The sequence below is a fragment of the Mobula hypostoma genome, chromosome 25 (genome assembly GCF_963921235.1).
Source record: "Mobula hypostoma chromosome 25, sMobHyp1.1, whole genome shotgun sequence".
Lineage (NCBI taxonomy): Eukaryota > Metazoa > Chordata > Chondrichthyes > Myliobatiformes > Myliobatidae > Mobula > Mobula hypostoma.
In genome coordinates, this window is record NC_086121.1 from 38,008,906 (window position 1) to 38,080,994 (window position 72,089).

The window sequence follows — 72,089 nt, forward strand, 5'->3', positions numbered from 1 at the left end:
CTAGGACCAGAGGGCACTGCCTCAGAATTGAAGGATGTCCATTTAGAACAGAGATGAGGAAACATTTCTGGAAGTGGTGAATCTGTGGAATTCATTGCCACAGATGGCTGTGCAGGCCAAATCACTGAGCATATTTAAGGTGGAGGTTAATAGGTTCTTGGTTAATTGGGTGTCTAAGGTTACGGGGAGAAGGCAGGGAAATAAGGTTAAGAGGGGTAATAAATCAGTCATGATGGAATAGTGGAGCAGACTTGGCTGGCTGAATGACCTAATTTGCTCCTACATCTTGTGGTCTCATGGCCTGAGAAAAACTCAACCTCCATTGTAAATATAACCAATGACTTGGCCTCCACTGCCATCTGTGACAATGAAGTCCACAGATTTACCACCCTCTGGCTAAAGAAATTCCTCATTTCTGTCCTAAAGGGATGTCCTTATATTCTGAGGCTGTGCCCACTGGTCCTAGACTCACCAACTTTAGAAAATATTCTCTCCACATCCAAAGATCATAGGGGAAAGGAAGTTGCTAAACCATTTAACAAGCAATGAAAACTAATGACAAAGATTCACCTGTGCTCTGAGATGAACAATCAGTGGTACAGAATGGAATGTGTGCCAGCAAACCAGAAGGATCCATGTACTTACCTTCTGGTTTTGTTACCACATACCTTATATCCACCCAATTCACTAGAAAAAGGTCTCCATATCTTGTCTGAATAACAGTGCTTCCACAGGAGTGTCACCCTGGGCATTGTGTGGTCTTCCGGATGACGAGAACGTTTGTGAGCAATTGAAACAAATTGGCTTTAATGGTGTGTAGTTCCTCAAGGGAAAGAAATTCATGAAGCAGAGTATGGAATGATATGATGTCTCACACTTGGCTTTTTCTGGAAATGTACAGATTGAATTTTAGGTCAAAGATTTCCCCAGGTCATTAAGCAGTTGCTCTGGGTTAGAGCAAACACCTGTAAAGTATCTACTTCTAGGTTAATTCTGAGCTCAGACATTAACTCAACAATATAAACCTATGCGTTTTGGATACTTGAAGATGCAATGCATGTGGGATTTTGGCCAAAATAAACAGCAATGAACAGAGAAGTTCTGTTGAACCTTGATTAGTTTCTGGTTCAGCAAGTCATTTCATGGTCATTACACTTCAGAAAGGATGTGAAGTTTCTCAGGGGAGAGGAATTTTACCAGAAGGCATCCAGAGATGACAGATCTCATCTGAGGAGTTAGGTTGGAAATGCTAGAGATGTTCTTCTTTGGAGCAGCCCATGTTGAGGGGAGATTTAACGAAGATAAATAATATTTGGAGAAATTTAGATGAAGTTGAAATATAGTTTAGATTATGTTGTTTGTTTTAGATGCTCTTTGAGATTTTGGGCAGGAGATACTGAATGTTTCTATGTCATAGACCCTCAATTTTGTTAAGCAGTCTTGATTTCGGTGCTGTGCAAAAATGTTTTCTTATGCTCTGTATGAACAACATCCACTGTGTTTCATTCACTAACCTCTTCAGTTACTTCATTAAAAGAGTCAGATTAACCAAATGCAATTTGCCTTTTAAAAGAGAGGGAGAAGGAGAGAGGGAGAGGGAAAGAGAGGGAGAGGGGAAGAGAGAAAAGAGGGGAGAGAGGGAGAGAGAAATGGAGAGAGGCAGACAGACAGAAAAGGGGAGGGGGTGAGGAGGAAGGGAGGAAAGGGGAGAGGGAGAGGGAGAGAGGGAGAGGGAAAGAGAGAGAGAGAGAGAGAGGGTGAGGGAGAGAGAGGGAGAGGGAGAGAGAGGGAGAGGGAGAGAGAGAGATGCGTGAAGAAACTAGAGCACCCAGAGGAAATATGCATGGTCACAAAGAAAGCATACTCATTCCACATAAACAGTACCAGAGGTTAGTATGAACTTAAATCACTGGAACTGTCGGATAGTGGTCTGTTGCTTTCCTCTGTGCTACCTTGACTGTAGGAGTCCCTTAAAGAGTTAACTAAAAACTTACATGAAAAGTCTCTATGAGGCATATTACCCAGCTAACGGAAGATCATGCACCAAAAAAAACTCTATTCCAGCAAGCCCAGTTACCTGCTGCATTTTGTATTTAGTTGCTTCATAAGAGATTAACATTAATGGCATCACAAGGTGGCAGACTGGTCTTTTACCTCAAAAATAAGTGTTCACATTAATGAATGAAATTTCCTTCTAATTACTGGCTGTTACCAGTGGACCTAATTGATATGGGACACCAAACTTCTCTCTGACACAGAAATCTATCTTGATGGCTAACGCTAAAAAATGTACAATGTGATTTGAAATTTTAAAGGATCAAAATTGTAATGAAAGGCATATGATGAGACATTCGTCTGCTTTTGAACAGCTCCAGTGAGCTTGGAGCGGTTGTGCGATGTTGGGTCCTGCTGGGATTGTCACTGAGCATTCTCTCTTGTGTATTTAAATGCACCTCCTGTCACTTCAAAAGGGTTTTATATGAAATGTCTTACTCTAAACAAAAAGTCGCCTAACAGCAAGTCATGTCTTGGCAGCAGAGACTCAGCATTCTTCCCTATTCAGATGCCTGGCTAAGTCTGTGCATTTAAATATCAAGGTCTGTAGTGAAACGCTTCTGAAGAATGGAATGATTTGCAGGGGCGCCATGGAGAGAGGCATACTCCACATCCTTTCTGATAAAATGAAAGCTTCTTAATTATTCAAATCGTTCTTTTTTTAAATAATTCCCCTCTGGTAAAACTATTTTTTTACCTTGAATACGCTGCCGAAATAACAACTGGGTTAATCACTTTCATTATTATTACCATGCAAATACTTGAGGAACTTTGAGTGCAGAACGAGTAAACTTTGTTTAGAGCAGGAGTTCCCAACTTTTTTTATGCCATGGACCCCTACATTAACCGAGGGGACTGTGGGCCCCAAGGTGGGAACCCTTGGTTTTGAGAATTGTTCTGGCTTCTTGACAGTTTGCACTGTTTTACCTTTGGCTCATCTTGGATATCTGCTCCACCTCATCCTCATTTTAACTTATACAATACTGAACTATTTTGTTAGTTTTCTGTCAAGCCCAGTGTATTCACAAATAGTTAAGGCTTAATACAAAACACAATATTGCAGAAACTTGCAATCCAAAACAAAATCAGTGCTAGAAATACTCAACAGACCAGACAGTTGTGGAAAGGGTTAAAGTCAACGATCCTTCCTTTCAAATGGTGATCTTCGTGTTACATCAAACTAAGTCCTTGAGGCTCAGGAACAGAACAATAGGCTCTATGGTATCTCCTTTGGAACACAGTATGCCGAGCGTGTAGATTGTATCTCTGTTTTTCACAACTTTTTTATTCAATCCAGCCTTTCTTTTCCTGCCATTACTTTGGAACCAACTCATTCTCTCTCATCTCTCACACCTTAAATCCTCAGATTTCCCACTGTCCAGTTGCGTCCCGTGTACTTAAAGAGAAGAACAGTTCTGAGCTAAAAGGTAAGGTGAGGAGTTGACTTAACCGCTTGTTTCAGGAGATTGTTCCCTCCGCCACATTCTAAGCCATTGGCTTACACACTGATCTTCGTCCTTTATTAAGTCCACTCCATTTTGTTTCTCTCCTTTTCCCCAATGATTTGCCTGAGCTTTGATGGGGCTGGTGAGATGGGGTGTGAATGACAGTAGTACCCGTGTAACCAATAATACCTCTGAGTTTATGGTGTGAGGGATTAGGAACATGTCTGATTTTACCTGTCATCAGCCTAGCCAACTGAAGCTGGTCCTGGTTCCAGTCATACTCACCCAATCCACTGGTGGTTACAGTAACTAATGAATCAGCATGGATCAATTTGCTTTATCCCTTGGTTCAGCTGGCAGTGCTCCCACTAATGTGCCTAGTTCTCTGTTGAAGTCCCACTTCAAAAGTATGAACATAAACCCCGGCTCTCTGACGTAGTACTGGGGGAGTGCTGTACTGCCACAGGTACTGTCTTTAAAGTGTAAAGTTAAACTCTCCTTCTCTCCTCTCTCAGTAGGATGTAAGAGATCTGATGACAATATTCTGAAAACGAATTATTGAGTTATTTAACTTGGGATTAACATTATTGAAAAAGATCATCTGCTTGATATTGAATTTTTTGCATTTCTTATTTGGGATGTTGTCATCACCGGGGAAAGAGTTTAAACAGTCAACGTAGAGTACCCCTGTGTCCATCCCCCTCAACAACAAGAGTACTACTTTGGATACTGTTGGTGGGTTGGCCTAGCAGAAGAAAACCACAGTGGTCAGGTCTCTGGCACTCAGTCCGGCTCTGTGACTCAGAAGGGAAAGTGGTGAAAAGTCGAGCTGTGGTGAGAGGGGATTTGTTAGTTAGAGGAACTGAAAGGAGGTTCTGTGCATGAGAACGATATTCCCAAATGGTACGTCGCCTCCCAGGTGCCGGGATCTGGGACATCTCGGATCGAGTCCTCAGCATTCTTAAGTGGGAGGGTGAGCAGCCAAAGGTCGTGGTCCAGGTCGGTACCAATGACACAGGAAGGAAAAGTGACACATTCTGCAGACTGTGTGAAGACCGTGTTAGGGATCTGGAGCAGCAACTGGATGACCTTCGGCTTGTCTGGGAGAGTGAGGATATAATTGATCAAAGTTACAGAGAATTAGTCACCCCGAAATTGCAGGAGGTGAGTAGCTGGGTGATTGTCAGGAGAAATGGACATAGGCGGTTAGAGCAGAGCATTCCTGTGGCCATTCCCATCAAAAACAAGTACACTGCTTTGGATACCTTTGTGGGGGTGACCTCCTAGGAGAATGCCACGGAGACTGGGTTACAGGCACCGAGCATGGGTCTGTGGTACAGAAGCGAAAGAGAGAGAAGTAGGGAGTGATAGTGATAGGGGACTCGATAGTGAGGGGAACAGACAGGAGATTCTGTGGACATGAACAAATCACCGGATGGTATATTGCCTCCTAGGTGCCAGGGTCAGGGACATCTCAGATTGCGTCCATAACGTTTTGGAGAAGGAGGGGGAGCAGCCAGATGTCTTGGTACATATTGGTACCAATAACATAGGAAGGAAAAGCAGTGAGGTCCTGAAAAGAGAATTTTGAGAGCTATATAGAAAACTGAGAAGCAGGACCTTCCGGGTAATAACTTCTAGTGCCACGCGCCAGTGAGAGTAGAAACAGGATGATTTGGCAGATAAATGCGTGGCTGAGAAGTTGATGCGGGGGCAGGGCTTCAGGTTCTTGGATAATTGGGATGTCTTCTGGGGGAGGTATGACCTGCTCAAAAGTAACGGGTTTTGAACCCTGAACCTGAGGGGGACTAATTTTCTCGCGTGCAGGTTTGTTGGAGCTGTTGGGGAGGGTTTAAACTAAGTAGGTGGGGTGGGGGGGAAAAGGAGTGAAGGGACTCAGGATAGGACGGATGGTAAAAAAGTAAAGATAGCATGCAGACAGATTGTCAGGAAGGGCAGGCAGGTGATGGGACTTTGTTGCAGCCAACAGGCTGAGCATCGGATTATTAGGGATGCTGAATCAGAAAGGACAGCAAATACTGTACTCAAGGTGTTGTATCTAAATGCGCATATTATAAGAAATAAGGTGGATGGTCTTGTTGCAATATTATAGATTGCCAAGTATGATATTGTGGCCATCACTGAATCATGGCTGAGGGATGGTTGTAGTTGGGAACTGAATGTCCAAAGTTACACGTTATATCAGAGGGATAGGAAGGTAGACAGAGCAGATGGTGTGGCTGTACTGGTAAAGAATAACATCAAGTCAGTGGAAAGATGTGACATAGGATCGGAAGATGTTGAATGCGTGTGGGTTGAGTTAAGAAACTGCAAGGGTAAAAGGATTTTGATGGCAGTTATATACAGGCCTCCCAACAGTGGCTGGGAGGTGGACCATAGGTTACAACAAGAAATAGAAAAGGCGAGTCAAAAGGGCAATGCTATGGTAATCATGGGAAATTTTAGTATGCAAGTCGATTGGGAAAATCAGGTTGGTAATGAATCTCAAGAGAATGAGTTTGTTGAATGCCTAAGAGATAGCTTTTTAGAGAAGTTTGTCATTGAACTTACTGGGGATCTGCTATACTGGATTGGTTGTTGTGTAATGAACCTGAGGCGATTAGGGAGTTTAGGGTGAAAGAACCCTTAGGAACCAGTATTCACAATATGATTGTGTTCAACTTGAAATTTGAGAGGGAAAAAGTAAAGTCTGATGCAGCAGTATTTCAGTGGAGTTAAGGAAATTACAGTGGTACGAGAGAGGAGTTGGCCAAAGTAAATTGGAAGGAGCTACTGGCAGGGATGTCAGCAGAGCAGCAATGGCGTACATATCTGGGAAAAATGAGGAAGGTGCAGGACATGTGCATTCTGAGAATGAAGATACTGTATACTCAAATGGTAAAACAGTACAACCGTGGCTGACAAGGGAAGTTAAAGGAATTGTAAAAGCAAAAGAAAGGGCATACAACAAAGCAAAAATTAGTGGGAAGATAGAGGATTGGGAAGTTTTTAAAAACCTACAGAGGGCAACTACAAGAACTATTAGAAGAGAAAAGATGAAATATAAAATCAAGCTAGCAAATAATATCAAAGTCGACAGTAAAAATTTTTTCGAGTTTGTTAAAAATAGGAGTAAAATGACCACTAGAAAATGAGGCAGGAGAAATGATAACTGATGGCTGATGAACTAAATGAGTATTTTGCATCAGTCTTCACTGTGGAAGACGTTAGCATTATGCCAGATGTTGTGTGCGAAGAAAGAGAAGTGGGTGCAGTTACTGTTACAAGAGAGAAGGTGCTCAAAAAGCAGAAAGATCTAAAGGTACATAAGTCACCCGGATGAGAGGAACTGCACCCTAAGGTTGTGAAAGAGGTTGTTAGAGATTGTGGTGGCATGAGAAATGATCTTTCAAAATCATTGGACTCTGGCATGGTGGTAGAGGACTGGAAAATTACGAATGTCATTCCACTCATTAAGAAAGGAGGAAGGCAGCAGAAGGGAAATTATAGACCAGTTAGCTTGACCTCAGAGGTTGGGAAGATGTTGGAATCAATTGTTAAGGATGAGGTGATGGAGCACTTGGTGACACAGGACAAGATACTAAAAAGTCAGCATGGTTTCCTTAATGGAAAATCTTGCTTGATGAGCCTGTTGGAATTCTTTGAGAAGATTATATGTAGGAGAGATAAAGGGGATGCAGTGGATGTTGTATACTTGGACTTTCAGAAGGCCTTTGACAAGATGCCACACATGAGGCTGCTTACCAAGATAAAAGCCCGTGGTACTACAGGAAAGTTACTAACATGGTTAGAGCATTAGCTGATTGGTAGGAGGCAGTGAGTGGGAATAAAAGGATCCTATTCTGGTTAGCTGCCAGTGATTAGTGGTGTTCTGCAGGGGTCGGTGTTGGGACCACCTCTTTTTATGCTATATATAAATGATTTGGATGATGGCTTTTTTGGCCAAGTTTGCAGATGATACGAAGATTGGTGGAGGGGCAGGTAGTGTTGATGAAACTGGTAGGATGCAAAAGGACTCAGACAGATTTGCAGAATGGGCAAGAAAGTGCAAATGAAATACAGTGTTGGAAAATGCATGGTCATGCACTTTAGTAGTAGAAATAAATGTAGGGACCATTTTCTAGATGGGGAGAAAATCCAGGAATCTGAGATGCCGGGGGACTTGGGAGTCCTTGAACAGAACATCCTGAAGGTTAACTTTCAGGCTGAGTCGGTAGTGAAGAAGGCCAATGCCATGTTAGCATTCATTTCAAGAGGTCTGGAGCACAAGAGCAAGGAGATGATGCTGAGGCTTTTTAAGGCACTGGTGAGGCCTCACCTTAAGTATTGCAAACAGTTTTGGGCCCCTCATCTTAGAAAGGATGAGCTGATATTGGAGAGGATCCAGAGGAAGTTCACAAGGGTAATTCAAGGATTGAAAGGGTTATCATACAAGGTACGTTTGTTGGTTCTGGCTCTGTACTCACTGGAATTCAGAAGGATGAGGATGGATCTCATTGAAACTTTTCAAACGTTGAAAGGCCTAGACAGAGTAGATGTGGAAAGGATGTTTCCCCTGGTTGGAGAATCTAGGACAAGAGGGCATTGCCTCAGGATAGAAAGCAGAGATGCAGAGAAATCTCTTTAGCAAAGGGTGGTGAATTTGTGGAACTTGTTGCCACATGCAGCTGTGGAGGTCAGGTTGTTGGGCGTATTTGAGACAGAGATTGATAGATTCTTGATTGGACATAGCATCAAAGGTTATAGGGAGAAGGCCAGGAACTGGGGTTGAGGAGGAGATAGAAAGAGCCATGATTGAATGGCAGAGCAGACTCAATGGGCCAGAAGGCCTAATTTTGCTCCTACATCTTATGGTCAGAAAGGATCTGGCAAGTGTGGATTGGGACATGCTGTTCTCTGGCAAAGGTGTACTTGGTAAGTGAGAGGCATTTAAGAGTGAAATTTTGAGAGAACAAAGCTTGCATGTGACTGTCTGAATAAAAAGTAAAGACAACAGGAATGCCTAGCTGGCGGCTCCCCTTTGATATCTGTTCACGTTGTTGCCTCTGGCACAAGAACACCAGCTTAAGCAACTCATGCATTAATGGAATTACTTGGCAGGTTTGTGGGGTAGATTACTGGACTTCATATTGTTAGAGTCATACTTATAATCTCAAGCAGCAGAGGTCTATGGATGTTCTGAACTTTGTGATGATGGAGACAACGTTGCATCCTGAAAGTATAGGGCATTTGCCATGGTCTTACTGGGTATTCATACAAACAGATGCAGGGGAGTATATCCCCACCCCCTGCCAAAAGAAGAGCTTATCCCTCAAGCTTTCCAGGAGCAATCCTCTGACCTTCAAATGAACAAGGAGAAATGAATCCAATGGTTTTGGCTTTTGGGATTTGTGGGAACAAATGTCTGGACATGGTTGCCCATCAGGGTTAAGCTCGCGATCTTACCCAATGGATCATTTTCAGATTCAATGTTCTTGATATCACAGTTGCAGTTCGCTGCTCTTATAGTATTCTATGCAGTTCTCTACTCAGTCTGCACATCTACCCAGACTGTGAGCATCCTGATGAATTGGGCATTGTGGCTGAGGCCCAAAGATGTTCACATATTGAGCAGGAACCTTTGATGTCATGTGAAGACTGGTATACCCCGAACATCCTAATTGAGAGCAACATCAGTACAGATTCTAGCATCTAGTGCCATGTGCATGGGAAGCCAGACTTGGCATCTATGAGACAGTGCAATGTTTCAGCCATGTTTGGCCCTCCATGTGAGATGAAAGGTTAGTTCTGTGGGGATGAGGCCCACCCTCTCCCCCCTTGGATTCTCACCTATTTCCAATGTGGTTTCCTCCCACATGCCAAAGACCTGCTCATTTGTAGATTAATTGACCTAATATAAGTTGCCCCAGTATAGGCAAGTGATGGAATCTGGAAGGAGAAGTTGGAAATGTGAGGAGAATAGGGTACAGTGAAAATTAGAGGAGGGATGGAGCATAAAGCAAGCTGATGGAGGAACTGCAGATCCTTTTTGCTCCAGATCCCAGCATCTGCAGTCACTTTCCAGTGAAGGAATAGGATTGTTCAGTTAGCTAGCATGGACCCAAAGGGTCAAACTTCTATGTCATAAGAAATATGGAAATGAAGTAATTGTATTGTTAATTGAAGCACTGAGGCAATTAAGAATGCTGAAGAAATTCATGTAGTACACTGAGATATATATTTATAATTTATATTGAGATCCTCATCTTAACAATTAATTCTTTATTCATGCAAATGAATGACTAAAGGGACTCGATAACAATTTCCCACCTATTATTTCATGATTAAATCATTATCTCTGTCTTCATAGCGATTGGAGCCAAGTCAAAAAATGAAATTAGCTATAAGGCAGGACTTAAGCTAGTTCACAAGTGGAATTAAAAAGTTGAATATTAAGTACTGGCTGATTTCTCACTGATCTGTTAACATTAGGATTTAGGTGTTCATCAAATTTTGGCTGATAGTATAAAACCTCAGAACATCTTGACTACGTATATACATTTTGACTACATCAGCTGGCCTTTACCTCCATCATCTCTTGGCATTGAAGAGCAATGGCAATTTGAAACTTGGCATTGGATTAATGAGCCATATTTCAGTAAACTCAGATGGGGCAGGATACACTTGTGAGGAAAGGAATGAAGTGCTATGATCAGCAACCTATCTGATACCGGAAACATTCCCTCCCATCACTGTTAGTGGACCACTGTTGCCCAGGCTGATCCAAGCACTTCCTAAGCTCAGAACATTGATCTCCAAGAAAGCTCAAGGCCAGTTTTTATCTTTCTGTTGTCAGATTCTTGAACATATCTTTAACATATGGAGCTCAGGAGTCAGGAAGGTATGTTCAGCTTGATAGAATTGTGGTTAGGAGACATTTGGAGTATTGTATTTATTTTTGATTTACCCGTTATAGGGAGGATGTGGAGGCTTTTAAGTGAGTGCAGAAGAGGTTTGCCAGGACCTCTTGGATTGGATGTCATGTGTATTAGAGAGGTTGGGACAAACCAAGGTTGTTTTCTCTGGAGTGGTGGAAACTGAGAGGAGACCTGATAAGATTATGAGAGGTGGAGTTAGGGTATGCTGCTGGTACATTTTTCCCAGGGTCAAAATATCTAATACTAGAGGGCATGCATTTAAGGTAACGGGAAAATTTCAAAGGAGATGTGCAATGCAAGTTATTAACAGAGTTGTGTTGGGTGTCTGGAATGAGCTAGCATTGGTGGTAGTGAAGGCAAATATGACAGAAGTGTTTAAGAGGCTCTTAGATAGACATATTGAAATACAGGGAATGGACGGATATGAACTTGTGTAGTTTGGTTAGGCATCTAATTACTATTTGATTTACTTTGGCACAACATCATGGTCTGAATGGACAGTTCCTGTGATGTACCATTTGATGGTCCTGCTCGAAGTGCTGTACAATAAAGATGAGATCTTAATCTCTCACTCTTATTTGTCCACTTGCTCTGCAATTTCCATGATACTGTAACACTACTATGCTGCATTGTTGCAACACACATCAAAGTTGCTGGTGAACGCAGCAGGCCAGGCAGCAACTCTAGGAAGAGGTACAGTCGATGTTTCGGGCTGAGACCCTTCGTCAGGGCCCTTCACTAGCAACTTTGATGTGTGTTGCTTGAATTTCCAGCATCTGCAGAATTCCTCATGCTGCATTGTTACTGTTTTTTACCATCTGTACTGCTTTGATGTACTTACGTATGTAGTCGTCTGTCTGGATAGCATGTAAACAAGAACAAGTATCTCAGTACAAATGATAATAATAAACCAATTACAAATGGCAGTAGATGCATCAGGCCACCATCTCCTGAAGACTCAAGAGGATAACTAAGGAGAAGGATAAAGGTTGGAACATTTGCTTGGACGTGGAGGATGTGGGTGAGGTTCTTAAGGAGTACTTTACATAGTATTTACCAAGGAGAAGGACGTGGAGGATAGGAAGATCAGTGCTGAGCTATTCATATGCTCAGATATTTCAAGGTAAAAGAGGTGGTAGCATTGGGTCCCTTAAAGAATATTAAAGTGGATAGGTCCTCAGAGCATGATAGAATATACACCAGGTTATGGAGGGAGGCAAGAGAAGAGATTGATGGGACCTTGACCAACATCTTTTGTCTTGGAGGACAGGCGCGTAGCAAATGTTGTTTCATTACTGAAGAAGGGAACCAAGGATAATCCTGGAAACTATAGACTGGTGAGTCTCACATGAGTGACAGAGAAGTTACGGGACAGAATTCTTAGTGAGGGGATTAATGAACATTTGGAAAAAACAGCCTAATTAGGGAGAGCCAGCATTAGTTTGTGCAGAGCAAGATGTTGCTTAATAAATTGATTATTTTTTTTGATGAAGTGACGAGGGTGATTGATAAAGGTAGAGCTAAGGATGTTGTCTACGTAGACTTTAGTGGAGTGTTTGGCAGGCTCATCCGGATGATTAAGTTGCATGAGATCCATGGTGAATTGGTCATCCTTGGCCATAGAAAACAGAGGTTAGTGGCCAAAGGGATATTCTAGCTCAAGTTCCGAAGGGTTCTGTACTGGGACCTCTGCTGTTTTTGATGTATATAAATGACCTGGATGAAAATGTAGATTGGTGAGCTAGAAAGTTTGCAGATGATATAGTCATAGTCATAGTCATACTTTATTGATCCCGGGGGAAATTGGTTTTCATTACAGTTGCACCATAAATAATAAATAGTAATAAAACCATAAATAGCTAAATAGTAATATGTAAATTACACCAGGAAATAAGTCCAGGAGCAGCCTATTGGCTCAGGGTGTCTGACCCTCCAAGGGAGGAGTTGTAAAGTTTGATGGCCACAGGCAGGAATGACTTCCTATGACGCTCTGTGTTGCATCTCGGTGGAATGAGTCTCTGGCTGAATGTACTCCTGTGCCCACCCAGTACATTATGTAGTGGATGGGAGACATTGTCCAAGATGGCATGCAACTTGGACAGCATCCTCTTTTCAGACACCACCGTCAGAGAGTCCAGTTCCATCCCCACAACATCACTGGCCTTACGAATGAGTTTGTTGATTCTGTTGATGTCTGCTACCCTCAGCCTGCTGCTCCAGCACACATCAGCAAACATGATAGCACTGGCCACCACAGACTCGTAGAACATCCTCAGCATCATCCGGCAGATGTTAAAGGACCTCAGTCTCCTCAGGAAATAGAGATGGCTCTGACCCTTCTTGTAGACAGCCTCGGTGTTCTTTGACCAGTCCAGTTTATTGTCAATTCGTATCCCCAGGTGTTTGTAATCCTCCACCATGTCCACACTGACCCCCTGGATGGAAACAGGGGTCACCGGTGCCTTAGCTCTCCTCAGGTCCACCACCAGCTCCTTAGTCTTTTTCACATTAAGCTGCAGATAATTCTGCTCACACCATGTGACAATGTTTCCTACTGTAGCCCTGTATTCAGCCACATCTCCCCTGCTGATGCATCCCACTATGGCAGAGTCATCAGAAAACTTCTGAAGATGACAAGACTCTGTGCAGTAGTTGAAGTCCGAGGTGTAAATGGTGAAGAGAAAGGGAGACAAGACAGTCCCCTGTGGAGCCCCAGTGCTGCTGATCACTCTGTCGGACACACAGTGTTGCAAGCACACGTACTGTGGTCTGCCAGTCAGGTAATCAAGAATCCATGACACCAGGGAAGCATCCACCTGCATCGCTGTCAGCTTCTCCCCCAGCAGAGCAGGGTGGATGATGTTGAACGCACTGGAGAAGTCAAAAAACATGATCCGCACAGTGCTCGCTGGCTTCTCCAGGTGGGCGTAGACATGGTTCAGTAGGTAGACAATGGCATCTTCAACTCCTAGTCAGGGCTGGTAGGCAAATTGTAGGGGATCTAAGTGTGGCCTGACCATAGGCCGGAGCAGCTCCAGAACAAGTCTCTCCAGGGTCTTCATGATGTGGGAGGTCAATGCCACCCGTCTGTAGTCATTGAGGCCGCTGGGGTGCGGCGTCTTCGGCACAGGGATGAGGCAGGACATCTTCCACAGCACAGGAACCCTCCGGAGCCTCAGGCTCATGTTGAATACATGGCGAAGTACTCCACATAGCTGAGGGGCACAGGCTTTGAGCACCCTGGTACTGACACCATCCGGTCCTGCAGCCTTGCTTGGGTTGAGACGTTTCAGCTGTCTTCTCACCTGTTCAGCTGTGAAGCCCACCATGGTGGTTTCGTGTGGGGAAGGGGTATAGTCATGAAAGCAGGGTGGGGGACTGTGAGGAGGGGTAGGAGGGGAGAGTGGAATATGTGTTGGTTGGGGGTTGGTCGATATGTGGATAGAGTAGAAGACAGGCAAAGAGAACAGCAGGATATGGATCAGTTGCCGAAATGGGCAGAGAAATAGCAGTTAAAGTTTAACCCAGCCAAATGTGGAAAGTTGCACCTTGGTAGGTCAAATGTAAGAGACGTACACTGTTATGGTCAAGATGCTTACCAGTGCTGATAAGCAGAGGGATCTTGGGGGCCCAAATTTATAGCTACCTGAAAGTGACTATACAGGTTGATAGAGTGATTAAGAAGGCCTAAGCAACACCTAATTTGGCCACATCTGAAGTACTGCATACAGTTCTGGTCACCCCACTATAGGAAGGGTGATGAGGCTTTGGAGAGGGTGCAGAAGAGCTTATCAGGATGCTTTCTGGATTAGAGGGCATGTGCTATAATGCGTAGGCTGTTTACTCTGGAGCAGTGGAGGCTGAGGGGAGATCTGATAGCAGCTTATAAGATTATGAGAGGCATAGATACAGTAGGCAGATAGTATCTTTTCCCCAGGTTTGTCTCAAAGGGGTTGTTAGGGGCAAGACAATGGTAGGTGCCTGGAAAGCACTGCCTAAGGTCACGGTAGAGGCAAATACATCAAGGACTTTTAAGAGATGTTTAGGAAGGCACATGAACGTGAAGAAAATGAAAGGGTACGGACATTCAGTGGCCAGAAGAGATTAGTTGCCGTTTGATTATTAATTTAATTTGGTTAGGCACAACACTGTGGGCCACAAGGCCGGAACTATGTTTGATATTCTATGTTCTAAGATTCTATTTGGAGGTAGACATCAGAATCAGAAGAAGTTTCCCCTTATGGTCCCCTTAAATTTTTCACCTTTCACCTTTAACCCATGACTTTAAGTTGTAGTCCACCCAAACTCAGAGGAAAAAGCCTACTTGCATTTACCCTACCTGTAGCCCTCATAATTTTGTATACCTCTATCAAATCTCCCCTCATTGTTCTACGGTGTAGGGAATGAAGTACTAATCTATTCAATCTTTCCTTATAACTCAGGTCCTCCAGTCCCAGCACATCCTTGTAAATTTTCTCTGTAGCTTTTCAAACTTATTTACATTTTTCCTGTAGTTAGGTGACCAAAACTGCACACGATGCTCTAAATTAGGCCTCACTGATGTGTTATACAATTTCAATATAACATCTCAATACATTGATTTATGAAGGCCAATGTGCCAAAAGCTTTCTTTGTGACCCCATCAATCTGTGACGCCACTACCAATGAACGAAGGACCTGTATACCCAGATCCCTTTGTTCTACCTCACTCATCAGTGTCTGACCATTCACTGTGCAAGACCTGCAATGGTTGGTCCAACTGAAGTTCAATACCTCTCACTTGTCTGCATTAAATTCTATCTGCCATTTCTCAGCCCTTTTTTTCCACTAGTCCAGATCCCTTTTTCCAGTCTTTGTCACTGTCCACTAGACCCCCAATCTTGATGTTATCTGCAAATTTGCTAATCCAGTTAACCACATTACCATCCAGATTAATGGCATATATGTCAAACAGCAATGGACCCAGCTCTGATTCCTATGGCGTTCCACTAGTCACAGACATCCAGTCAGAGAGGCAACAATCTACTACCACTCTCTATCTTCTCCCACAAAGCAAATGCCTAATCCAATTTACTACCTCATATTGAATGTGCAGCGACTGACCAACCTCTCATGCAGGACTTTATCAGGAGTAGCGGACCGCACAACCCCATTTACATCGGTGGTGCGCAAGTGGAACGGGTCAAAAGCTTTAAGGTCCTCGGGGTCAATATCACAAATGACCTGACTTGGTCCAACCAAGCAGTGTCCACTGCCAAGAAGGCCCACCAGCGCCTTTAGTTCTTGAGAAAGCTAAAGAAAATTGGCCTGTCCCCTAAAACCCTCACTAATTTTTATAGATGCACCGTAGATTCTTCTAGGGTGCATCACAACCTGCTATGGAAGTTCTACTGTCCAAGACTGGAAGAAGCTGCAGAAAATCGTGAACACAACCCAGCACATCACACAAACCAATCTTCTGTCCTTGGACTCACTTTACACCGCACGCTGTCGGAGCAGTGCTGCCTGGATAATCAAGGACATGACCCACCCAGCCAACACACTATTCGTCCCTCTTCCCTCCGGGAGAAGGCTCAGGAGCTTGAAGACTCGTACGGCCAGATTTGGGAACAGCTTCTTTCCAACTGTGATAAGACTGCTGAACGGATCCTGACCCGGATCTGGGCCGTACCCTCCAAATATCCAGACCTGCTTCTCGGTTTTTTTGCACTACCTTACTTTCCCTTTTCTATTTTCTATTTATGATTTATAATTTAAATTTGTAATACTTACTATCGATTTGTACTCCAGGGAGCACGAAGTGCAGAATCAAATATCGCTGTGATGATTGTACATTCTAGTATCAATTGTTTGGAAGCAATAAAGTATAAAGTATAAGTATAAAGTATATCGAATGCTTTGCAAAAGTCCATGTAGGCAACATGCACTGCCTAGCCTTCATGAATTTTCCTGGTAACTTCATCAAAAGCACTATAAAATTACCATGTACCATGTACAAAGCCACACTGACTATCCTAATCAGTCTTTGCCTATCCAAATACTCATAAAACCAGTCCCTTAGAATACCTTCCAATAATTCTCCCACTACTGATGTCAGGCTCGCTGGTCTATAATTCTCTGCTTTATTTTTAGAGCCTTTTTAAAACAGCAGACAACATAAGCCATCAATCCTTCGGTATCTCACCTGTTGTTAAGGATGATTGAAATATCTCTGCTAGAGTCCCTGCAATTTCTACACAAGCCTCCAAGAGGAACTGATGGAACACCTTGTCAGGACCTGGGGAATTATCCACCCTACTTTGCCTCGAGGCAGCAAACACCAATTCCTGTGTAATCTGCATAGGGACCATTACTTCACTGCTGTTTCGCCTCACTTCTATAGTATCTGCATCAATCTCCTGTATAAATACAGATGCAAAAATACCTATTTAAGATCTCCTCCAAGTACTTTGGCTCCACGTATAGATTACCATTCTGATCTTCCAGAGAACCAACTTTGTCCCTTCCAATCTTTTTGCTCTTAACATATCTGTAGATTCCCTTAGGAATCTCCAGCACCTTTTCTGCAAGAGCAACCTCATGCCTTCTTTTAGTCCTTCTGATTTCTTTCTTACGTGTTCTATTGCATTTCTTATACTCCACAAGTACCTCATTTGTTTCTACCTTCCTATACCTGCTATAGATCTATTTTTCTTAACCAGGGTCTCAACATCTCTTGAAAACACTCCTGCCTGGTCTATCCAATATCAAACATGCTGTATATTGGGGTGTTCCTGGATCCAGTCTGAACTCACCATCTTCTCACATAGATAGGGCTGGCCAAGTTGAAACATGAAACCTATGAGTGCTGAAAGTAGCAATCATTTTTAGCCTGTAGTCATCCCAATACTATGGAGAAAGTATGCAGTTCAACTTTCCAACTACTAAACTGCATATAACTGCCTCATTTTTCTGGAGTTAAACCTACTTGGCACTGATTATGTTTGCTAGTTCCAGAGGTCAGAATCAGAATCCATTTTTGTTAGCACTGAATTACATGATGGATAGTTTATTTCAGTAGTACTTTGTGAAGACATTAAACTGTGTAAGTAAATAAATTGTGCAAACGGGGGAAAAGGAATAATGAGGAAATGTTCATAGGTTTATGAACGATTCAAAAATCTGATGGCAAAGGGGAAGTAGCTGTTCCTAAATCACTGACTGTGGGTCTTCAGGCTGTCGTACCTCCTCCCTAATTTAACAATGGAAAGAGGGCATAGCAGGCATTCTGAATAAAGATTTTGGTTTATTTGATTGTGTCATCTAGTATTGTGCTGATCATCAGATTCAGATCTGATATCCAATACTTAAATGATTCAAGGATCTACGGGGAGAGACTTCATTGAACTAGTTAATGATCAGATTTTGTATTAAGAATAAAATGAAGACAAGTTCCAGATAAGAAATGTTAGAACTCATTTTACAAAAAAAAAATTGGAGCCCAATACTATGTGACTCACTATAGATTAAACTGCATTTTAAACAAAGTGAAGATTAACATAGAAAGAAACAAATAGTCAGCACAATCAGCAAGGCAAAAATGGGCTTATGGGTAAATGGAATCAGAGCAAAGTGGGACACTAAGAAAGTCGTGCGGCCAGTCATCCTCTCGAGCCTCTTTTATCATTCAATTAGATCATAGACTGGAAAGGTATTTCTTTGAAGCCTAGTTCAAGAAATGGAAACTATTGTTACCCAAGGCTATTTCTCACTTCCAGTCCTGCAAGCTGGATGCCTGTACATTATTGCTAAGTGCTTAGTTGCAGTAACATATTTTGTGCTGTCAAAGGAAAGATTACTCCTGAGGCAGTTCTGCTATTCGATTTCAGTCACCTACCCACATGTTGTCTAATATTGCCTTCTCATCCATTAGCACTCTTACTCAGTTGAAATAAAATTTTCAAGCGATCCCTTTTCTCAGCAGGGTTTTGGGGGAAGAAAACAACCTAGACTTTGATGGCCCATAATTGTAAAGAAGTCCTTCTGAAATCTCTTGTGAGTAGATTAGCAACTAATGTAAAATTATGCTTTTTTTTATCCGAAACCCTGTCAGAAGGAACAGATGCTCACAATCTAACCTGTGAGCTCTTTAAGCTGCTTAGTTAATGTGATTTATTTTGTGTTAGAATTGTTTGAGGAGCATAGACAGGAATATTTCATGGCATATTCATGGCTCGTTTTTGGAGGAGGTGCCTTTGTAGGGAGAAGGGACCGTTGGTGAGTGGGACATGAAGTATCTGATATCAAGGTCGTCTTCAAGGAGTGATCCCTCCAAAAGGTGGTGTCCATCTTTAAGGAGCACTGAAACCCAGGCCATGCCTTGTTTTCATTGCTACCATAAGGATGGAGGTACAGGAGCCTGAAGGCACACACTCAACAATTCAGGAACACAGTCTTCCCCTCTGTCATCAAATTTCTGAATGGACATTGAACCCATGAAAACTACCTCACTACTTTCTTTACTTCTATCTTTTGTACAACTCATTTAATTTAACTATTTAATATATCTACTTACTGTAATTCGCAGTTTTTTCTCTGTTATTATGCATTGCATTGTAGTGCTGCCACAAAGTTAACAAATCTCACGACATACGCTGGTGATACTAAACTTGATTGTGAATCTGATTTTCACGATTATGAGTAGGGAGCAACTTGTTGCTCATCATTTTCACATGTTCAGAAGCACGTTGTCCCACCTGAGCCAATCAATTGAACAATTCATTTTAACAGCCAGGCACACTTCAGATATAAGAACAGATATTAAAACCTCCAATGCTATTGCCCACAGTAAGTCAGAAGGTGCACTACAATAGCAGTGAATTATTCATTCGTAATGACATTCAGAGTGCAGGGAACATTAGTTAAAAGAAACGAGTGTAAAATAAATTAAATTGTAGAGTAAAATTAATAGAAATTGAACTGAATGTAACTGAAAAAAATCACGTTAATTAGATGTTGGAATAAATGATATTACTGAAGGGAACTCTTACGGGGTGTCATTTATATTTTATCTGTGCAGTTGCCCAAAGGAAGAGATGAGCCACTTCATTTGAAAGCAAACATCATTTATAATTTGTTAGAATATACTTTTGATTGACAGATTCTTTTGAATTATTGAGTTATTTTAATTCACTGCTCACCGTTCACCGTCTTGAAGGCTGTTCTTTTCAAGTTAAAGTCTTAAGGACATGAGGTGGAGATGGAGATGGATTAAGAGCCACTGCTTTGAGCCATATTCACAGAACGCTTCCTTTTTATTAACTGCAAGGAAGTTTATTCAGGGCAAAGGTACTTGGATATCTGCCCAGCTTAATTTATTCATTTTCTGTTCAGTCTCTTATCCTCTCTGGTTCCTCCCATTTTTGCAATGGTCTCCCCTTCTTTCATATATACTCCTACACCTATATCCCATTGTCCCTCTGCACTCTCTCTGTTATTGCCAGTCCTGCTGCCTTAAGCTTCCATTCTTGAATTCTCGTACGCTAGTCACGTTCAGAATGCTGGTGAGCTGTTTCAGTCTCTTAACTTGCCACTGAGTTTTCCATCGAGGACTCCTTCATGAGCACACAAAGACTGTTAAGCCATGCTGTGACAATGACACACACAAAGTTGATTTTGCACTTATACTAAGCTTTGCTGAACACATAGGTGACTTAAATCCACTCTGAAACACACTGTGCTGTTTAGTTTTTCATTGTGAGCTTCAGCTGTCCATTGTGAACCCCAGTGAAAAATAGATCAGCACAGTTCACTCCAATTAGAACAATAAAACTCTCTTTCACCCATTCCTCATTTTAGTTTGCAAACACTCCTGACTCTTCTGCTGTTTAGCAGTGTGGGAGAAGACTGTTTGTGTGAACAGAATATATATACACACTTAAATTACTGGCAATCATATCAAACATATAAATTAAATAAAAACAAAGGATTAAAAATTATTGATCAGTCAGTTGTTGCCCACCCAAAGCACAGATATAAGAAAGTGGCAAGATTTTTCCTTCTGGCCTATGTTCCCTCTTTGGTTACAATATCCTCTAAGGGATGGACTGCTTTGATCTGTTGAACATTGGGGTCTGAAAGAGGGAAATGGTCCTGGCAGAATGTAGCTTCATACACAAAAAAAACTGAAGAATTCCCCAGAGGAAAACCTACCTACTGCACGTCATTGATACAATGGAAATCACTGCCATTTATTGGTGTCGTCTCTGGTTCACTTCAATAGTAATGAGTACAAGAGCCTATTATAGAGACCTATAAATGTTTAGGATAACTCTATCTTTCTGCTTCTCCTCATTGGCCCAAGAGTTGCACCCCAGGATCCATAAGATCCAGGATCTGGATCATCATCCACAGCTCACAGCTGCCCTTGTGACCGCCTGTGCATCCCCATCACCCCACTGGCAGAGTTCCAGCTGACACTGAAATTGAAATGACTCCATGAGAAGGGTAGCTTCTCTCCTAAACAAGTCTTTAACATGGATGAGGTGGGACTCTTTTGGAAGAAGATGCCTTCAGCTATGTTCATCTCAAGGGATGGGAAAACTGCTCCAGGTCTAATAGGGGCCAGCAGTGACCTTACTCTTCCACAGAGATGAGACGGAGAGTGACTATAAGCATAGCACTCAAGTATGGAGGTCTATGGACCAGGCAGAAAAATGGCTCGGCACAGCCAAGAAGGGTCAGAAGGCCTGGTTCTGTGCTGTAATGTTCTATGGTTCTATGGTTCCATAACCAGAGAGCTCTAGAAGGATACTCAAAGACCAATCTTTATGTGGTGTGGTGGTCTAACAAAAGAACCTGGATAGTAATCAGAATCAGATTTATGTTGTGAAATTAGTTGGTTTTGCAGCAGCAGTATAATCCAATACATAATAACAGAAAAAAGACATGAATTGCGGTAAGTTCTAGTTAAATTAAATAAATAGTGCAAAAAAATGGAAATAAAAAACTCTCATCTTTGAACAATGTTGTATGAGGAACAATGTAGAAAATTGATCTTTGCTTTTGGATATCTGGAGTCTTGGCAACATCCAGGTAATTATTTTTCTTTCTGACACCACTTCATTGCTACAGTCCATAGACCAGGGAGTGTTGCTATCTTCAAGTCTTAACACTTACAGCACATAGTGAGTCAATTTGAAATTGAACCAGAATGACAATGCTTTGGTTAGGCCACACTTGTAGTACCGTGTGCCATCCTTGTCACCCCATTACAGGAAAAAATTACAGTTAGTCCGGACGAAGGGTCTCAGCCTGAAACGCTGACTGTACCTCTTCCTAGAGATGCTGCCTGGCCTGCTGCATTCACCAGCAACTTTGATGTGTGTTGCTTGAATTTCCAGCATCTGCAGAATTCCTCGTGTTTACCGGAAGAAAGGTGATGGCTTTCTAAAGGGTGCTGTAGAGGGTTACCAGGATGCTGCCTGGATTAGATATATGAGATTTAAGGAGGGATTGGGCAAGTATGTTTGTTTTCTCCAGATAATTGACGTTATATTGCTCAGGGTACATGGGTACATTATGATGACTTCAAGTTGTCCAGCTAGTATCTCGTCTAAACGATTCTTCATGTAATGCCCGTCCGCTAAAAAGTCTTCCTACTGGAAGACAGGACTATATAACAGTTGTTATGAGTCTAAAGTATTTCACTGGCTGACAGCTACCTTGGTATGATCTGACATTGTAAGAAGTGTTTTATAGATAGAAGCCTTTCAAATTTTGAAGCAGCATTGCAAATAGAAAGATAAAAACCAACACAAAATATCTGTACATGCTGGAATTCTGAAGCAAAAATAGAAAATGTTGGAAAATTTCAGCAGATCAGGCAGCATCTGTGGAAAGAGAAACATACATTGTTTAGGTCAATAATCCCTTATCAGAATCTGAAATGTTTACTAACTCTCTTACCAGAGATGCTGCCTGACCTGCTGAGTTTTTCCCAGTATTTTTTTTTTTGCTTTTGTTTCACATGAATATTTGCCTATAGTTCACCAGGTCGATAATTATCATTCTGCTTCCTATCTAACTTTTCCACATTCAATTCACTTCAAAGCCATTGGCTTTTCATCCTGGTTGTGATTAAACCTGGATCATCTTAATCCTAAACAAGAGAAAATCTGCACATGCTGGAAATCCAAGCAACGCACACAAAATGCAGAAAGAACTCAGCAGGCCAGGCAGCACCTGTGGAAAAGAGTACAGTTTTGTAATCCTACTGCATTTCCTAACAGATCTTCAAGACAATTATGCTTATTCTGCAATAGTGCAAAGATGCAGAACTTTCACATTCCCCCAGTACTCCACTGGACTGTGGGACATCACCAGCCATCAAAACCTCAGCCCAACCCTGATTGAATTTCAAGCTTAGTGTCGTTTAATCTAGAGAGAAGTTCCCCTGGCTCTTGCATTTGCGACCAGTGGCAAAGCCTGACTAAGAATATGCAATGCAAAGGAAGGAAGAACGGAACATAAGAAAGAGGAGGTAAATAGTGCCTTTAAGACTGTTCTGCTAATCTAATCTTGTCTTTAACCTCACTCCCACTCTTAAATAGGTGTTCTAGTCTTCTGAAACCATGTTCCTTAGTTCTAGATATTGGGAAAAACATCTTCTCAGCATCCATCTTGACAATACCCTTTCAAGATGTATGTTTCAAGAAGATCTTCAATGCCTGACACCAACTTTTACAACATATTAGCATCACTTTATGAATGTTAGCTATCCAGATTTTTGCTGTGACTCCATTGGCTCTTGAAGTTATGGGTCTTTGATTTACGGTAGGAAGCCCTTCACAAACAGATGCATCTCTATGCACAATGCATTCAGTGCTATACTTCCTCCCATGCCATTCAAGAAGATTATCACTTATTCCTCTGAACTCCAATACCTGACACCAACTTTCACAACAAATTATCTTCTGCTGCTGAGAGCCATGCACATTTTTTATCTAATTTGTTTCCATAGGCACCCTTATGGTGCAAAAAGGCACAGAATCATGCAGTGTAATATAAGGCTCTTCATCACTGAGTTCATCGAGCAACTGTTTAATTGATCTCATTAATAATCTCCCTCCATTCTCATCCACTGCCCCCCAATACTACTACTCACCTAGAAAGTAGGGGTCATTACAATGGAAAATTAACTTACCAGACTTCGTGCCTTTGAGATATTGGTGGAAATTAGAGCACCCACGAAAACCCATGTGGTCGCAGGGAGAGCATGCAGACTCCACACAGATAGTACCAGAATTTCAGGGTGGTACCTGGTCACTGGAGCTGTAAGGGAACTGTTCTACTATGTTCAACCCTGTGTTAGCAACTTTAGAGGTTGTAGACACTTTACTGATGAACTCCTAAGGTTCTGCAATGAACTCAGTCGTCAAGAGGTTGCAAATGTAACTGTAAAGAGTGTGAAAGAATTTAAGTGACAGACAATTCAACTTTGTATCGCTTGTCAGGAATCTAGAATCAATTCTTTAGGAAATAGTAACTATCTCCAAGTCACAACATGACTAGAAATTTTAAAAAGAAATTGTCTTTACAAGTAAAGTCAGTTCTTGGAAGGAAGAACAGCATTAGAGGAGGCACAAAGACTGTAGATACTAGAATCAGGAGCAACACACTCGGTGCTGGAGGAATTTTGTGCATTAGAACAGGGTTGATGGACTTCCATCTGATAGTTGGAAAGTTTTAAGATGAGAGAGATGGGGACAAGATGGGGGGTGTGGAGAGAACAGAAGAGATGGGTGGATGGTTGAAGAGAATGGCAACATTGATGACAGAGCTGGATGAAAGAAAGTGGTATAGACAAAAGTCACCAACAAAAGATAGCACACCATCCAATGTGGGTGTAAATAACTCTGAGGGAGTTGTAAATAGAAGATAAGGAAATATGTAAAATTACTAGACAAAGTACTGAGGAAAGTATATGATTATATGGAGATCCTATCCTCGGATAAAACTAGAAAGATATAATGTTTCTTTATGAAACTTTATTGTCGGGAATGTTTGTCAAACCTGTATGTAGCACAGCTGGAAGAATATGAACTCAAATGATGGGTTGAAAGAGGACTAGAGGTCTAGCACCAACTAACAGCTATGGTACTGTACGTGTGAAAAAGAATCAATTTGGATGATGTAGTTAAAACAATCCAAAGCCCAGACATCCAAGGCCTCATCTTATTGAAAGCCAAGTCTTAGAGGCATACTTATCAAGATTCAAGAGGCAGCGACAACACAGTACATGGAAATGAAAAATTTGATGATCGTCTCATTTGTAGCTCTGACCTTGGTGTGAAGACCAATAACTCCATCCAGCAGCAACCTATCCATCCAGCCTCATTACCATTTCTGACCAACAAGAAGTTGAATCCTCTACATGCCAACTAAAGAACAGCAAAGCCTAGAAGAAGATCCATTCCTTCTGAAATTCTAAAATCTGGTGATGAGGAACTTCATTTACAAATTCACAACTTCATTGTCTACACTGGAGAGAGAGGGATACACTGAGGGAGTTCAAAGGTCCAATAATTGTGACCAACTTTCAGAATGAAGACAAGTCTGAAAATAATTACAGAGAGGTTCTTCACTATATCCCACAGGGAAAGCACAACCAGGGTCGCACTCAAACAAGGACTCCTATGGCTGATGGGTGAGGCCAAATTGCAGTTTAGACTGAATCCATCTAAGGGCAGAATGGATCTGATTTTTGCTATGACACAGCTCCAAGTTAAATGCAGGGAACAACACTCTTGGCCATGAAAGAATTAAAAATTGGAAAAAAACATCTAACTTGAATGGGTCAACGATAGTGGAAATAGCCAGACCAATTGTCTTTGTTCTTGCCATGCTCTTGAAGGAATGGGGGTTGCCATTTTGTGAAGCTGCTCTGTATCCTCCATTTTGTGAACTATGATGGATTGATTTTTGATCTGGGATAACTTAATCAAAGCAATTGAACGTGGACACAAGGAGCATCTGCTATTTATCTGTTAAACCGGAGATCATTCTTAGATAACCTGTGTATTGTGTGCAATGGCAGGTTTGCAGAAGTAAATTTATTATCTTCCAAAGATAGGGTGACTTGGTGAGACTGATTTGAACCAGAGTCAAAGAGAACAGAACAAGTCACCTAAGGCATGAAGTTGTTTAGCCCTCAGACTATATCTGTTGTTGGTCAGTCAAATGACCTTGAGCCAACAAGATTGGAAGCGTATCATTTGAAATGATGAGGAAAACTGTAAGAATGAGGAGCTTCAAATGCAAAGGGATGAAAACTCTAGAGACTAACCATTACAAGGAAGAATCCCTATGCCAAGGGCTTGGAGAAAAAAGGATCACACTTCTGGCCAATGGGAGATCTCACCTTTGGTGTTATAAATTGGAGAAGTGGTCTGGGTGAGTATTGGTACAGAGGAAACAATAGAATTCATATTTTAAGTTGTTGGTTTGGGGTCAACATAGCTACGCTGCTGTTTGTGCAGAGACAATAAAGTGTGAACTTTGATTAATTAAGACCTGCGTAGTGAGTAGCGTAATCTAGATCCACTGATGAATTGTTAACAAGCACCAACTACTATAGATGGTTGTTTTCAACCTTACTTATGTTGTTCACTTGATCATTCTAGTGAGATTCTGGAGCAGCCTCTTCAACTTTGGTTACCCACAGAAATTCCCTTCTATCTCATATTTCTTCCATGATGAGCTCCTGCAGACCCAACCTCAGCTGCAGTACACAGAGGATGTTTGAGTACATGTACGGTATATTTAGAATCAGCGCTTCAATTCATCTCCAATTTGTTCACTGTACTGCACAATGGGATAATCACACAATGCCTGCAAAACAATGTACCAACCTGTCTCAATAGGCAACACCATCCTCGACAATAAAGGCCCAGAAAGAGGCTCTGAAATATATGGATAGCTTTCCTTATCTCAGGGAATGTGGAAATTTATCATTGCCACAACAGATTCTGGCCACCTGAGGAATGGGTTTTTTACAGATCAGTACATCAGCTGTAGCACAGACCCATTGGATTATTGGTCAACAATGATTCCTGCTCTCCACATTCTTCTGAGATTTGGTCCATCAAGAGTAGGCATTTCAAAGGACTGGAGGTACGTCACTGTGTCTGTTAGATCCTGAAAATTTATTGACAAGATAAGTGACCCAAAGTTACAGTCCTCTCCCAAGCTAACATTCTAGCTTTAAGATCATACTTAAACTCAGCAGCATGACATGTTGATTACATATTAGATACTAGATTTCTGAAACAAGTGCTTTACTCAGAGCTCTAGCAAATAAATAGATTACCAGGTAGACAGAGGAAATTATTCGTTCATAAGTACGTACCTTCCTCGAACAAAATGCAATACATCCACCAGCTGCGGGGAATCCCTGCATCGTGATGATTTGAAGTGAAGAAGGATCGTTAGCGAGGACAGCGAAAACACCAAGTCTTGGTGTTGGGAACACAGAGAAAACCAGCACAAATGAGGGAAGAAGCACACTGTTGTGACTGTGAATGTGCCATGTAGAGACCAGAGTTGTCAGAATCAGGATCAGAACAGGTTCATTATCACTGACAAGAGATTATAAAATGTGTTGTTTGGTGGCACCAATACCAGACAAGATATAAAAAATTAAGATGAACAACATCAAGAGTAAATTGCAAAAGAGGGAAGGAGCAGTCATGTTCCCGTGCTCATGGACTGTTGAGAAATGAATGGTGGAGGGAAAGAAGCTGTTCCTGAAATGTTCAAGTTCCTGTACCTCCTCTCTGATGGTAGCAATGAGAAGAGAGCATGGCCTGTGTGGTGAGGGTCCTTAGTAATAGATGTCACCATCTCAAGGCACTGCTTTTTGAAGATTTCCTCGATAGTGGGGAGGGTATTACCTGTGACGGAGGTGGCTGATTGTACAATCTTTTGGAGCTTTCTTGTGATCCTGTGTAATGGAGGCTCCACACCGGGTGGTGATGTAACCGGTCAGGTTTCTTTCCACTGTACATTTGTAGGAATTTGCTAGAGCCTTTGGTGACATGCCAAATCCAGTCAAACTCCTGACCAGGTATAGCCCCTGGTGTGCCTTCTTCACAATTGCATCAGTCTGCTGGGCCCAGGACAGATCATCTGAGATGCTGATGCTCAGGAATCTGAAGCAGTTTGTTCCTTCCACTGCCGACACCTGATGGTAAATGTGTAAGTTTTTTTATTCAGCATCAGCAGAGATTTAGGAGGGGATTTGTTGGAATAATGTGCTGGGTGAATCTCACTGCACTCAAAGTATATCAGATTCTAGATACTCACAAGAACAAAGACAAAAGCAAGTGTTTGAATAATATATTAAATATTATTAATATATTATGGAGGGAGGAGAAGATGGCGGCACAACGCAGCGCACGCGGTCGTTCCGAATTGATATCGATATGTGTTAACTAGGGGGCCGTGCACAATCCGGATTTGGTGGAGGTAGCCATGAGAAGCGCAGAGGAACACCTGGAATAACTTCTGAAATACCTGCTTTGCTGCCGCTGCTACTGTGTGATCGAGAATCTCCAGAGACAAAGGCCCCAAATCCTCGGCTTTGCGTATCGCCTGTTGCCAGGGCTGGGGTCGAAGCACTCGGCAGAGATGATGCTCAGTGCTCAGTGTCAAAGAGGTGGTCGGAGGCCCGGAGTTTTCGGACGGACTCAGAGTCAGACTGTGGTCGGATGCTTCCAGGATGCTGCATTGGCAAGTTGGTGGCGCTGGAGGTTTACCGTCTGCCTGAGGTGATGGGACTTTCGAGAGACTTTGAGGCTTTTACTGTGCCCATGGTCTGTTCTTATCAAATTACGGTATTGCTTTGCACTGTTGTAACTATATGTTATAATTATGTGGTTTTTGTTAGTTTTTAAGTCGGTTTGTCATGTGTTTTCGTGATATCGTTCTGGAAAAACATTTTATCACTTCTTAATGCATGCATTACGAAATGACAATAAAAGAGAACTGCATGTCCTCATAATCATAATCATCATAATCATAAAATTTCTGATGACAGAAACCTTGAACACTCAACATCAGTGTTGTTTGAGCTGATGTGCTGGTACAGAGACACTCCACTGGCAGCCTGTCTTGGACCAACCACACAGATGCGACAGCCAAGAAAATGCATGAGTGTCTCTACTTCCTCAGGAGGCTAAGGACATTTTACGCCTCTTTGACCCTCACAAATTCTTATCATTGCATCACAGAAAACTTCCATCTGGATGCACCACAGCCTGGTACAGCAGCTGCTCTGCTCTGAGAGTTGTATGCACATCAGGGAAACCAGCTTCCACTCCAGAATCTTTGTCTTCACTTCTCACTGCCTTAGTAAAACAGCCAGTATGATCAAAGACTCCAGCCACCCTGGATATTCCCTCTTCTCCTTCCTCCCATCGGGCAGAGTTACAAAATCCTGAAGGCACATACCACCAAGCTCAAGACCTGAACGGCCCGTTCCTGTGCTGTACTGTTCTATGTTTTACGTATTTTCTGGGACAGTCGGGAGGATATGAAGTTAAAATGACATCTGTGGCATGTCAGCATGGAGAGGTGCTTGGAGGCACTAATGGAGGCGAAAGTATATTAATGTATAACGGTGGGTACAGTCCTTTCAGAATTCTGCAATGAGAGGCAAGGGCGAGATTCACAACAAATCACCCACCACAATTTCTGGCATTTCTGGCATCAATTCCATCAATTATTTATAATTAAAAACAACAATTTGATCATAGGAGCTGAGTCGATTTGCTGATGATTTGAAAATAGCTGTGAGGGCATTGTGTGATGAATACACAGATGTTTGGACCCTGCAACAGGATATAGGGTGTGCTGGAAATTTTTCCTGTGGATATTCCGTAGTTCTCCATCCTGGACGATTGTGGAGGCTACATAACCTGGAGTATTTAAAGAAGAGATCTCTTTTAGTTTTGGAAAGATCTGTGAACTAGGGGCTATGACAAAGTGGCACAGAAAAGATGAGACCTGAGGGAAGGCAACCATGATCATATTGAAATGGCATAAGTGGTCTGCTCCTAGTTTGTTATGCTCCTAATAGGAGCTCACTCACAAGCACATTGGTCCTACCTCACACTATCCGGGGCACCAGTGACAATAAGATTGCTGTTCCTGTGGGTCAGGGTTACCATGACACTGGAAGCAATATTAACAAGACACCAGCAGGAATGTTGCAATGACATTAACATGACATCAAGAGGGACATTACCATGACATCAGTTTTGTCATATCATCCCCAGGTATTTAATTGTACTACCGGTAAGACTATCACCATTGCATCTTCCGTGATCTTGTTGTGACAGCAGAAGGAAAGGAGCAGTGATATCAAAAAATGTGTTTCCATGACACCAGGAGAGGTGACATCATTAATCCAGGGGAGCTGTTACCATGACAGTGGTAGGAATTATACTATATAACGAGGAAAGAAAATTCTTCCACAATTCCTCCGCTTCAAAACTTCTTTTCCATAACCAAGGGAACAATTAGGCCTTCCGGGCACCGCTTTTCAAATGACAGATGGTTTTCTCACCACATCAGTCCCCTTGTGATGCTCTGTGGTTTAATGGCTGATGATGAGCCTGTAGCCAAAGTGTTGGTGAATGAGCTGAGGTAGAATACGCTACAGTGTGTGAATTTTTCTTTTGTTGGCAATTTCCACATTATTTGTCAATCATTGAATTTAAATCGCTGCACATTCAGTATTACAAAAATGCATTGCAAAGACTTTATTCCTCCTGACAAGACCAGAGTATATCCCGAATCTTGGTATCCCTACCTATGATCTGCCACTTCGCTGTCTGAGATATAAAAATACGTTTGAATCCTTTCTTCTCAGTTTTGTGCTGATTGCTAACAATATTGTTAAGCTAAAATTTCGAAAACTACCGTATTGAGTAAAGCTCATTACTTAATTTAAAGTGGCCACTTTTTGCTAACTTTACTGAAAAGAAATGCACTCTGGCACCACTAGCTGGAAAATATTCAGTCTCAAAATTACTGCTGATAGCATCAGAGAGGGAATAATTTCCATTTTGTTCAGTAACTTTACTACAGAAGGTGCCCTAAATCTCTCCATGGAAAACACGGATTGGAAGAGAAATGACAAGCTCAGAGAGATGGCCCACAGAAGGATTTTAAGGACAGAGATGCTGTTGCAAGATGCAAAATTATAGTTAATCACTGGCTGGTATTTTAAGGTAGAGATATAAGAAGACCAGAAGACCATACGATATAGGAGCAGAAGTAGGCCATTCAGCCCATCGAGTCTGCTCCACCATTCAATCATGGGCTGATTCAATTCTTCCAGTCATTCCCACTCTCCTGCCTTCTCCCCATACCTTTTGATAGCCTGGCTAATCAAGAACCTATCAATCTCTGCCTTAACTTGGCCTCCACAGCCGCTAGTGGCAACAAATTCCACAGATTTACCACCCTCTGACTAAAGTAATTTCTCCGCATCTCTGTTCTAAATGGATGCCCTTCAATCCTAAAGTCATACCCTTTTGTCCTAGACTCCCCTACCATGGGAAATAACTTTGCCATATCTAATCTGTTCAGGCCTTTTAACATTCTGAATTTTTCTGTGAGATCCCCCCTCATTCTCCTGAACTCCAGGGAATACAGCCCAAGAGCTGCCAGACATTCCTCATACGGTAACCCTTTCATTCCTAGAATCATTCTCATGAATCTTTTCTGAACCCTCTCGAATGTCTCTATATCCTTTCTAAAATAAGGAGCCCAAAACTGCACACAATACGCTAAGTGTGGCCTCATGAGTGCCTTATAGAGCCTCAACATCACATCCCTGCTCCTATATTTTATAGAAATGAATGCCAACATTGCATTTGCCTTCTTCACCATCGACTTAACCAGGAGGTTAACCTTCAGGGTATCCTGCACAAGGTCTCCCAAGTCTCTTTGCATCTCTGCATTTTGAATTCTCTCCCCATCTAAATAATAGTCTGCCTGTTTATTTCTTCCAACAAAGTGCATTGCCATACACTTTCCAACATTGTATTTCATTCGCCAGTTCTTTGCTCATTCCCCCAAACTATCTAAGTCTCTCTGCAAGCTCTGTGTTTCCTCAACACTACCCGCTCCTCCATCTATCTTTGTATTATCAGCAAATTCAGCCACAATCCATAGTCCAAATCATTGACATACATTGTAAAAAGCAGTGGTCCCAACACCAACCACTGTGGAACTCCACTGGTAACTGGCAGCCAGCCAGAATAGGATCCCTTTATTCCCACTTCCTGTTTATTGCTGATCAGCCAATTCTCTACCCATGCAAGTAACTCCCCTGTAATTCCATGGGATCTTATCTCGCCAAGCAGCCTCATGTGCGGCACCTTGTCAAAGGCCTTCTGAAAATCCAAGTGCACCATATCTACTGCATCTCTTTTGTCTACCCTGCTTGTAATATCCTCAAAAAATTGCAATACATTAGTCAGGCAGGATCTTCCTTTTAGGAAACCATGCTGGCTTCGGCCTTTCTTGTCATGTGCCTCCAGGTACTCTGTAATCTCATCCCTAAAAATCGATTCCAACAATTTCCTAACCACTGATGTCAGGCTAACAGGTCTATAGTTTCCTTTCTGCTGCCTCGCACCCTTCTTAAATAGCGGAGTAACTTTTGCAATTTTTCAGTCATCCGATACAATGCCAGAACCTATTGAGTCTTGAAAGATCATTGTTAATGCCTCCGCAATCTCTCCAGCTACGTCCTTCAGAACCCAAGGGTGCATTCCATCAGGTCCAGGAGATTTATTCACCCTCAGACCATTCTGCTTCCGGAGCACCTTCTCAGTTGTAATTTTCACTGCACATAAGTCACTTCCCCAACACGCTTGAATGTCCGGTATACTGCAAATTTCTTTAGTATTATGTAGATAACCACCTGTCAAAGCAACGGTACAGGAAACTTAAACACAATTTATTGTCTATATCATTTACAATCATTCCTTGGTTAATCTCTTTGATTTATTATGATGGAGAATTAAAAGTAAAGATCATCCCAGAAAAACAATGAAATAATCAGATTGAAACAATTGGGCTAATATTTTCTAATGGGTGAGTCATGCATAAGTCGTGGCTATCGTCCAGTAGCACTTACTTGAAGTGCTTTGAGAAGTTAGTGATGAAACATATCAACTTCTTCCTGAGAAAAAACTTGGATTTGCATCACATCAGGTCAACAACAAATACCTTTTCATCTGGTTTTCACTCAGTCGTGGAACATCTTGACAACAAAGATGTACACATCAGCATGCTCTTCATTGACTACAGCTCAACATTCAATACTATCATACCTTTAAACCTAATCAATAAACTCCAAGACTTAGGCTTTAATACCTCCTTCGATTTTCTCATTTGCAGACCCCAGTCAGTTCGATTAGCAGCAACATCTCCTCCACAATCACCATCAGCACAGGTGCACCACAAATATCTGTACTTAGCCCCCTGCTCTACTAGCTTTATACTTATGCCTGTGAGGCAGGGCAGAGCTCCAATGCAATATTTAAATTTGCCAACGATACCACTGTCGTTGACCAAATCAAAGTTGGTGATGCATCAGCATAGAGGAAGATCTGGCTGAGTGGTGCCACAGCAACAACCTCTCACTAAATGTCAGCAAGACCAATGAGATTGACTTCAGGAGCAGGAAATTTCCTCCTTCAAAGTAAATTTATTTTTGAACTTTGGAAAGCAGAGGGCCATGAGCCGGTCATCATCAGGTGCTTAGAAGTGGAGAGGATCAGCAGCTTTAAGTTCTTTTAAGTTTCCATTTCAGAGAGTTTGTGCTGAGTCCAGCACGTAAGTACTATTATGAAGAAAGCACAGCAGCATCTCTACTTTCTTAGAAGTTTGTGAAGATTTAGCATATCGTCTAATACTTGATGTCGCAGGAAGGCAGCATCCATTATCAAGGACACCCACCACCTAGGCCATGCTCTTTTCTTTCTGATGCCAACAACGAGATGGTACAGGAGCCTCAGGACTCACACCATCAAGTTCAGGAACAATTATTACTGCTCAACTAACAGGCATTTGAACCAGAAAGGATAACTTCACCAAACTTCACTCACCCCATCACTGAACGGTTCCCACAACCTATGGATTCAGTGTTGTATATGGTGACATAAAGTATATATCCTTTGATAATAACTTTACTTTGAACTTTTAACTTTGAAGGGGACATGGTTTCTCATGAAGGTAGAGGAATGTAGCTGTAAATCTACTCCTAAGACAAAGAGAATATCAATGAGATGGCAGGTCTTTCATATGAAGAAAGACTGGATGAACTGGGCTTGTACTCTTTGGAATTTAGAAGATTGAGGGGGGATCTGATTGAAACGCATAAGATCCTAAAGGGATTGGACAGGCTAGATGCGGGAAGATTGTTCCCGATGTTGGGGAAGTCCAGAACGAGGGGCCACAGTTTGAGGATAGAGGGGAAGCCTTTTAGGACCGAGATTAGGAAAAACTTCTTCACACAGAGAGTGGTGAATCTGTGGAATTCTCTGCCACAGCAAACTGTTGAGGCCAGTTCATTGGCTATGTTTAAGAGGGAGTTAGATATGGCCCTTGTGGCTACAGGGGTCAGGGGGTATGGAGGGAAGGCTGGGTTCTGAGTTGGATGATCAGCCATGATCATAATAAATGGCGGTGCAGGCTCGAAGGGCCGAATGGCCTACTCCTGCACCTATTTTCTATGTTTCTATGTTTCTATAATCAGAAAGTGGTATTAATGAACTATTTACAGCACTAAAGTTGACGGCTGTAGGACCTCAAAGACGGTCCAGGGGAGCTTCACAGTGTGTGGCACAGGGGAGGAGCCAACACAGCTGCAGCCACATATCTCCTGTGACCTGGGTTTAATCCTGTCCTCCACTGCCGTCTGTGTGCAGTTTTCTCATTCCACATGCAAGCTTCGGAGTTTGCTCTAGGCGATCTGTTCCCCTCCACCCACATGACAAAGACATGGAGGTTGGTAGGTTATTTGGTTGCTGCAAATTCCCTCTGGTACGTAGGAGAGTGGTAGAATCTGGAGCGGTCTGGGGAGAAAGAAATGGGATTAGTGAAACTGAGGACTTCCATTGATGGAAATGAATCAGAAACAGATTTATTACCACTGATATATGTCGTGAAATTTGCTGTTTTGCAACAGCAGTACTCTTCAATGCATAGAACAATTACTATAAATTACAATAAGAAATATATATTTAAAAACTAATTAAGTGGTGCAAAATGAGAGCAAAAGCAGTGAGGTAGTGTTAGTGGGATCATGGACCGATCAGAATTTTAATGGCTGAGGGGGAAAAGCTGTTTGTTAAATGTTGAGTTTGTGTCTTCAGATTCCTGTACTTCCTGATGGTAGCCATGAGAAGAGGGCATGCCCTTAATGATGGATATTGCCTTTTTATGGCATCACCTTTTGAAGATGTCCTTGATGGTGGGGAGGTTTCCACTCATGATGGAGTTGGCTGAGTCTGCAACATATTTCTTGATCAGATTTTCCAAGTTCCTGTGGCTTTGTAGCTGGTACTGCAGCAAGTTTGGAGAAATTTGATGAACATTTAAAGCCTTAGGAATCAAAAATATGCCCATTAGTTCAGGGCTTTGCAGAAAATGAAGATCCTGATTTGTCCTGTTAAATCTAAAATACTTAACATACTATTGATCAAATGCATGCAGTGATATGAAGGTGTATAATTAAGAGTTTGTTGTCTAAAAATAGTTGGATAAGGAACAAAAGAATTATTGCAAATGGAAAATGAAGAGATTGTGTGATTGTATGGGACAAAGAATATAGAAGAAAAGCTAGCAGAAAAGTGGTTTTGGCAAGTCTTTGTTAATGATTTTCTCACCTAATCTTAATTTTTCACCTTTGCTGCTTTCCATGTGCTGATGGTAATTAATAAATCTGTCTACTTTTAACTTTCAGATGTTGTATTCTGTGTATCATGTTGTGGGACTTTGACAACAGGTTTTCTCCAAACTAACCTGACAGCTCTTGACCAAATTTGCCAAGTTCCTGTGATGTGTAGCTGACTCTGCAGCAAGTTTGAAGGAATTTGATGGACATTTAAAACCTTAGAGATCGAAAAGCTGCTGATTAGTTTTGGGCTTTTCTTCCAGTAAGTGAAGTTTTTGATCATTTGTGCTGTCAAATCTAAGAGATTTAATATGCAGTTGATGAAATATATGCAATGATGTGACAGATGATGACGGGTGGAGTCCATGGATCTTTTTTTCTACTGAGTAGCTTCAACAAAAAGGTGGTAGCAGCTGAATTCTAAATAATAACATGAAAATCATACTAATAAGATTTTAAAACTGCTCTCGTAAAGAAGGTCATTATGTTGCATATGAATTAGCTAATGTCAATTGCCCTAGTTTTTCCTACGGATGACCTTTCCTCCTTTGTCTACCTATTTGTAGGTCCTAGTAGGCAATGTGACCATATGGAGTTTCACAGTGAAAGTCAAGTCCTTTCCAAATGCCTTCAGTACACTTTCTTTACCGAAGGATCATAATCAACAGTGGGAAGTTGCTGATAATTTGTACTCCCTCTCCTATGCCCCTCCTCTGTTTGTACAGAATATATTGAATAATCCACAGCTTTAAAATGGGGTGAAATATGAAGTTGAAATGTCGAGTTTAATGACATATGTACAAGTGTGTGTATGCAATGAAAACTTGCTTGCAGCAGCATCTCAGGCACATAACATCATACAAGCAGCATTCACAAGGAAAGCATAAATTATACATAGCTTATACAAAATTATACAAGGAAGAATGTGGTTAGAACAAAAAAAAACATACTGTTCATTTCAGTCCAAAGTGATCAAAGTGATCATGGTGCTGTTAGTGATTAAAGTTGTGCTGGCTGGTTCAGGAACCAACTGAAAGGAAGTAGCTGCTCTTGAACGTGGTGGTGTGGACTTCAGACTTCTTCTGTACGTCCTGCCGGATGGTAGCTGTGAGGAGATGGCATGGCCCAGATGGCTCTGATTGTTTAAGGTAGTTGTTACCTCCTTGAGGCAGTACCTCCTGTAGATAGTACCGATGTTGCAGAGGGATGTGCCTCTGATGTACTGGGCTGAATCCACTATTCTCTGTGGTTTCTTACAGGAGAAACACATGTTAAAATTGTTCATCCTCCTTTGGGAAAATATAATTTCAAAATATCAAAGGGATGGTAGAACTCATAATAAAAATGTATTGTTGAATGCATATTACAGAAATAAACTCCATCTTCCACAGAGATGGAAAGGGTGGGATCAATAGCAATTTTACATCTCAATCAATTTGAAGGACTCTTCAATAAGCCAAAGCCATTCCATAAAGAGACTGGAAGACAAACAAAATTCACCCCCTCTACTGGAATGTTAATTTAATGTTGAGATTGCAGACTTAACTCCTGCATAAGGACACAAGGACTTAATAATATAAACATTATTTTGTGGTGCCTTGGGAAGGCTAATTTGAATGAGATTTTAGATAGATTCCCTGAAAAAATAATTAGTGCAAGGAATGAGACTATTTGGCCAGTTAGACTTTGGTTGGCTCTATGTAAAAGGAATCCACACAGCCTTTCCCCATTGTCCAACAACCCCATTAAGCAATGCATTCGGGCGTGCCTCCACGGGTATCTTGGAAGCAAATTCTGGAATCTAATCAATCACTTTGTCAAAATGTCTTACCTCTGATAAATTTTCATCAGGTTTCCTATCACCTTCGTTCTATGTCCTCTGATTGTTGGGCCACCTGCCACCAAGAGCTGTTTCTCCTTATTGATTGTAATAATGCCTCCATGATTTGAGAATCTCCTTGTAACTTTTTGTTTTGGTTCCAAGGAGCTTAACTGCAGTTAGTCGAAGTATCTACCCTCAAAGTATCTCACTTCTGAATCATCTGACTAAACTCATTCTGCACTCAGAATCAGAACCAGATTCAGGTTTATTGTCACTGAAATATGTTGTAAAATCTGTTGTTTTCTGGCAATAGTGTAGTGTAATACATAAAAAATACTAAGAAATACATACAAAAATTAGTGCAGAAAGAGAGCAAACTAGTGTGCATGGGCTTATGAAACCTGATTGCAGATTGAGTGCATGTGTTCAGGCTCCTGTACCTAATTCCTGATGGTAATAATGAGAAGAGAGCATGTCCCGGGCGGTAAGGGTCCTTGATGGATGACATCTATTTGAAGTATTGCAGTTGAACCGATACTTTACCAAAGTTCTTGTAGTCAAGTGAATGGACCAAGCTTGAAATGTCTTATAATCACCATCTCAGCCAGCTCTGCACTTTTATTGAACTTTGCACATAAATATCCTGGGCCTCTCTGCTACTGTACCCTCATTAGAATGGTGCCCTGTAGTTTTATATTTCTACATCTCATTCTTCCAACTAAAATGTAGCATTTTAAATTTCTCAGCATTATATTTCATCAGCCATTTTTCCAACAATTTCATCATCCCCTGTATCTGCTTAATGTTTATAACTATTCTCCTCACATTATAAACTGTACCTCTAAGATTTATACTCTCTACGTATCTGCAACTTATTCCCGTACACTCAGGTTTAAATCATTGCTACGTGTGAAGAAAAGCAATGATTCCAGCAGCAACATTCACAGCACCCTTCCCTTCAATCTGGTGAACAAGCTCCACTACTGCCCTGTTTCCAATGTTATTGTCTTTCATTGAAATTTGATGATCTATTAAATGCAAAAGTTTTTTTTTGTAATTTCATACATACCACACCAGCAGCATTTACTTCATCAACTATTTTAGTTACTTCTTAAAAAAGCCTAATCAATTTACTTCAACATGACTTTACATCAACAATCTATCCTGGCTCTTTCCAATAAAACTACACTTGTCTCTGCAGTTGCTAATTCCGTTGCTGATTAGTATGTCTCAAACAGGTCTCACTACTTAGAATAAACTGAACGGTTTGCAGTAACTGACTTATCTGTACACACACTTTTCAACAAGAATGTAACATTTGCAAGTTTTCATTTTTTAGGCACTAGCTCTGAAGCTACAGAAACAATTAAGACAACGGAGCACAATTTGCCCATGTTGCACATTGAGTTTGCTTTATTATTTCATCATGACTGATTTATTATTCCTCTTAACCCCATTCTCCTGGCTTCTCCCAGTGACTGTTGACACCCTGCCTGAATAAGAACCTATCAACCTGTGCTTTAAACATACCCGATGACTGTGTCACTTAATTCCACAGATTTACCACCCTTGGACTCAAGTAATTCCTTTTCATCGCTGTTCTAAAGAGATGTCTTTGTATTCTGTGTCCTCTGGTCAAAGTGAAAGCCCCTTTTACTGGGCATCTCTAGAGATGCGGCTCAATAGCCCCTCGCTAAAAGCCACCGGATTCAACAGTGAGAAAACCACCTGTCTCAGGCTCTGTACGCCTAGGGTCAGTATCACTCAAGTCCCACCAAAACCGGGAAGTTGGGATGTCTTGACCTCCCACTCCTGAACCCCAGTCTGTGTGAATACTGTGTAAATATTGTCGGCAATTAGCTGTTGGACAGAAAGATCTTACACTGCATACAATTATGAAGAAAGTGCACTTAGAAATCTCAGCTTTATTAAACAGTTAGTGAGAAAGAAAGAACAAAAATAAAAAGGGCCCATTACAGTTGTAACTCTCGGTTCAGCTAGCGGCTTAATCTAGAGGAAGACAGCCCTTGGCCCGGCCAAACTTAAGAAATCTTGTTTGGGTGGATGCTGCGTGATGTGTCCCTTGTTACAAATCAGTACCACGAAATAACAAACAGTACACAATATGCAATTAAACGATTTAGCTTTATAATTCTTAATTTGACTATATAATTAGCAAAGAAACAAAAGAAGGGCCCATTCTCATGAAACAGTCCAATGCTCAACAGGGAGCTCACTGATAAGGCCGCTCATCCACCATCAACCTCCTCCGATCATCGCTGACCTTCGGACCTTCGGACTCTCACTCCAAGTCCACTCCGTCCGGCGGTCTACCAACTCTCTCCATTCGCGTCCTTTCTCCTCATCTCTCCCCGGCAAAAGATCGCAAAGTCCCTGTTCCCAGACACACAAGAAAGAACAACATCCCTCTCACTGGATAGCCCCACTTTCCAAAGCTCCGTTATCTCTAGTCATAATCCAAACATTGCTGTTACAGAGAAACCATTACAATAGCAGTGAAACCATACAGTGCATTACACAGTTAACACAATCCAAATATGCACAAGTTGGAGCTCATCTTGAAGTTGTCTTTAACTCACAGGCTGGACCCTTGGTCTGTGTGAAAGCACACACCACCTTCTGAATGTCGCTCAAAATCCATCTAGAACAAACAGGGTCCCCCACAGGAGTATTGATCCTTCCTCTTTGAAGCAACTGCACTCACTTCTGTCACGCGACACTCTTAAATTTCTGACATGTTGCTAGTCTCTTCTACAGAGAAGAGCAACACAAAGTACTTTTTAAGTTCACCCATCATTTTCTTTGTCCCCCTTTACTACCTCGCCGAATTGAAAATTCAATTTCATTTTCCAATTTTCAACCCCAACCTTATTTTTTCATTTTCTTACCCTTAATATATCTGGAGAAAAACTTGGCTAGCTTACTTTCATATTCAATCTTTTCTTTCCTTATTGCTTTTTTAGTTTCCTTCTAATTTTAAAGCTTTCCAGTCCTCTAGCTTCTCACTAACTTTCACTGTATTGTTTGCCCTCCCTTTTGTTTTTATTCTGTCTTTGCCTTCCCTTCTCAGCATGGTTGCCTCATCCTCCCTTTGGAATATTTCTTCTTCCTTGGTATGTATCAATCCTTTGCTCCTAGAAACTCCAACCATTGCAGTTTTGCCATCATCCCTGCTAGTGTCCCCTTGCAATCAACATTGGTCATCTCCTCTCTCATAGTCATAGTCATACTTTATTGATCCCGGGGGAAATTGGCTCATACCTCTGTAGTTCCCTTTACTGCACTGTAATAATTGATGCATCTGAGCTTATCTTCTCCCCCTTCAACTGCAGGGTGAATTCAATCGTGTGATCACGCAGTAGCTTCTGTTACTTCCTCCATGACATCCCTCATTCACCCATCTGGATAATGTGATTTATCTAAGTTCAGTGCAGGCCAGCCTTTGTAATGGTAATGGTATTGGTTTATTATTGTCATGTTTATTGAAATGCTGTACAAAGCTTTTGAGTGCATGCCATCCAGACAGGCCATACCATACATAAGTATGGAGAAAAGAATACAGAATGCAGAATAAAGTGACCGAGTTACAAAGAGAATGCAGTGCAGGTTGACAAGTTAAGTGCAGGGGTTACAACAAGGTAGATTTGGGAAATCAAGAGTTCATGATTAACGTCCATTCATGAATCTGGTAACAGCAGAATAGAAGCTGTCCTTGAACTTGGTAATACATGATCTTAAGCTGTTAAATATTCTGCCCAACAAGAACGAGGAGAAGAGAGAATAACAGGAGTGGGAGGAGACCTTGATTATGTTGTCTGCTTTACTTTTTAAAATTTTTTTATCTTATCCGTAATTCTAATTATGATTTTCTGTTATCACCCTAACAGACAAATATATTTTCATTGCAGACTATAAAGGCATCCGTTAGTCTTGCGAGACCATGGATCTGTGCCTGGAAAGTCTTCACTCTCCAGGGCGCAGGCCTGGGCAAGGTTGTATGGAAGACCAGCAGTTGCCCGTGCTGCAAGTTTCCCCTCTCCACGACACCAGTGTTGTCCAAGGGAAGGGCATTAGGACCCATACAGCTTGGCACCAGTGTCGTCGCAGAGCAATGTGTGATTAAGTGCCTTGCTCAAGTACAGAACACGTTCCCTCAGCTGGGGCTCGAACTCACGACCTTCAGGTAGCTAGTCCAATGCCTTAATCACTTGGCCATGTGCCCACATTGCAGACTAGGACCTCACTAAGATAAGTCCGGGCTGAATGCTTGCTGCCATCTCAACCTCCTCAATGTCTGCTTTTTAGTGTCTAATTCTACAACTTACTGACCACCTGACCAGCTGCGGCCCTGACCAGCTGATCACCCACAGCCCTGACCACCTGACCACCTGACCAACCATGGCCCTGATCACCTGATCATGCAGCACTCTGATAACCCATTATATCTCTCTGTCCTTGTTAGTGAGGGAGAACTCATGTGGCATGCCGAACTCTCAGGTAAACAGTAGTTGTTTTGTTGACTGCAGATCATGGTCTCTCTTTGAGTGTCTTGCTGCTGTTTGGTGGGTGTTGGCCACTGACGCTGTTTTGCTGAAATGGGTGGGGGGAGGGTGAAGGGGACTTTGTGGATCTTACTTTTTCTTCCATTCATTCCTTTGGGGTTCTTCTGTTTTTCCTGAATGTCTGTGAAGACATGTATTTCAGGTTGTATACTGCGTACATTCTCTGGTAATGAACAGAGACGTTTGAACAGGATACTCTGGTCCTGTAATGCCATAATCCTTCAAATACTGCCAGGGTATTATAAATCCTATAATACTGCCCTTTGATGGAATGTAGACCCCATCGCACTGTTGATGCCTCAGTGACTAATTCTTCTAATATTTTCATCCTTCTGTGCCACAAGGTTCCTACTAACTGATGTCCCGATGGAAGATTTAGCAGTTCGCTTATGCCTGATTGTAAACCATATCCCTGCACTTACTGTGGCATTACAACATGTGCCCAACTGTGCCAGCTTCCAGGGTTTAGATGCTCTAACTCTAAAGAATATGGATATCTGGCAGGGTCCCCTCTAAAGACTCAGGCTGAGTCTGATCATTGGCAGCCTTGTTTCAGCACCAGGATTTTAATATTTAAAGAGCACCTGAACTGAGATTTTGTGCTCAATCATCAGCCGTACTTTGGATACTCATCTAGCATCTAGCTTAGAACCCTGTCCTCATTTCAGTCTTGCACAGTTTTGTGAATTTATTCTAGTCTCAGATACTCCAGCACTTGAGTCCTAACCATCCTTGCCTGGGTCTTTTGTATTGCTGGTGGTCTACCCACACTACCTCAGACCTGATAATTAACAAGAGTTAAAGTTCGTGATGCCAGAGGGAAAAGGTTTATCACAGGGTATTTATTCCACCTATGACTTTATATTACCTTATATGGGTTAACATTCCTTCTAAAATAGCAACCAGTCTCAATCAGAGCATGTTAAATATTTACTTGTTTCATCCCTGTGATGAACCCCATCATTTTGTATTTTGTTCAAAAGCAAAAGCATATCGAAATAATCTGTGAAAAAAAAGGGTAACGCTCGACTATAATCCAAGCTGTTAATTTGAGCTCAGCTCCTGCAAATATAAAGAAACTGGTCCCCCGATAACATTAATTCTACAACCAGACAGATTCATACTGTAATTCATCATGCTGCTGAAGACAGTTCATCCTTTTTAGTAATTTGGCAATATTATAAGATGTAAATGGGGCATAGACGGTTGTCATAGAAAGAGAATTATTCATATAATTTTGGAAAATATTTGACTGATTTTAAATTATGGCATAGAATGATGGAATATATAGATAATATGCATCAGAGGGTCATTATATATTTGAATTTATTCTGTGAGTGTTGCAAACTTTATAATCCCTTAATAACTTTGGTAAGTTATAATAGTAAAAAGAAAGGATAAGTCTAATATCCATGTACCTTTATAATTAATCATATCTCCTGCACTTTGTACTGTGATTCTATATAGACAATTATTTTCTGATTTTAATCATCTCTGTATTTGCTGTTTGGTTATATACAGCGGGATTAGGATAATGAGCCTATAAAATGTTGGCTGTGAATATCACATTGGTGATTTTTGCAGATAATGCACACAAATTCATCCTTGGTCAGTAATGTTAAACATGGCACATAGGAGCATCAACACCTTGTGTTCAATCTCCGGAATTCATTTATTTGAAGTCAATGAAATGAATTTCAAATGAAAGTACAACAGACTCATTTTATTATACCACATATTTGGTGCTATCAATTTGGGATGAATTCCCAGATATGTTTGTTCAGATAGTTTTGTCATCTAAATAGCTTAGTGAAGACAAAAGCCTGTTATTTAAACCACAGCTAGGAGGTGTGTTGAATATTGATTTGATGTGTTCCTTCGAATGGGAGATAAGCATGTTACTGCTTGAAGCTAACAAGCAGAAGTTAGATAGAGCATAGCATTACTCATGGCCAAAGTGACTCCCTCAATGAGTTTTTATTGAATAATTGACTGAGAATTTTAACTTTTCTTCCCTCCCCAGGAGAGCAAAAAGTCTTCAGATGAGATGCAGAGGTAATCATCATAGTTGTTTGGATATCATGGGGGTGGGGGGACTGGCAGGAAGAGGTCCCTCCTTTTAGGATTGGACAATGACAGTAATTGAACTCACTGTCGGATGGGCAAAATGATCCTTGATCAATCCAATTTAAATGAATGATCTTAATCTCCACAAATGTCACAATACACGACATGGTCACAAGGAAGAACAAACAAATATCTTACAGACAGCATCGTAGGGCAAGGGTGAACTTGGTCTCAGGAGCTGTGAAGAAGAGGTTCCACCAGCTATGCCATTGCTCCAACCCAAAACTCGCCAGAATAAAAATCAACTTGAAAATGTCAGTTAAGTCAATTTAGTCACTGCTTTTTTCCGGAGATTTGAAGGTCAATTACTTTAATTTCTCTCAGAACATGATATTCAGCACAATCCTCGTTCTTGTCCGCACCTGACTTTGCTTTTATTACTTCTGTGGGTTACGACGTGTGACTCAATACATCTCACCAAAATGCGGATTAAATTCAGGAAATCAGGAGTACCAAAGACTGTACCTTTAACATCCTCCTTTGTAAAAGTCACAGTGAACATTTATTTGGTTGCCGAGAGTCTGTGATAAAGGCCATCTGTCATCAAAACACATCCCGATACCAAACCTGTACGTTATACATAATGAACTCCATGGCTATTGTCAAGAGATGCTGTCCAGTCCTCAGCAGAGAGATCCAGTTTCACACCGGATGCTTGCAGGCACTGGACAGCTAATCAATGTTGCTGACACCAGTCTCCTGAAACAGGCTCTCTATTCTGATCTCTGTCATAGGAGATCGCCAGGTGGACAGGGAAAAAGGATTCAAGGATGTGCTTGAAGCCTCCTTGTATGCTTGCAAAGCATGTTCTCTTGGAACTCTGACAGCGTAGAGGTGAAGCACTAGGAACAGTACTGAGAACCTCACGGGGAGCCTCACAGCACTTAAAACTGCAGAAGAAGGAGGGCATCCCATCACAAACTACCAGCTACCTCAGGCCCCCTCAGAACTCATTACACAGCCTTTAAAGCAATTCATCCTTGTTTCCAAAGCACAAAGAAAAGCCATGGTAAGACTTTGCTCCTTGGACTTGAAATGCTGTGGTTACACTTCCTCAGCATTTTTTGCTCATATTTGAATTGTGAACGTGTAAGTGTTTCTTTATTGGCAAATGCAATTACACAAAAGAAATATAAGCTCTGTTTCTAACTGCTTTAGATAGGTAGGCTGCAGCGCGGGTTGGGGCTCTTGAGGTTGGCTGGAATTCCCTACAATGGAGGGGTGCAGTTGGTGAGGTCGAAACCCTCCTTGTGAACACTTTGCCACTTCTGAAACCACACAGAGGATCTTTTAGCTTGCATTCTGTGCCGAAGCTCGTAATGACTTCCTTTATCAGCACACTTCTCAGGGACTGAAGTTTCAATATCAAACCTACATGGCGTACATCAAGGGAAGCTATCCGGTCCTGAGCAGATGTATCTAGTATCAGAGCTGATGCTGACAGGCATTAGACAGCTAATCAATGGTGCTGACACCAGACTCCAGAAACAGACTCTCTATTCTGAGCTCTGTCGCAGGAGAAGATCGCCGAACAGATAGAGGATTAATGGCTGTTGTTGAAGGTTAGAAGATCAGTAACTCTGGGAAAGACACATTTTGTCTGCTGGAAATCCGTTGGTCTTCCATTGCAGTGAAATATCTATCAGCAAACACTATCAGTTGGCACATTTCAGGCTGGAAGATTACGTAGTGAGAGGGCCATTGTGAAGATGAACCACAGTCTGGGATCTAGCTACCATTGGAGACTGAGGGGATGGTTCCTGTATGTGGTATTGTTTAAAGAAAAAACATGAGGGATATTGACATACTGACTATAAGAGACTGTATTGAATTGGAGGGACAAGAAATAAAAAAATATATGTACTGATTATGTATCCTGGAAATATTTGTTTTCTGAATAAAGACTTTTTATGTTTGAAATCACTATATTTTACAGATGCACCTCATGGACTCATCTCCACCTACCTGCCTTTTCCCCTCAACCCTTAATTCCCCTACTATGTAAAAATCTATCCAAACTTGTCTTAAATATATTTACTGAGCTAGCCTCCACTGCTTCATTGGGCAGAGAATTCTACAGATTCACCACTCTCTGGGAAAAGCAGTTCCTCCTCATCTCCGTCCTAAATCTACTCCCCTGAATCTTAAGGCCATGTCCCCTAGTTTTAGTCTCACCTACTAGTGAAAACAACTTTCCTGCCTCTATCTTATCTATCCCCTTCATAATTTCATATGTTTCTATAAGATCTAAAAGGTCACCCCTCATTCTTCTGAATTCCAGTGATTAGAGGCCCAGGGGTATCAAACGCTCTTCATATGACAAGTCTTTCAATCCTGGAATCAATTTCATAAACCTCCAATGTCAGCACATCCTTTCTTAGATAAGGGGCCCAAGACTGCCCACAGTACTCCAAGTAAGGCCTCACTAGTGCTTTCTAAAGCCTCAACATTACATCCTTGTTTTCATATTCTAGTCCTCTTGAAATGAATGCTAAAATTGCATTTGCCTTCCTCACCACCAGCTCAACCTGCAAATTAACCTTTAGGGAATCCTGCACAAGGACTCCCAAATCCCTTTACACCTTAAAGTTTTGAATTTTCTCTCCACTTAGAAATAGTCAAAGTTGATCTCTCTGTCCACCTTGTCAATGCGTTATGTCTAGCTGCACTGCACTTTATTGTAACTACAACACTATATTCTGCATTTTTTTTCCTTTGTGCTACCTTGATGTACTGTACTTAGGTATGATATACTTATGATCTGCCTGGATGGCACTCAAACAAAGCTTTTCACTCTATGTTATTGACAACAATAAATCAATTACCAATACTGAAAATTTTCCTCACAACAACGAAACAGGTATAAATGAAAGAGTCATTCTTGCATTGACGATCAGATAAAAATTTGTTACTCAATGGATTCTTATTTGATTTCTGAGCTTTCTCCTAATATCCTTCAATACATCTTCTTTTCTGCATGACAGCTAACTAAGCTGCAGTGGCCACTGCTGTAAATGTATGCCATATTCTAAAAATATGTTGAGTATGAATAGACTGTGACTTCTTAATAGATAATTATTGAACTATGGACACTTATAGAACAAAAGAGAGCATTTCAGCTCATGAAATTTGTGCCAGTTCTTGCTAATCGCATTGCCCTTGTCTGTCCCCAGGCCTATTTCTTCCATTGCTTTAAATATTTATCTAATTTACCCTAAAAAGATATCATTGCTTCTCACTCAATTACTCCTGCAGATGGTACATGGTACTCCAAAACCCTACTGCTGAAAGAAAGATTATCGGAACCTTTCTGCTCACTGCCCAGGTGACATTTTAAATTGATGACAGCTTGACACCCCATGAATGATCCCCAAGCCACTGGAAGCAGTCTACTCCCAATCAAGTAAGCACAATAATGTTTGGCTTAATTGGAAACTGAATACACATGAACAATTCACCCTTATGCCTTGGGACTGAAATTCCAGCTCAGGCAGATGTAATGAAAGTAGCTAAATTCTGTTGAAAGTAGGGCCTAATTAAAGTGGTTTTCAGATTGTGCATAAGTTGTTGATGAGGTCACACTTAGAGTATTGTGTGTAGGTCAGGTCACCCACATGTAGAATGGATGCCAATAAGATGGAAAGCTGCGACAGATGCAGAAAAAATTCACAATGATGACATGAGGACCAGAGGGCTTGAGTTATAACGAGAGGCTGGCTACGCTAGAACAAAGATGAGGCAAGTAAAGGTGAATGATCACACTCTTTTCCCCAGCATTGAAGAGTCTAAAACTAAAGGGCATTAACTGAAGAAGGGAGGGGAAAGTTTAACATAGTTCTGAGGGGCAGGTTTTTTCTCACGGGGGAGAGGACAATCAGTTACCAATACTAAAACTTCTCTCACAATAATCGAACTGAAGATGCAGATATGAGTGAAAGTGTAGTTCTTGCAAGTGTTAGCATTGGCAAGCAAGAGAAAGACAATGAACTACCAGAAGAAGTAACAGCTCGTACAACTATACCTTTTAAAAGGCATTTGGACAGGCCTAGAAAAGGCCTAGAGGCATATGGTTCAGACCTAATATATGAGCTGAGATAGACATGTTAACAATATTATCTCTCAAGATTCAAGATTTTGCGATTCAACATACATTTACTAATGAAGTATATTTGCAGTACACAACCCCGAGGTTCTTCTTCCCATAGGCAGCCATAAAACAAAGAAAACTATGGAACTTGTTTGAAACGAAAACATCAAACCCCCAACATGCAAAAAAGGAACAAATCGCACAAACAGCAAAAAAAAAGTGAGAAACACAAAACATAAAATACCAAACCAGAAAGTCATCGAAAGAGTCCAGGCATATTCAGTTCAGTTCAATCTAGCACTGCGTCGTTTGTGGATTGCGCCCTGCAGAGCTAATCCGCCCCATTCAAAAATGCACAAAATAGCAACAAAAAAAAGGAGTACCCAGAAACCAGAAACACATCATAACATGGACTGCAGAGTCAAATCCACAAGCCAAGACCCAGGACTCTGGCATCATCCTTTGGCATCTTCGTGTGGGGTTGGGGGGGGGTGGAGAGAGAGAACGAGAGAGAGAGAGAAAGAGAGAGAGAGAGAGCGAGAAAGAGAGATCGAACAGAGACACCTTCCTCCAGGAGCAGCAAGAGAGGGACTGGTCACATGTATGTAGATGGCACTGAACACCTGCTCACTTTCCGCTCTCGCCCTTGTTGATTTCAGACTTCCTTGTGCTTTAACCAGTGAGATTGGCAAGAAATGCAAACGATCATGGAGTCTCCAGGCCGCACACTCTGCTCCAAACCTTGTCAAACTTCCCCAGAGACAGCAAATGGCAGATTGCTCAATTGGGCCAAAAACACACCATCAAAATGTAGATCACAGGCTTCAATAGTAGCAGAATCGTTATTCAAAGAAAAAGAAAAAGCAAAAGTGAAAGAAGTAGTTACGTGAACTGACTGAAGGATGTAACCATTGGTTATGTTGTTCACTGGCACTTTCTTCTTTAGGACACTTCTCAGCATATCTACTAACATATCAAATAAAAGACTCTAAGCCAAGGTTAGTACAGATTATTCTTTATTAGCACCTGAGCTATTTAAATGTTCATGTACACTTCTTCCAAGAAATCAGAAGACACACTTCATCCACAGAATATCTATACACAAAATATTTTCATTTATTTGTCTTTCTCTCCAGATATCTCTTTTTTTTGTGGAATAATCTAAAATGGCACAGTTCACACAGCTATGTCAGCACATTTTCACATAGGAGCTGACCAACTGCTGATCTTATAACCTTTCCTTATTTTGCTCTTTGTTGTCAGCATCTCAGAGATTCCTCTCACAGCATGATACGAACCTGACAACTTACCTCCAGTTACAGACATCTTGGATGGCATGCAAGAGTCGGGATGAGGGTCTACTTTCATTCTGTATAACTCTGTGAGTTTCATATTGAAAGTATTTAACAAATTTGCTCCATTTCCAATTTCATTTACTCTCAAACCTTTGGGCATAATGCATTTAATCACAAACAGAAGAAAATCAGCAGATGCTGGAAATCCAAACAACACACACAAAGTAATGGACTGATGAAGGGATTTGGCCCAAAACATTGACTGTTTACTCTTTTCCATAGATGCTACCTGGCCTGCTGAGTTCCTCCACCATTCTGTGTGTGTTGATAGGCATTCAATGCTTACTTAACCTGAACTGAGCACAATATTCAGACTTCTCATGCCAAGAAATGTTGTTGCTGAGGAACTTACTGGAGCAGTTCTGAGGGCAATAATGTGTAAAAATCCATCTTCTGTTATTTGTACAAAACGTGATGTTTTTGCACTTGTGCATTCCAATCTGTTTACTGCTGTAGGTAAGCAGTCATCAAAGTCAGCTGTGGGTGTCTCACAGACCCTCAGGATGACAGAACAGTTACAGCGTGAAAGCAGGCTGTTCAACTCGTCTCATATAAGCAATTCAGCTGGAACGGTGGGTGGTTGAAAGTCAGGTGAAGGTAAATGAAAAGGACCTGTTTCTGTGTTGTCTTTCTCAAAAACAAAAATAGGAAAACAGGAGCAGAAGTAGGCCACGAGTCCCCTCAGACCTGCTTTGCCAATCAATATGAACATATTAAGTTCATTGAAATCAAAGATCAACAGCATGCTAAGCAAATCAAGGGATATGGAGATAATGCAGGAGACACGGTTAAAAGATCATGTCTGCTGCTGATGAGTGGCTAGCAAAGCTTAATGGCCTATTCATACTCTTAATACTTCATGTACATGTGTTCAATCTTTTGCGTTGTCTACTGGGGATTGAAAAGATGAATGAATTCTGCTTTACCACAGGGCATGATGGAAATCTGAAGTCTATGCCAATACCATGACTAAGGCTATTAGTGAGGTCCCAAAAGACTTCATAACCAAAGATGACCATTGTTGCAATATTACGGACAAACTGAAGTCATTTTGAGTACAATAATATCATAAAAACATTAATAATATAAATGGATGGATAATCTGTTGCGATGATTAGTGAGAGTTAAGTATTGGTCTCCTCTTTTGAAGCTTGCATTGGGAAGTTTAGTACCCACATGAATGACCAGAAAGAGCATATTTTAACATCTCATTTAAAAGACAGAACCTCACTTTGTGCAAATCACCCTGTGTGATGAGAGGCTGAAGAAAGTGAAAAAAACTTGCTTTCGTATGGCACCATTCACAACCTCAAAATATTCCAAAGCAAGGAAAAATATTGAATTCAAAATTACTGTCACAATGCAGGAAATATTTACATTTTGAACTGCCGCAAGCAGCCAGATAATTGTGTGGCAGAGCAGCAGAAACCGCAGAAGTGGAGCAATGAGAAGTGTTCTCACAGGACTCCTGGTGAGGAGAGGAGGAAAGCTTCTTGAAAGTGGGCATACCATGAAGAGACTCCACAGTGGATCAGTACAATAGAGACATAATGACCCTGAAGGGTTTTGGCTCAGATCATCAATTGTTCTTCCACCACAGGCACTGTCTGACCCGTTGAGTTCCTCCTGCACCTTTTCTTTGAATTCCAGGTGCCAGCATCTGTAGTCTCTTGGGACTGCAGCCAAATAACTGCAAACAGCTGACAGATAAATATTGGTCGAAAAGGCCAGCATTTTTGTTTTCAAATTAAGAGCTGCGGTGTCATTTTTTGAATAATTCACCTGAGTGATGGCAACCAAACAGTGCTGTATTTACCCAGTCATGGAACCAGGAATGTTGGACAAGGTGATGGAGTTGATTTGCTGCATTGCCCTATAACCTACTGGTTTGGAAGTGAGAGAGCATCACTGTCCAGATGAGGTTGTCAGGTATTTTTTCATGAAATCGTTACTCTCACTGAAGTGTAGCTGAAGGACAACAAGTCTGGGAACAGATATTTGTCCCACTGTGATTTGTGGACAGTGGACAACAGTATCTTTCCCTAGGGGGTGTTTGAATGTGGAATGCTTCCACTGTTGACATCACTTATGTGTGAAGGACAGAGTTGTTTCAGCACATTCAAAAGCATGGGATTGCATGAAATTCTTACAAGGAAAAGTAGAGGTGCAGAGAGTAATGGAGTTAGCAACTCCAGGAAGGCATTTGGGAAATCTGATTTCTCATATAGACAGCCAGCTTTATTGATGGTCACAAAATTCTCCAATATATAACTTTGGAGTGGTGCAATATTTAGTACTGTAAACACACAAATCCAGCAATCTGGGTTCAGATCTGACTTCAGGTGCCTTTTGTGTAGAGGATGTCCTTTGAATGTGTGGGTTTCATCTGGGTGGTCTGGTTTCCTGCCAGATCGAGAAATGTGCTGATTGGCCATTGTGAATTACTCTCAGTGTGAATGAGTGGCAGGAAAATGCAGGTGGATTTACCAGGCAAGTGAGAAAGAGTAGGTCACAGGGGAAAAAAACAGCAGAATAGCAAAGCTGGGATTGTGCTAGCATAGATTTGATGGGATGAATAACTTCTTTCTATGGCAGGTGACCTGAAATGTTAAAACTGTTTCACTTTCTGCACATGCTGGATGACCCACTGAACATGTCCAGCATCTTATATTTCTAGTTTACCAAAATTTCCAAGTTCATTAGCCATTTTTAATCTTCTACGTGTGTTTGATGCGGCTGATGTACAGTGCAGACTCAGTGGACTTCAGAACAGAGGAGAACATCCTGACTGGTTGCAGCATGGTTTGATACAGAAACTCCAAAGCACAGGAATGCAAAAGGCTGCAGAGAGCAGTGGACTTAGCCAATTGATCAGACAATACTTAACTAGGTGAGGGCAAGTTTCAATAGTATTAGGCAAGAAGTTGGGAGCATAAATTGTGAACAGATGTTCTCAGGGCAAAGCACAGGAGATATGTGGAGGTTATTAGGGTCACTGGCACGGGGTTCCAGATATGTTTGTCCCACTGAGACAGGAAAAGAGTGGTAGGGCAACACACACAAAATGCTGGAGGAACTCAACGGGTCAGGCAACATCTTTGGAAATGAATAAGCAGTCAGTGTTCCAGGCCAAGACACTTCTTCAGGGATGAAAAGGAAGGAGGAAATGCCAGAATAGAAAGGTGGGGGGAGATGAACGAGGACTAACTGGAAGGTGATAGGTGAAGTTAGGTGGGTGGAAAAGCTAAAAGGCTAAAGAAGAAGGAATTTGATAGGAGAGAAGAGTGGACCATGGGTGAAAGTGAAGAAAGAGGGGAGGTGATGAGTAGGTGAAGCAGTAAGAAGTCAAAGTGGGGAATAGGAGAAGAAGAAAGATGGAAGGAAAGCAATATTGAAAGGAAAATTTAATGTTCATTCCATCAGGCTGGAGGCCACCTAGATGGAATATAATGTGTTGCTCTTCCACCCTGAGAATGGCCTGATCATGGCAAAAGTGGAGGCTATGAACTGACATGTTGGAATGGGGATGGGAATACGATTTAAAATGGTTGGCCTCCAGGAAATTCTACTTTTGACAGAAGGAGTGGATATGCTTTTACAAAGTGATCCCCCAACTTACGTTGGGTCTTACCAGTGTAAAAGAGGCCACATTGGGAGGAATGGATACAACAGATGATCCCAACAGGTTCGCAGAGTAAGTGCCTCACCTAGAAGGACTGTTTGGGACCCTGAATGGAGGTGAGGGCAGGAGCTGAATGGGTAAGTGTAGTATTTCTGTTGCTTCCAAGGATTTGTGCCAGGAGGGAGATTAGTGGGGAGGGATGAATGGATAAGGGAATCACGGAGGGAGCAATCCCTTCAGAGAGCAGAGAGTGGAGGGAGGAGGTAAAGATGTGTTTGGTGGTAGATCCTTTTGAAGATGGTGGAAGTTGCAGGCAATGATGTGTTGGATGTAAAGGCTCTGGGGTGGTGGGTGAGGACAGGAGGAACTCTATCCTTGTTAAGGCAGAGGGCAGATGAAGTGAGAACAGATGTCCAGGAAATTGGTAAGGTACAGATGAGGGGATCATCAATGGTGGAGGAAGGAAAATCCCTGTTCTTTGAAGAAAGAGGACATTTCTGATGTCCATGAAAGGAAAGCATCATGCTAGGAACAGATGTGGCAGAGATGAAGGAAATAAGAAAAGGGAAGAGGTGTAGTCAAGATAACCATGGAAAATGGTAGGCTTTTCAAATACATCAATAGACAGTTTGTGTTTCTCTCAGAGACAGAGATGGAGATATCAAGAAAGGGAAGAGGGGTATCAGAAATGGACCAAGTGATTTAAGGGCAGGGTAGAAGTTGGAGCAAAGTTGATGAAATTGATGAGCTCAGCATGGGTGCGTGAAGCAGCCCCAGTGTAGTCATAAGTGTAGCGCAGGAGGAAGTAGGGAGCATTAATTGGGAAGACTTTGAGCATAAGCTGTTCTACATAGCCAACAAAAAGGCAGGCATACAGTAGCTGGGGCCCATGTGGGTGCCCATGACAACCCCTTGTGTCTGGCAGAAGTGGGAAGAGCTGAAAGAAAAAGACCAGTTCTGCTAGATGGTGGAGGGTGGTGGTGGAGGGGAACTACTGGGTCTTTTATTGAGAATGAAGTAGAGAACTTTAAGGGCTTCTTGGTGGGGGATAGAAGTGTATAGAAACTGAGCATCCATAGTGAAAATGAGGCAATCAAGGCCAGAGAATAGGAATATGTTTAGGAGATCGAGAACATGTGAAGTCTCACGGACGCTGGTGGGAAGGGACTGAACCAGGGGGGATAGAATGGAGTCAAGGCATGAGAACATGAGTTCAGTGGGGCAGGAGCAGACAGAGACAATTGGCCTACCCAGACAGTCAGGTTTTTGGATCTTGGGTAAGGGTACAAATGAGCAGTATGGGATAATATGTTTGGTGGCAGTGGATGTGAGTTTCCAGAGCTAACGAGGTTTGTGATGGTGTTGGAGACAATTTTCTGATGATCTAGAGTGCAGTCCTTTTCAAGGGGTAAGTAAGAGGAGGGACTTAGCCTCTTCAAAGCAGGTGGAAGTCTGCTACACAGAGGCAGCACCCCCTTTGTGTGATTTGATGCTAAGATTGGGATTGGTGAGAACAGATGTCAAAGCGATCAGAAGGGGTGAGGAGGGAGAAGGAGAGAGGAGGGCTGCAGTCAAGCCAATTCTCAGCAATTATTAAAAGATCCAGAAAAAGTGGAGTGCCAGAGTGGGGTTTCCAAGAAGAGGAGAATGGTTGGAGATGAGAGAATGGATCATCAGTGTGAGATGGAGAATCCTTGTCAAAGATAAGGTATGGGAACCATAATTAACAAAAGAGGTGAAGCATTTAGTCAATAGAAAGAAGGTAGTAGGGTTCTTGAGAGTTTTAAGGTAACCAGGAAAGAGCTTAAGAAGGGACTTAGGACAACTAGAGATGAGAAGGCCTTGGCGTGTATGATTAAGAAAAACACCAAGGTGTTCTACACATACCTGAAGAGGACTAGACTAAGGCTAGGACAACTTAATGGTTTGGAAGTTGGAGAAGTTGGAGATAGTGTAAAAGCTGTTGTATGTTACAACAGGATATAAACAGAGCTGGTGTGAAAAGTTGCAGACAGAGTTCAATCTGGAAAAGTGTGAAGTGATACACTTTGGATGAGTGAACCTGAAGAAGTGCAAGACTAATGGCAGGATTCTTAGCGCTGTAGAGGAATAGAGAGGCCCTCTATTGTTTGTTGATTCTGTTGGTGTCTGCTACCCTCAACCTGCTGCCCCAGCACACAACAGCAAACGTGATAGCACTGGTCACCACAGACTCATAGAACATCCTCAGCATCGTCCGGCAGATGTTAAAGGACCTCACTGTCCTCAGGAAATAGAGACGGCTCTGACCCTTCTTGTAGACAGCCTCAGTGTTCTTAGACCAGTCCAGTTTATTGTCAATTCGTATCCCCAGGTATTTGTAATCCTCCACCATGTCCACACTGACCCCCTGGATGGAAACAGGGGTCACCGCTACCTTAGCTCTCCTGAGGTCTACCACCAGCTCCTTAGTCTTTTTCACATTAAGCTGTAGATAATTAAGGGCCATTTCCCCTGCAGTAGGTTTCAACAGTTTTATTCTCAAACTGTTAATACATTAGAAAGGCACAAAGACTCCATTACAAATCATCCACAACAAATACAGATGTCAGCAGCCTCCAAAAATTAGCTTCAGGCAAACAAACACATTTCTTGTCGAACAAGAAATTACCTTGGGATCACTCGTTCTATTCACTGGGTGCAATTGTTTGCCTCTGAACCAAAACCAAATCCATCTTTTTACATTGTCATTGTATAAAATAAGAATGATAAGTGTCTCTGAAAATGCTCAGTGGTCTGATCTCAGTCTGACTGCAGTATGGTTGCTAGCTGCACGCCAGATCTTTCCTGTGCTCTGCAGAAATCCTATTCTCAGCCCGACCATGATAGAGTTAGAGGATTTAGTGTCACCTGAACCTTCTGCTTCCCAAGCAAGCTAACATCTGCTAGAAAACACACTTGCCTGCCCAGGAGAAAGGATTTGTTTAGTTAGGCATTTATTTACTAATTTAATTTGGCCAATCTATGTGCTAGAACATAGAACACAGTACAGACCCTTAAGCTCACAGTGTTCTGCTGATAGTTTAACCTACACCAAGACCAATCTAGCTTTTCTTGCCTACACAGCATATAGCCTCCATTTCTGTTTCATCCATGTGCCTATCTAGGAATCTCTTAAATGTAACAGCCTCTACCACTGCCCCTGGTAGTGTGTTTCAATAGGTATATTTAATATCAGAGAAATGTATACAATATACATCCTGAAATTCTTCCTCTTCACAAACATCCACAAAAACAGAGGCATGTCCCAAAGAGTGAATGGAATGTTAGAACCCCAAAGCCTCCCCAGTGCCCCCCCATGCATAAGCAGCAGCAAAGCAACAACACCCCTCCCCTACCATCAAAAAAGCATCGACACCCCTCACCGAGCACTCAAGTGTGCAGCAAAGCATCAATAAAGATATAGGCTTGCAGTCTATGTAAAACACCGACCTCTGACATCTACTCTAAACTTTCATCCACTCACCTTCAAAGTGAATTGGCCATTGTCACCCTGGGATAAAAGTGCTGGCTGTCGACTCTATCTATGCCTCTAATCATCTTATACACCTCTATCATGTCAACCTTTCCTTCAACAGTCCAAACGATGCCCTATGTCCTACTGTACAATATGCTCTATGAAATGAGGACAAGACTGGGATTATTGTAGAACTGCCAGCAGTCTGGTTTAAAGATGCAGAATGGACCTTTGATTGAAGCACCAATGGTAGATTAGTACCTCAATATCAGTGGAGGCAATTGGGAACTCAGGTAGGTAGGAACAGCAGTCAAACCAAGGAGTGCGTAGGTCATTTACGAGCCCCAGTTGAGGACAACAAACATCAACTCGGTGCCCTTTGGTATACCAAAACCTTGCTGGTTTTCTGCTGTAACACAGTGTCTGCAATTGAACACAGCCTGCTGCCGCATTCCCAAGTGCTGAGAGATGCAGTGAGCATGGTGCAACCAATGCGAGAGCTCTGCTGGGAAGTGTCACAGAGCAAGAATCTTGCTGCCTCTGGACACTGAGGCACTGGGTCTTGTGTTAAACATTTCATGAGTATATTGTTGAAAGAGGAAATTTGAATGACATTGACACATTGTAAGAGTGGGCACTGTTTCAGTGGCACAAATGAATTTAAAGAAAGACGTACTGATTATATTGCAACACACAAAGTGCTGGAAGATTTCAGCAGTTCAGGCAACATCTATAGACAGAGAGAATTGGGCAGTCAACATTTCAGATTGAGATCCTTCTCCTGGACTTAATCGCCACTGATTGCATTGCATATTTCCTGTACATACATAATTTGGTTCTGAAATTTTAAAAATGTTATCTTCATGTGAATAGAAATATTATCCCATCAGGTACTTATTGTAGCTATGCAGCATAATACAAAGTGCAACAACCTGACAAATGTTTACAAATGTAGCAGTTACTATGTTCATACACATTCCAAGCCCATTCTGGCTCAGTGGGAAATCTGCAGCCAAATGGGGATTAACAGCCTGAAGAGAGTCTCAGCTGTGGAATTATCCTGGGCCAGAGGACAAAATGACAGAAAGAATGCAGTTTAAAGCTGGAAACACAGTGTGTTTTCCCCACTGAGGGACAGGATGTAAGACCAGTTGAAAAAGCAAATTTGTCTGATTGAGGTGTATAAGATGAGAGGCATTGATCGTGCGGATAGTCGGAGGTTTTTTCCCAGGGCTGAAATGGTTGCCACAGGAGGACACAGGTTTAAGCTGCTTGGAAGTAGGTTCGGAGGAGGTGTCAGGGGTAAGTTTTTTACTCAGAGAGTGGTGAGTGCGTGGAATGGGCTGTTGGCAACGGTGGTGGAGGCAGATACGATAGGGTCTTTTAAGAGACTTTTGGATAGGTACATGGAGCTCAGAAAAATAGAGGGCTATAGGTAAGCCTAGTAATTTCTAAGGTAGGGACATATTTAGCACAACTTTATGGGCTGAAGGGCCTGTATTGTGCTGTAGGTTTTCTACGTTTCTATGTTTCTATGTCTAGTGGGTTACAAATATAATTGACAAGCCAGCTCTTCGTCATGTGTTAAGAAATCAAGAATTTGGCAATTATTCTTCACTGAGTGGCCCTCAGGAAATTGGCGACTTTTCTGTCGGTGACAAAAGATTCTGCTTTATTTTGCCCTTCACTGTAACCTTCAAAAAAAGCTTTAAATCCAATCAGAGGAGAGAGTGATAATAGGAAATAGATTTGTTCTGAAGGAGCAGTTCACAGAAGTATTTATCAGCCTTGCAATGTAAGATGAATGGGCTGCAGAGTGAGCCTCAGAGATTGTGAGGATGGAGTTTGTCGACTGCAAAACTTTGCATTCCGTCTCAGTTGTAGCTTTAGCATGGGATGAAGTGTATAATTCCTCAGGATACAGAAATGGGTTTGGCCCATCGAGTTTATGTTCTCAGTTCCATTCCTTGACTTGTTTTACTGCAATCTGTTTTGATCGACTTGCCATCAACTGCCCCTCCCTCCTATCATTCTATCTACCTTCTCCAGTGGATCATTTACAGCAGCAAATTGATCTAGCAGCACCCCCTTGGGAGAGTGAGGAAATCCAGACTGAGGTCACAGAAAACATCCAAATTCCGCACCATCAGCACCTAAGATCAGGATCGAAACCAGTTTGCTGGAACAGTGAGGCAGCAGCTGTGCTGCTCCATCACACTAGCATTGAGTGCTAGCTATCGTGGACTGGCACTGCTGCTTGCTCCATGCACGGAGTCTCTGGTAAAGTGTAGAGAAAAGACTTGCAGTCTTTAGCAGAAAAACTAAGCGTAAACACAGTCAGCTCCATCTTGGGCATGGGCATCCCCAGCATCTAGGACATCTTTGAGAAGTGATGCCTCAGAAAGCAGGTATCCATCATTAAGGATAACTATCACCCATGCTCTTGTCTCTGCTACAATCAGGCAGGAGGTACAGGAGCCTGAAGGCACACAGCCAATGATTCAGGGACAACTTCTTCCCCTCTGCTGTTGGTTATCTGAATGGACATTGATCCCGTGAACTTTTTTTTCTCTTTTTACACTACTTGTTCAATTGAACTTTTTTTAAGCCGACTGTCTTCCCCTCTTTCGGGCTTGGGTGTCCCTGGAAAGGGAACACACTATGGTGGATTTCTAGGAACAGAGGGCCCCTCACGGACTCAGCTTTGTAGTGGACAGCAATAAGCGCATTTTAATTTGAAATTGTAAATAGTATGCTTATGAAGAGCTGAATATTTTATAATAGTATATTGTTGTGATAATGTAAGAATTTGAATTAATCTTTGTATATATAAAAAATAATGGAGAGAGTTAGGTTGGGGTTGTAAGTAATGTACAGAATACAGAGGTCATATTAGAGTACAACAGACAGCAATATATTACACAATGACTTTAGTGATGCAACATCACCTGTCATGTTATTTGTTAGAATTTGTATTTATATTACCTTATGCATGGTGTTTGGTCAGATTTTAATGAACTTTAATATAATTAAAAAAGCTCTGAGTTATGCTGCTTTGTAACTCTTTACTGAGTTTTCCTCCCTAGAATCAGGCTGGATTTAGAGACTAGCTATTGGAGAAATTATCTACGCGTCAGACAAATTAAATTCAGTCATCAGTCAAATCCTGGAGTCAAAGCGGGTTAAGCTGGATAAACACAAGATGAATGAGCGCATGATCTGATGCAGTCAGCACTCATGGTTCTTGACAACTGTTACTTACTATGATTCCCCCACCAGCCAGTGTAAATGCCTTCTCATTTGTCATGGGAAAATTATCTAGGACCCAAACTCTCGAGAGGTGAGCACCAGTTCAACCTGCCATGCACTGAATAAAGGCAATCTACAACTCTTAAAGAAGCTGCTATGTTGGACCTAGTGCTGGAACTCTGTTCTGGAATTTCTGGAAGACAGCAGCAGGATTTCAGATATTTTTCCAGTCAGATGGGTAGGTGTCCTTGTATCAAGGATTCCAGCCTGAAAACATCAAAGTGGTGTAAACAAAACTTCACAGCTGCAATCAGTATCAGCAAAGGCCTCTATAGATCCTGCCTCCTACCAGATGTACCTCCAGGTTCACAACCTACAACACTCTGCACCCCTGTCACTCACCTGAAAACCATCATCATCAGTCTGGATTTGTATCTAATGTTCAGGACGACATGGTACAATGGCTGGAAGAGCCGATGCTTCACAGATCCTGTGGCTGCGTTCAGTCTGAACTTCTGCACCGTCTGCATGTACGTTCTGTCTATGACCACGTGATTCCTCCCGGTGCTCTGGTTTCCCTCCACATCCCAAAGTCATGCAGGATGGAAGATTAGTTGATCACTGTAAATTATCCCTAGAGGGCAGATGAAATCTAGAGAGTGAGTTGTTGGGAATCTGGGAAGATAAAACAGGCTGAATTTGTGCAAAATCGGGTGGTTGATGTGCAGCTGGTGGCTGAAAAACCTGTTTCTGTTCTCTGTCTCTCTGACTCAATCCCTCTGCTCGACTGGTACACACATAAACTGAACACTGCCTCAGGCCTTTGATTCATGTTGAACATCTTGCACTCATTGCTAGCTCTTCATCCAAGGCATAAGGAATTCAGTTTAATGCTTCCATTTGCTGGAATGATAAGATGCTACATCATGAACAGCAATTAAAAAAAGCAGAGTTGAAGTCCAGGTACAACATCCTTGTCTTCTGGAGGGAAGAATACATTGGAGTTGTTGGAGCATCATTGGAGCTGCCATCAGGTAGCACAGATGATAACAGCTGTCTACTGGGCTTGTCCCAGCTATGTTCTCCCACATCCTTTATATAGAAACTGCAGACTATATAAGCCTACCTGCACTTATTTCTCATAACCTTTCTCCTTTCAGATGACCAATGTACCATACTTAGTCACCTGAGATGAATGCACCCCCTGATACCTTTGCCAACAATTCTGACATTGGATCATGGCATTTGTTGAAATCCAAGTCTGGATACTAAGTCACTGATTGTGAATGAGGCTCAGTTCAGGGTGGTCCATATACCAGTTCCCCATGGGACAACGTTGTATGCATGTCCTGCTACAAGAAGATTAGATTGAACACTGGGATCCACAGGCAAAGGCTGATGATCTTTTGTTGTGGAGTGGATGTCTGCCAGATGAAGTCAGGTGGAAGGATGAGGGGCAGAGATAGTGATAAAAGTTGGCAGATGATAGGTGGCAGTCAGAGGGAAGAGTGAGGGTGACCCTTCCTCTTCAGCTCTTTAAACTGTCTCACTTCCCTCTACCCTCTCATTGGCCATCCGTTTCCCTTGACTGATGCTGCTTGACCCATTGTATTCCTGCAGTTATTTAAGTTTTGGTCCATTTTCCAGCATCCAGCAACCATTTTCCAGTCTCTTGTGTCTTTGGGGGTAACTAAGGATCATTTTGATAAACTAACTGAGACTAACCAATTTGACAAAATCTGTGCTAAAGCACAACAGGGTAGGCGCAGTATCAGCATTGCCATTGTCTTCATGCGGATGAGGGAGAAAGGTTGAGCTTGCTAGGAGATCAACAGTCCACGTAGAAATGTCATTATGTTAAATAGAGATATCCCTTCAAATACAGAAGCCTACCTACAGGAGGGCACACTGCACATAATTTATGGTGCAGTACCTGGTGCCGCGAATGGATCTGCTCTGTCACAGCTCCAGAGACCTGGGTTTAATCCTGACCTCTCATGCTACCTACGTGGAGTTTGCAGGTTCTATCTATGATCACATGGGTCTCCACAAATTGCACCAATTATCTCCCCACATTTCAGAAACTGGTCGGTTAAAAGGCCATTGTAAATTGGCACTATCCCTAGGTGAGTGGTGTAATCTGGGAGGGGGGGAAGGAACTTAAGGGGAATGTGTGGAGAATAGATGATTAGTGTATGTGAATGGTTTGTGATGGAGAGTGTGGACTCCCTGGGCTGAAAGGCCTGTGAATGCTGTATGATTCTATGAATCTCTGTAACCTTGTCTGTATTAGAAAGTCCTAACACTGTGTCTGACAATGCACAGACAGGAGATTACCTCAGCAGTCGAGTTGAGCGACAGCAGTAGGAAATAGTCAAATAGGGAGAGGGCAGATCCAGAACAGAAGGAGCTGCTGATGTATACGATGTCTGAAATCTGAAATAATTGTCTTCAAAATCAGGCCACTTCAGAATTAGATGAAATAATAAGGACAGCAGGTTGCCTATTGGAGCAATTTCAGCTGGAGTCAGATCTTGGTTTATGAAACTCTGCGGAAGGGCTGTCTGACAGGAAACTAAATGATTCGGAGAATCAAACAAATTTGAAAAATGTTGCAGTAAATGAGGTACAAGGATAAATGTCTGAGCAGTCACCTCAATTACCAAATGATATGAATTGTCTCAAATAACAAGAAACACTAGTGTCAAACTTTAAATAGCAAATCATTGAAAAGCAGGCTGCAGTGGATGCACTGTCAGTCTTGCTTTTATGCAGTGAAGCAGCTGTGAGTAAAATTAAGTAAACTGAGCAAGAAAAGGAGACTGGGACCTTGTAAGGGAGTATATCTAGACTGTTATTATGGAAAGGTGCATTTAAGAAAGCTGCAAACAGTGAGACCAACAAACTAATGTCTTTGCAAAAAGCAAAGTTTTCACCAGGTTATGGGCTTAAACAAGCTCAGTTAGTCATGAGATAGAGTTTCAGGTTTTATGAAGTGAGTGATTGATCCTTCATTAATGTTGGAGAAATCAGCCCATAAGGCAAGAAATAGACGATGAAAATCAAAGTATTGCAAATGCTGGCAATCTGAAATAAAGCCACTTGGACTACAGGAATGGAGTGAACGCTGGAAAGTGTGGCAAAAACTTCAGTTCAGACATATGTCTACACTTAGGAGCAGAGAAAGAAGAGCATAGACAAATAGAGCATGACAGAAATAAGAGCAACGAAAGAACGAATAATCTTCTTGGGCAGTTTTCTCTCTCGATATTGCATTTCCGTGCTGCCTGGATTAATTGTAATTCCTGCTTCAAGGTATCAACTTGCTCCTATCCCAAACCAAATTGGTGGAGATGTTGGTCCAATTCACTTTGTCTGTCTCTAGGATGAAAACCAAAAATGAGAGAAACACTCAGCAGGTTAGGCAGCAACTGATGGAAGAGAAACAGAGTTAATGACATAGGTCCGACAAAAGGTCCTTGACTTGAAACGTTACTCTGTTTATCTCGCTAAGATGCTGCCTGACCTGCTGAGTGTTTCCAATATGTTATTTTTTTAAAGAGGGCATGGGTGGTGACTCATATCACTAGATTATTTGCCATGTTATTTAGGGAATTCTAGCTTGAGCATATCTGGTCCAAGGAAGGAGCTATCAGCAAACCCAAGGCTGAGCATTTTCATTAACAATCAGGTCAATGACAGACCTGGCCCCGTATAACCCACACATAAGAGTTTAAGGACAGCAGAACCAACTTCGCTGCAGGTCAAGTCCAGAAAGGCAATTGTTCAGAGAGTACAATAATACAGGTGATCTCAAGGATGGATACATAGAAACATAGAAACATAGAAAATAGGTGCAGGAGTAGGCCATTCGGCCCTTCGAGCCTGCACCGCCATTTATTATGATCATGGCTGATCATCCAACTCAGAACCCAGCCTTCCCTCCATACCCCCTGACCCCTGTAGCCACAAGGGCCATATCTAACTTCCTTTTAAACACAGCTAATGAACTGGCCTCAACAGTTTGCTGTGGCAGAGAATTCCACAGATTCACCACTCTCTGTGTGAAGAAGTTTTTCCTAACCTCGGTCCTAAAAGGCTTCCCCTCTATCCTCAAACTGTGACCCCTCGTTCTAGACCTCCCCAACATCGGGAACAATCTTCCCGCATCTAGCCTGTCCAATCCCTTTAGGATCTTATACGTTTCAATCAGATCCCCCCTCAATCTTCTAAATTCCAACGAGTACAAGCCCAGTTCATCCAGTCTTTCTTCATATGAAAGACCTGCCATCCCAGGAATCAATCTGGTGAACCTTCTTTGTACTCCCTCTATGGCAAAGATGTTTTAGGGGACCAAAACTGCACACAATACTCCAGGTGTGGTCTCACCAAGGCCTTGTACAACTGCAGTAGTACCTCCCTGCTCCTGTACTCGAATCCTCTCGCTATAAATGCCAGCATACCGTTCGCCTTTTTCACCGCCTGCTGTACCTGCATGCCCACTTTCAATGACTGGTGTATAATGACACCCAGGTCTCGTTGCACCTCCCCTTTTCCTAATCGGCCACCATTCAGATAATAATCTGTTTTCCTATTTTTGCCACCAAAGTGGATAACTTCACATTTATCCACATTAAATTGCATCTGCCATGAGTTTGCCCACTCACCCAACCTATCCAAGTCACCCTGCATCCTCTTAGCATCCTCCTCACTGCTAACACTGCCACCCAGCTTCGTGTCATCCGCAAACTTGGAGATGCTGCATTTAATTCCCTCATCCAAGTCATTAATATATATTGTAAACAACTGGCGTCCCAGCACTGAGCCTTGCGGTACCCCACTAGTCACCGCCTGCCATTCTGAAAAGGTCCCGTTTATTACCTTTTGTCCCGTAGACTCCTGATGATTATGGAAATCTTAAATGAAGTGAAGCAAATTCTTCAAAGTTCACATTAGCAGATATCTTGAAATCAATGTATATGTTAAATAGAATTCGGTTCAATTTTTAATATATTGTTATCTTGCATGGTAGTTTGGTGAGTTAAATATGTATGTTACTCATTACTTTGATTGTATATAGAAGCCTCCAGTGTGACTATGTTTTTGTGTTTGTGCAATACTATTTGCTTTTTTTTATAAGTCTGATAACCCAGAAATGATCAGAACCTTGTAGTGTCGATTAGCAAATTTACCAGACTATTGGATGTTATTCATATTATTATCTCAGAGATTCAAGTTCAAAGTTCAAAGGTTCATTTAGTATCAAAGTATGTATACAGTGTGTAACCTGAAATTTTTCCTCTTCACAGACACCCATGAAACAAGAAACCCCATAGAATGAATCATAGAAACGTCAAAACCCCAAAGCCCCCCCTTCCCCCTCCCTTTTCACAAGCAGCAGCAGAAGCCCTAAAGGGTCCCTGGTCCAGTCACATTTTTGTAAGATATTACATATTAGATAACATATTTTCTGCACAAGCCAGGTAACTTTAAAGGGAATCTGGGAAACTATTTGGGAAGTGGAGGTGCCTTGATGGAAAGGGAGGCTTCAGTTCCTGGAGCCCTGGAGAGTTGAATGGGACCATCCTTCTCCCATTTCCTCAAGGCAACTTATAGTCTATGTATAATACACACTTCAACTCTTAACTCATAAATACTGCATATGTCAATAATTAGCAAATAGTCCTTCCCATGCCACTCTCCAGCTGCATTCTTTCATTTTAACCTCAGTCATTAGGCAATGCGGAAACAAAGCTAGAAAGGAGCGCGGGATTCTGGTGACTAGAAGGCACATCAGACATAACCTGCTGAAGCAGATGTCGAATTATTGCATATGGTCAAATGGGGAATTATTAGGAGTTTTACTGTAACATGATGTCCGTTAAATGCTAAGGCAAAGTGTCGCCTGGGTCTAGAAGATGTGTCATATGGTTATATCGTGCACAATTTCTATAGAAAACCTGCAGTTCAGCTACAGTTGATATTGAAATAAAATGAGGAGATGACAGAAGCATTCTGCAGCTTAGGCAAGGTATGTGGAGAAAGAAACAGTTAACGTTTCAAGTGAAAAGCCATTGTCAGATATTTATTTACTGCCAACAATGAAGACTGTGTCTGATTTCTCCGTGGTTAGATAGACAACGGTAATAGTCAGTGTCAGGGACCATTTTCAAAGGAATTGCAATACGCCATAGTGGAAACTGCAGAGGGCAAAGGGTATGAAGAGGAAGCCAGACAACAGGAGCAGGGTTGGGAGGAACAGGAAATTGGTGACTAGGTCTCACGTCGTGATCAGGCTTGAGGGGGTGATAACTGTTCCTGAACTTGGTGGCATGAGCCCTGAGGCTCCTGTACTTTCTTCCTGATGGCACCAGTGAGAAGAGAGCATGCCCGAGGTGGTGAGGGGTCCCTAATGATGGATGCTGCTTACCTGCAACTGTGTAGATGTACTCAGTGGTGGAGAGGGCATTACCCATGGTGGATTGGGCCATATCTACTACTTTTTGTAGGAATTTCCATTCAAGGTCATTAGGGTTTCCATTCCAAGCTGTGATGCAGCCTGTCAATATGCTCTCCATAGACATCTATAAAAGTTTTTCAAAGTTTTAGATGTCAAGCCGATCCCTTGCAAACTCTTAAGGGAGTAGAGGTGCTGTGTGCTTTCTACATGACCCCACAATACACTGTCACCCAGCTTTGGATCATCTGATGAGGCCAGTGATGTTGTGGGGATGGAACTGGACTCTCTGACGGTGGTGTCTGAAAAGAGGATACTGTCCAAGTTGCATGCCATCTTGGTCAATGTCTCCCATCCACTACATAATGTACTGGGTGGGCACAGGAGTACATTCAGCCAGAGACTCATCTCATTCCACTGAGATGCAACACAGAGCGTCATAGGAAGTCATTCCTGCCTGTGGCCATCAAACTTTACAACTCCTCCCTCGGAGGGTCAGACACCCTGAGCCAATAGGCTGGTCCTGGACTTATTTCCTGGCATAATTTACATATTACTATTTAACTATTTATGGTTCTATTAATATTTAATTATTTATGGCAAGTGTAACGTAAACCAACTTCCCCCGGGATCAATAAAGTATGACTATGACTATGAAGTTTTGCAGAACAGATATACTGTTTTTGATTGAGATTCAGCATGGAATAGACCTTTCCGGCATCTTGAGCCACGCCACCCAGCAATCCCCCGATTTTAATCCTAGCCCAATCACAGGGCAATTTATAATGACCAATTAACCTACCAAGCAGTACTTCTTTGGTCTGTGGGAGGAAACCAGAGCACCCAGAGGAAACCCATGCAGTCACGGAGAGAACGCACAAAGTCCTTTCAGGCAGTGGTGGAAATTGAACCGGTGTTGGTTGCACTGTGAAGTGTTGTCATATCACTACGTTACAGTGCTGCCCTTTTTTTTTGACGTTGATGCTGGGTGTGAGAAATAATAACTTCCACACAAATTGAAGAAAGAAAGCATTTACACCACAAAATGTAGGAAGCAACAGAAAAGACATGGAACACAGCCTGTGAGGCATCTTATCCACTGAAGAAATCTTACGCAAGTAACGGGCCTATACAGACTTAAACCAGCACCAGCAGCACTAATTAAAAGCACATTCATTTTGCGAGAATTGATCACAGCTATTATAAAATGAGATACAATGGGGATTAAAAGGGCAATGACCAATCTTGAGTACAGACCAACACCGCACAGCAAGTTATTAAAATCTCCTCTGTGTGCTTAATTAGTGTTTCCATTTGCCACACTGCAGAGACGGGAGAGAACAGTCACGCTAAATCCACAGCAACACTAATCAGTACTTTTGCTTCCAACAGGGAATTCAACATAATTTCTAATGACAATTTTTATTACTGCTGCTTGCCTCAGGCTCTCTGCTTCTTGTATCACTCTCCTTTATAAATCTCAATAAAGTCCAATCAGTGCTGTAATTATATATCAATATCATTACCAGCACCTGATTAAATTCTAAACCTTGACACACTATATGTCTTCCACGAGCACAATAAATGTTTAGGGTTCAGTTTCAAAAACAACCATGAAACTGCTTCCAGTCACTGGACTGATTTTTATCTTTATTTCTAGTGTAGGATTCCGATTTTGTTTGTATTCCCTTAATCTAATGTTTTCCTTCTTTTTTCATTAGCGCAGAGGCTGATGTTTAGTTCTTTCTTCCAAAGGCAGGTTTAGGCCAAATTTCACATTTTCTCCTCTCACCACAGTTCTTCATAAAACTTGGACATTGCCTTCTTTCCTTCCTTTGGTTTATCATACTTAACCTGGATGGTGCTCCTTGTGCCTGTTTGCCATCTGGTTTGAAGTTAACAGACAGGTTAGTTAAACTTGGTATGTACTTATTTTGGGTACCAAATATGAGGGGTGATCTGAGTGACACGTGGTAATGGGATCAATCCACGTTTCTCCAAAACCACTGTTTCTGTAGAGAATCACTTACTATCAGAAGAATACAAGTTGGCTTCCATTTGGACGCAAACAACAGGAATTCTGCAGATGCTGGAAATTCAAGCAACACACATCAAAGTTGCTGGTGAATGCAGCAGGCCAGGCAGCATCTGTAGGAATAGGTGCAGTCGACGGTTCAGGCCGAGACCCTTCGTCAGGACTAACTGAAGGAAGAGTGAGTAAGGGATTTGAAAGTAGGAGGGGGAGGGGGAGATCCAAAATGATAGGAGAAGACAGGAGGGGGAGGGATAGAGCCAAGAGCCGGACAGGTGATAGGCAAAAGGGGATACGAGAGGATCATGGGACAGGAGGTCCGGGAAGAAAGACAAGGGGGGAGGGGGACCCAGAGGATGGGCAAGAGGTATATTCAGAGGGACAGAGGGAGAAAAAGGAGAGTGAGAGGAAGAATGTGTGCATAAAAATAAGTAACAGATGGGGTACGAGGGGGAGGTGGGGCCTTAGCGGAAGTTAGAGAAGTCGATGTTCATGCCATCAGGTTGGAGGCTACCCAGACGGAATATAAGGTGTTGTTCCTCCAACCTGAGTGTGGCTTCATCTTTACAGTAGAGGAGGCCGTGGATAGACATGTCAGAATGGGAATGGGATGTGGAAATAAAATGTGTGGCCACTGGGAGATCCTGCTTTCTCTGGCGGACAGAGCGTAGATGTTCAGCAAAGCGGTCTCCCAGTCTGCGTGGGGTCTCGCCAATATATAAAAGGCCACATCGGGAGCACCGGACATAGTATATCACCCCAGTCGACTCACAGGTGAAGTGTTGCCTCACCTGGAAGGTCTGTTTGGGGCCCTGAATGGTGGTAAGGGAGGAAGTGTAAGGGCATGTGTAGCACTTGTTCCGCTTACACGGATAAGTGCCAGGAGGGAGATCAGTGGGGAGGGATGGGGGGGACGAATGGACAAGGGAGTTGCGTAGGGAGCGATCCCTGCTGAATGCAGAGAGAGAGGGGAGGGAAAGATGTGCTTAGTGGTGGGATCCCGTTGGAGGTGGCTGAAGTTACGGAGAATAATATGTTGGATCCAGAGGCTGGTGGGGTGGTAGGTGAGGACTAGGGGAACTCTATTCCTAGTGGGGTGGCGGGAGGATGGAGTGAGAGCAGATGTACGTGAAATGGGGGAGATGCGTTTAAGAGCAGAGTTGATAGTGGAGGAAGGGAAGCCCCTTTCTTTAAAAAAGGAAGACATCTCCCTCGTCCCAGAATGAAAAGCCTCATCCAAATCCTCATTTGCAAGAGACAGGGTGAGAAGAGGAATAGTCCAGATAGCTGTGAGAGTCAGTAGGCTTATAGTAGACATCAGTGGATAAGCTGTCTCCAGAGACAGAGACAGAAAGATCTAGAAAGGGGAGGGAGGTGTCGGAAATGGACCAGGTAAACTTGAGGGCAGGGTGAAAGTTGGAGGCAAAGTTAATAAAGTCAACGAGTTCTGCATGCGTGCAGGAAGCAGCGCCTATGCAGTCGTCGATGTAGCGAAGGAAAAGTGGGGGACAGATACCAGAATAGGCACGGAACATAGATTGTTCCACAAAGCCAACAGAAAAGCAGGCATAGCTAGGACCCATACGGGTGCCCATAGCTACACCTTTAGTTTGGAGGAAGTGGGAGAAGCCAAAGGAAAAATTATTAAGAGTAAGGACTAATTCCGCTAGACGGAGCAGACTGGTGGTAGAGGGGAACTGATTAGGTCTGGAATCCAAAAAGAAGCGTAGAGCTTTGAGACCTTCCTGATGGGGGATGGAAGTATATAAGGACTGGACATCCATGGTGAAAATAAAGCGGTGGGGGCCAGGGAACTTAAAATCATCGAAAAGTTTAAGAGCGTGAGAAGTGTCACGAACATAGGTCGGAAGGGATTGAACAAGGGGTGATAAAACAGTGTCGAGGTATGCAGAAACGAGTTCGGTGGGGCAGGAGCAAGCTGAGACAATAGGTCGGCCAGGACAGGCAGGTTTGTGGATCTTGGGTAGGAGGCAGAAACGGGAAGTGCGGGGTGTGGGAACTATAAGGTTGGTCGCAGTGGATGGGAGATCCCCTGAGCGGATGAAGTCGGTGATGGTGTGGGAGACAATGGCCTGGTGCTCCTTAGTGGGGTCACGATCGAGGGGTAAATAAGAGGAGGTATCCGCGAGTTGTCGCTGTGCCTCGGCAAGGTAGAGGTCAGTACGCCAGACTACAACAGCACCCCGCTTATCGGGGGGTTTAATAATAAGGTTGGGATTAGTGCGGAGGGAGTGGAGAGCAGAGCGTTCCGAAGGAGTGAGGTTGGAATGGGGACAAGGTGCGGTGAAGTCGAGACGGTTGATGTCCCGTCGGCAGTTGGCAATAAAGAGATCCAGAGCAGGCAGAAGACCAGAGCGGGGTGTCCATGAAGAAGAGGAGGGATGAAGACGGGAGAAGGGGTCATCGGTGGGGGTGGAAGAGTCCTTGCCGAAGAAGTAGGCTCGGAGACGGAGACGGAGACGGCGGAAGAAAAGTTCCGCATCGTGGCGAACACGGGACTCGCTGAGGTGTGGGCGAAGGGGGACAAACGTGAGGCCCTTACTGAGAACAGAGCGTTCTGCCTCCGACAGTTGAAGGTCGGAGGGGATGGTAAAGACCCGGCACGGATGAGAGCTGGGATCAGAGGGGGGAGGGGGGAGGCTGGGGGTGTCAATGGAGAGGGGAGGGTTGGGGTGAGAGGAAGATGGAGCCTCTGAGGGCCCAGGAGTTGACGGTGGGATCTGAGGAAGACGGGGCTGCGGAGTGGTGGTGGGGGAAGGGGAGACGGGAGTCACAACAGCAGCACATAAAGACCCGGCCTGGAGTTCAAGGCTGGAGTCGCAGTTGGTGGTTGCGTAATCGCTTTGAAGGTGTCCATGGTCGTTGCTGGAGTCCGCGTTTTGAATATGCCCTGAGGTGTTGGAGCCGCCGAGATCCGACGGAGGGTGAAATAACGGGTAGGACCTTCGGGACACTTTCTTCGCCGTCTGTAATGGTCCTACCCGTTATTTCATCCTCCGTCGGAATCACGCCTGCAATCGCCGTTTTTTTGACTTTGTCATGTTAGGCAAAGATCGGAAGATCCTACATCTACGGACTCCAGAGCCTGCCGGCCATGAAACTAGCAGGCATGAACTTCAGATTGCGGCTTCTGCCATTGATCTCGCCCGCTCCAACACCTCAGGGCATATTCAAAACCTCTGATCCCAGCTCTCAAGATTCCAGCCTTGAACTCCAGGCTGGGTCTTTATGTGCTGCTATTGTGACTCCCGTCTCCCTTTCCCCCACCAATACTCTGCAATCCCGTCTCCCTCAGATCCCACCGTCAGCTCCTGGGCCCTCAGAGGCTCCATCTTCCTCTCACCCCAACCCTCCCCTCTCCATTGACACCACCAGCCTCCCCCCTCCCCCCTCTGATCCCAGCTCTCATCCGTGCCGGGTCTTTACCATCCCCTCCAACCTTCAACTGTCGGAGGCAGAACGCTCTGTTCTCAGTAAGGGCCTCACGTTTGTCCCCCTTCGCCCACACCTCAGCGAGTTCCGTGTTCGCCATGATACGGAACTTTTCTTCCGCCGTCTTCGTCTCCGAGCCTACTTCTTCGGCAAGGACTCTTCCACCCCCACCGATGACCCCTTCTCCCGTCTTCATCCCTCCTCTTCTTCATTGACACCCCGCTCTGGTTTTCTGCCTGCTCTGGATCTTTTTATCGCTAATTGCCGACGGGACATCAACCGTCTCGACTTCACCGCACCTTGTCCCCATTCCAACCTCACTCCTTCGGAACGCTCTGCTCTCCACTCCCTCCGCACTAATCCCAACCTTATTATTAAACCCGCCGATAAGCGGGGTGCTGTTGTAGTCTGGC